The sequence below is a fragment of the Triticum dicoccoides genome, chromosome 4B (assembly GCF_002162155.2).
Source record: "Triticum dicoccoides isolate Atlit2015 ecotype Zavitan chromosome 4B, WEW_v2.0, whole genome shotgun sequence".
In the NCBI taxonomy this organism is placed as follows: Eukaryota; Viridiplantae; Streptophyta; class Magnoliopsida; order Poales; family Poaceae; genus Triticum; species Triticum dicoccoides.
In genome coordinates, this window is record NC_041387.1 from 622,363,749 (window position 1) to 622,435,837 (window position 72,089).

The 72,089-nt window shown below is 47.6% G+C and overlaps 1 protein-coding gene across 1 annotated transcript; it reads right to left on the bottom strand.

Moving 5' to 3' along the window:
- Window positions 1-7,481: 7,481 nt before the first annotated feature.
- LOC119291825 (CBL-interacting protein kinase 9) lies at window positions 7,482-11,750 on the bottom strand. The gene is made up of 15 exons (XM_037570628.1): window positions 11,411-11,750; window positions 10,704-10,766; window positions 10,547-10,618; window positions 10,278-10,385; window positions 10,093-10,173; window positions 9,906-9,959; window positions 9,702-9,827; window positions 9,535-9,624; window positions 9,290-9,412; window positions 9,065-9,175; window positions 8,739-8,855; window positions 8,602-8,658; window positions 8,198-8,272; window positions 8,028-8,104; window positions 7,482-7,937 (listed from the first exon to the last, which is right to left on the bottom strand). The coding sequence occupies exons 1-14, from the start codon at window positions 11,591-11,593 to the stop codon at window positions 8,033-8,035; spliced, it is 1,332 nt and encodes a 443-aa protein (XP_037426525.1). The 5' UTR covers window positions 11,594-11,750; the 3' UTR covers window positions 7,482-7,937; window positions 8,028-8,032.
- Between the last annotated feature and the right edge of the window lie 60,339 nt (window positions 11,751-72,089).

Here is a 72,089-nt window from a genome sequence, read left to right on the forward strand (position 1 = left end):
TTACTTGCCTGAGATTTGATCATCGGTATCCAATACCTAGTTCAATCTCGTTACCGACAAGTCTCTTTACTCGTTACGTAATGCATCATTCCGTAACTATCTCATTAGCTACATTGCTTGCAAGGCTTATAGTGATGTGCATTACCGAGAGGGCCCAGAGATACCTCTCCGACAATCGGAGTGACAAAACCTAATCTCGAAATACGCCAACCCAACATGTACCTTCGGAGACACCTGTAGTACTCCTTTATAATCACCCAGTTATGTTGTGACGTTTGGTAGCACCCAAAGTGTTCCTCCGGTGAACGGGAGTTGCATAATCTCATAGTTACAGGAACATGTATAAGTCATGAAGAAAGCAATAGCAATATACTAAACGATCAAGTGCTAGGCTAACGGAATGGGTCATGTCAATCACATCATTCTCCTAATGATGTGATCCCATTAATCAAATGACAACACATGTCTATGGTTAGGAAACATAACCATCTTTGATTAACGAGCTAGTCAAGTAGAGGCATACTAGTGACATTATGTTTGTCTATGTATTCACACATGTATTATGTTTCCGGTTAATACAATTCTAGCATGAATAATAAACATTTATCATGAAATAAGGAAATAAATAATAACTTTATTATTTCCTCTAGGGCATATTTCCTTCACCGGATTCGGCCGTTTTAACTGGCTTGGCTTCTATCCATTTGGTGAACTTGTCCACCATGACCAATAAGTATTTTTTGTTATGGCTTCCCCCTTTAAGGAGTCTGACCATATCCAGCCCCCAGACTGCGAAGGGCCAAGTTATGGGGATTGTTTGAAGAGTGGTAGGGGCATGTGACTCTGATTGGCGAAGAGCTGGCAACCGACGCAATGTTGGACAAGGTCCTGTGCGTCTGCTCGAGCTGTCGGCCAATAGAAGCCTGTGCGGAAGGCTTTGCTGACTAGCGCTCGAGCCGCGGCATGGTGTCCGCCCAGTCCGACATGGATTTCAACCAAGAGTTGCCGCCCTTCCTCTTCGGAGATGCATCTTTGGAGCACTCCAGTCGCGCTTTTCTTATAGAGTTCCCCTTCGTGGACTTTGTAAGCTTTAGAACGCCGGACTATGCAGCGTGCTTCATTTTGGTCTTTGGGTAGCTCCTACCTATTTAGGTAGGCCAAGAAAGGCTCGGTCCATGGGGCAATTACGGCCATGATTTCGTGGGCCGAAGATGTTATTTCGGTGGCAGAGCCTCCGATTGTGTCTGATGGTTCGGAATCTGGGAGTGTGTTCGGATCCGAGCTGGTATTGCCGGACTCCCCTTCCCATACTACGGATGGCTTGAACAGCCTTTCCAGGAATATGTTAGGTGGGACAGGGTCGCGTTTGGCGCCGATGCGGGCGAGGACGTCCGCCGCTTGATTGTTTTCTCGAGCCACATGGTGGAACTCGAGCCCCTCGAACCGCGCTGACATTTTTAGGACGGCATTATGGTAGGCCGCCATTTTCGGATCCTTGGCATCAAAGTCTCTGTTTATTTGTGATATTGCGAGGTTCGAATCCCCTCGCACTTCTAGGCGTTGGATGCCCATAGAGACTGCCATCCGAAGACCATGCAACAGAGCCTCATATTCGGCTGCATTGTTGGAGTCTATGTATAATATCTGGAGGACGTACTGCACCGTGTCTCCGGTGGGAGATGTCAGGACGACACCTGCTCCCAATCCGGCCAGCATTTTAGAGCCGTCGAAGTGCATGATCCAGTTGGAGTATGCGTCGTACTCTTTAGGGAGTTCAGCTTCCATCCATTCGGCAACAAAGTCGGCCAGTACTTGTGACTTGATGGCCCACCGTGGTTTGTATATTATGTCGAACGGAAGGAGCTTGATGGCCCATTTAGCAATCCGGCCCGTAGCGTCGCGGTTATTTATTATGTCGTTGAGTGGTACTTCGGAGGCTACTATAATCGAGCACTCTTGAAAGTAGTGTCACAGCTTCCGGGATGCCATGAAGACCACGTATGCTATTTTTTGATAGTGTGGGTATCGGGATTTGCATGGGGTGAGGACTGTGGATACGTAGTAAACCGGCTTTTGGAGCGGGAATTTGTATCCGTCAACCTCTCGTTCGACGACGAGTACTACGCTTACAACTTGATGTATTGCAGCTATGTACAGTAGCATAGGCTCGCCGATATTCGCTGCTGTTAGATCTGGATTACTGGCCAGTAAGGTCTTTATTTCATCGAGTTCGGCCGCAGCCGCATCCGTCCATACGAAGTGTTCGGTGCGCCGAAGGAGGCGGTAAAGAGGCAGTGCCTTTTCTCCTAGCCTGGAGATAAAGCGGCTCAAAGCGGCCACACATCCGGCTAGCTTCTAGATGTGCTTGAGGTCTGTTGGTATAGCCAACTGTGACAGAGCTCGGATTTTTGCCGGATTCGCTTCAATTCCTCTATTGGAAACAATGAAGCCCAACAGTTTCCCTGAGGGGACGCCGAAAACACATTTTTCTGGATTCAACTTAATGTCATATGTCCGGAGGTTATCGAATGTAAGCCTCAATTCATCTATTAGGGTTTTGACGTGTCTAGTTTTTATGACTACGTCGTCCACATATGCTTCCACTATTTTGCCAATTTGTTTTTCCAGACATGTTTGAATCATGCGTTGATAGGTTGCGCCGGCGTTCTTGAGCCCGAAAGGCATAGTGTTGAAGCAAAAAGGGTCGTATGGCGTTATAAAAGCTGTTGCAGCTTGGTCGGACTCTGCCATCTTTATTTGATGGTATCCAGAGTATGCGTCGAGAAAACACAGCGAGTCGTGTCCAGCTGTGGCATCGATAATCTGATCAATGAGAGGGAGGGGAAATGGATCCTTGGGGCAAGCCTTGTTGAGGTCTTTGAAGTCGACGCATAGGTGCCAGGATTTGTCCTTCTTTGGCACCATCACCAAATTTGCCAGCCAATCCGGATGTTTAATATCTCTGATGAATCCGGCTTCAAGTAGCTTGACTAACTCTTCTCCCATTGCTTCTCGTTTGGGCTTTGAGAATCACCTCAGGGCCTGCTTGACCAGTTTGTATCCTTTTAGAATATTGAGGCTGTGTTCGGCCAATCTGCTGGGATACCTGGCATGTCCGATGGGTGCCAGGCGAAAATGTCCCAATTTTCGCGTAAGAAATCTCACAGTGCGGCATCCACCGCGGGGCTCAACTGTGTGCCGATGGAAGCTGTCTTCGTGGGGTCCGTTGGATGGACCTGGAATTTGACTATCTCGTCTGCAGGTTTGAATGAGGTGGACTTGGGTCGCTTGTCGAGTATCACGTCGTCCCTGTCCACGGTGGCCTGCAGTGTTGTTAACTCTTCGGCTGCTAGGGCTTCAGATAATGCCTCCAGGGCTAGTGCTGCGGTTTTATTTTCGGCGCGAAGTGCAACGTCCGGATCACTGGCTAGAGTGATAATTCCATTGGGTCCGGGCATTTTATGCTTCATGTACCCGTAATGGGGTACAACTTGAAAGCTTGTAAACGCGTCCTGCCCTAGAAGGGTGTGGTATCCGCTGCTAAAGGGAGCCACTTGGAATGTGATTTCTTCGGACCTGTAATTCTCCGGGGTGCCGAATACCACATCGAGTGTGATTTTTCCCGCGCATCGCACTTCCCGCGTGGGGATAATTCCCCTGAAGGTTGTGCCCCTTTGTTCAATTCGGCTTTTATCAATTTCCATCTTGCTGAGTATTTCTTCATAAATCAGATTTAATCCGCTTCCGCCGTCCATGAGTACTTTGGTGAGCCGAAAGCCATCTACGATCGGGCTAAGGACCAGAGTGGCTGGCGCCCGGACAGTCTAGAATTGAGGTTCATCACTGGCATTAAAAGTTATAGCAGTGTCGTTCCAGGGGTTTATTTTTGCCACATGGCAAATCTCAGCAGAGCTTCGATGATCCCGCTTGCGCCTATTGTTCGAGGCAAAAGTCTCGAAGACTGTTAGTACCGTATTGTGTTCGCTGGCGGGATGTTGTTCCGCTTTATAGCCTACAAGAAGATCCTCGCCGCTTTTTGCCACCTGCCGGAGTATCCAACATGCCCTAAGGCTATGAGCCGGTATCGTATCCGGAGTACTGTGGAGCTTACATGGCCCGTCGAGCCATTCTTCCAATACAGATCCCCATCCTGGGGTAGGTTTTGGTTTCTTGGGGATTGGATCGGACGACTTACGAGAGTTCGTCCGTTTAGTACGGACAAAGGTTTTGGTGAGAGCAGTACTATCCCAAAATTTTGTTTGGGTTTTCCAAGCACTTTCCATCATACAGTACTTCCATACTATGATTGCCAAGTCCGCGAAGTGTACTATGTCACGACGGCTTATAGCATTGAGGAGTCCTTCGTCCGTGCAGTTTTTGCAGAAGAGTGAGACCACGTTCTCCTCGCGGCAGTCCCTGACCTTGTTAAGCGCAAGGAGGAACCTAGCCCAGTAGTGATGCACGGTTTCCTGGGACTCTTGCCTGATGCGGGAGAGGCGGTTCAAGTCCAGGTAGGTGTTGTTGGCTGAGTCCGGATTCTGATCCGATCTGACACCCAAGGGTGTGGGATGTCCCGAGCCTGATAGCTCGGGATCCGGAGTGTCGCCCAATTTCTTCAGCCCGATGCCCGATTCTAAGTCCGGGACCTGGGTCATGTCTTCCTTGAAGCAAGTATTTGGCTCAGGGAGTTTGATGATCCGGAGTGGCGCAACTGTCGTGGAATTGTCACGACAGATGTCCTTAGTGTGATGACTTAGTCGCGAGGCCAACACATCTATGTGATATCTTGAGAGGGGTTGGGCGGAATCGAGAGAGGCAACATAAGACAAGGATTTAGACAGCTTCCGGCCCCGGGAAACATCATCCGGTAATAACCCTACATGCTGTTTGTGGCTAGGTCTCATTATGATCATGAGGAAGTTGCCGGAAAGCCGGATCTTTGTGTCTAGCCCTAGAGATTGTTTCTTCTTTCTTGTCCCTCTTTGGGGAGCCCTGCCCCTCCTTATATAAGTTGAAGGGGCCGGTTACATGACTAGTCCTAGTAGGATAGGATTACTCTATTACAAGTGGAGTCCTAGTCTTGCTTCCTTTGCAGGAGAATATTCCTTATGCCTTTTCTCTTAAGCCGGCCCACCATAGCATGAGCCGGCCTTCTGGGCTTTGGGCCTTGTCTTCTATCTGACCCGCCGTCAGGCCATCCGTGAGTCGCCAGGCTCGTGAGTCGTCAGACCAGTGAGCCGCTAGACTCGTGAGTCGCCAGTCCTTCGGCGAGTTACCAATGAAAATGCCAAGCCCGGCCGGGTCATGCCGCGGGGTATATCCCCGACATAAGGTATTTTTTTCAATGTTGTTATCGATCGTTCCTTCATCATATTGCCCAATTTCACTCTTTTTTTATCAGGCCGACAGATTATGTTTGTACACGTTGTCAATTTGTCATTTTGTGATCACTTTACATTACAAGTGAAGTGACCTTCAATTATTATGCAATTGTGATCATGTTATGTTGTCTTTATCTGTGAAATTTTGGCATGCATTATATTTACATAACTTTAGAAAAATATTTCAGAAGCCCGTGGCAACGCACGGGCATTATACTAGTTATCATAAGTTCTTACCGCAATAGTTTCTTACCAAATTTCATATGACTGTCTTCTGCATGTATGAATACTTTCACAATTCCTTGAACTTTTTTTTGCAAAAGGGATGCAGATCTATTATAAATAATCGTCGGAAGTACCAAACACCTCAATCATAATAAAAATTACATTAAGGTCCATGGACCATCGGGTAACCACTGCCGTCGGCAAAACGAGCCATCAAAGCGCTGACGTCGCTGCTCCCATAGCGAAGCCGACCTGACCTTATCGATGATAGTCGGAAAGTCTTCATCGATGTGCCCCTAAGGGCCAGCACCCCGGGCCCGCAGCCGTCGCCGCTGAATCCTTCATTCGACCTGAAGAACCCAACACCAAAAATCGTAGTCGTGCACACACGATGAAAAACCCTATCCCCGTCACCCCGAGGAACTGGCGGGAATCTATGCCAGAGATTCGTCTAATCCGTTCCGACTGACAAACTTGAGGAGGATCAAAACTCAAAAGACTGACTCAAAGAAGAAGAAGCCCCATCCGTCTGAGTGCTTCCCTTGCGCGGACTAAAATCCTATCCTATCTACTAGCCGAAGCCGAGGCACCAGGATATCATTCTAGTGATATCATGTGTGCGTACATACCGACGCATAAGCATATACTCTTTCTACAAGAATTCTTGCGAAAAGGAAGAAAATGTTTATACGATCAGTAAAGAAACTAATCCCAAAATAATGCCGTTGTGTTGTGGTTGATTTGGAAGATGCGGGATAATGCATGCTTTTTTATTATAATTCAGTCGTTATTACCAATATGGTGGGTCGCGCATCGGTTAACGACCATTTTGCAATGTGCACGGCTTTAGGCTAGTCATGGTGGGAAGTAATTTAGACTAATAACATGCATATATTACTACCTTCGTAGTGAGTAATAACATAAGCCGAGGCAAAGGGCTTGCATAACTGGCGGCAGAGTAATTAATATTGTAGCAGTAAGTACAGGTTTTCCTTTATAGTTAGGGCTGCTTCATGAGGCATTCCGCAGTACTTGGGTTAAACCTCGTTCAGGTCTATCTTCGATGCAGATGATCTTTTTACTGTGGCCAGTGGCATCTATGGGACATAGCTTTAGCGTCTTGGTCAGCGTGGTGAGGCGGCGACAACGGCCTACATTTAGAATAATCACCCCATCACCGCTCCAGAGGTGTGCCTGGATTCAGCCGACGCTAGTGGTCATTGATTTGTTTGTAGGTCCTCTGATCTATGTTTTTCTTCATCGTGACGGAGGTTGTTCTGATGTATTGGCCAAAGTCTTAGCACGACGATTTTTTGTCTGTCAACTAGCCTGGCTCCGGTGAGGAAGGGGATTGATTTGTTTGCAGGTCCTCTGATCTATGTTTTTCTTCATCGCGGCGGAGGTTGTTCTGATGTGTTGGCCAAAGTCTTAAACTGATGTTTTTTTGTCTGTCAACTAGCCTAGCTCCGGTGAGGAAGGGCTGACGTGCTTTCGACTCATTCCAGTGCATGTTAAAGCTAGATGATCCATGGTGTTTTGATGTGTTGGCCAAAGGTCTTCAGGTCTATCTTCGATGCGGATGATCTTTTTACTGTGGCCAGTGGCATCTATGGGACATAGTTTTAGCGTCTTGGTCAGCGCGGTGAGGCGGCGACAACGGCCTACATTTAGAATAATCACCCCATCACCGCTCCAGAGGTGCGCCTGGATTGAGTCGACGCTAGTGGTCATTGATTTGTTTGTAGGTCCTCTCATCTATGTTTTTCTTCATCGCAACGGAGGTTGTTCTGATGTGTTGGCCAAAGTCTTAGGATGATTTTTTGTCTGTCAACTAGCCTGCCTAAGCAAGCAAGACAAGGGTCATGAAGATGCATCAAAACCCTCACGAATGCTGGCATATTGCTAATCAGAGTGCATGCCTAATACAAAAATAAAGAAAGGTGCACAACCCTGGCACGAACTGAAGCAAGGCTTGCCTTACAATCTCAAGTCTGAACTACCATTATTCATCTTACGATTCTTAAATACTTCCAACACAAAAATAAAGGAAGGCACACAACCCTGGTGCAAACTAAAGCACATTCAGGATGCCTGTTAGGCACCCCGTTGCAATATTACAAGGAGCATGTCCGGGAGGGCCTCGTTGTACATGTAATTGTACAATCGCGCTCAGTAAAAAAAGGCGCTGTCTTCAACAAGAGATGGCGGAACTGGACCATCGATGCGGTGCCGGAGAAATATACAGTACCCAGCGCCCAGCGGTATCACCTCAAGGGGTGGTCCATCGATACAGCACCGCAAGATAGTTCCATTCCGCAAAGTATCAATCATCTGGAGGATAGAGCAAACAAACATGTTAGGACAGGACGAGAAGAGGGTGGGAGAACAACAGTTAGGAGCTGAAGGAACATCGAAGCTCACCGCGACTATTTCGCAATTGTGTTGGATTCAGTTTTCCACACAATGTCTTTTAGTTCTGATGAGAAATTCTTGTAGAACTGCATGCAGTTTTGAGAAAACAGTGTTAATTGTTTCAGAGTTCAGAATGTTTGGCGATTAGAATTGAAATATATATAAAAATAATATCATACACTGTGAAACTCCAAGGTGTCCCCTCCAGTTTTACGAAGTTCAACCATATGGAGTGTTGGAGCAACCTCAAAAACCTGCAACAAATTGTATGCAATCATCAGGCAGCGAAGAAAATGATCACACGCCAGAAAACTCTTAAAAAAATGATTAGCACTTTGAATGAGAACTCAAAACAAAAGTAGACGCAGCCTTATAGAGCCATTATGGTGGCTTTTGAAAATCACTTGCTCCCTCCGATTGTACTAAATCAGCGACAATAAATATGAATTGGAGGGAGTATTAATTTCTGTTTTCAGATACAGTGGCTGGTTGAACGGATCTTTTAATTAGAGTTAGCAGCAGCATTTTAGTGGAATTGGCAAATAAGATGTTAATGTCTCAGTATCGGCGACAGAGTCGGTACCTCTGTTGCTACAGATAAATGGCCTTTTCTTCCTGTCTTGTCACCTTTCAGTTTCATCTGGAAGTTCAAAAACAGAAATCCATATCAGTCCTGAACTGCTCAAATTCTAACAAACTCTTGAAGAACATAATGGTTACCTTATAATTTTGCTTCCGCACATTGAAACCAAGAGGGCCACAGGCTTCCTCTATTTTAGACATGATCTCTTGTGGTGTACGTTGCGACGCAAAGGATGTTTCCCGCTTTACCATCCCCTATATATGGAAGGATCAAATTATTTGCGAACCAACAAGGTTTACTAATAATGCAAACTTGTGCCAAAAGAAGATGCCTGGATTTCTAAAAAGGGGCAATTAAGTGACTGGCAGAATGATACACCCTGCTTGTCACTACTTCAGTAATGATATTGGATATCAAACTATCAAAACTATTCGATAATATACCAACAGTTCTATGAACCTACCATCATCTCTTTCTCAAACAAATTTCCGAGATTGAACCCCTCCGACCTTGAAATAAGAGCAAATGCATTCATGGATTCTGGTTTCTCTCTTCTCTCCGCCACAAGGTGTTCCTATGAAATAGGAAACAAAAAGTAATAAATAAACAGGAGCCATCGAAACATAATATTTCTGGGAGAATAGATATGTCAACTGCAGAACAGGAAAGGAGATTCAGATTTAATTACCTCTGAACTATCGAATGCAGCATCGACATCTTCAAGGCTCACATCTTCATTGTGCTCAGACTGTGGTGGTTTATAGTCCTTTTTGAACCATTCATCTTCCAAAATTTGGGCGATTGTTATCCTCTGCAAAAAGGAAAACAAAAAGAGCAAGTGTAAACCATCTCATACTCTGATGTAAATAAAGCTTCTAAAGAAGGAAGCTTCAGATATAGAAGAATTCGCAGGTGAGCAGAACAGGCACTTACCGTGTGAGGATTGGGATCAAGAATGCGCTTAATAAGATTTCTTGCACCGGTAGAAAACCATGGTGGACAAGAAACATTAGCTCTGGCGATCTGTAGAGAAAACGGCAATAGTCTTGTCACTACCAATTTCACATGACAAGAAAGGTATGTCAAAGGCAGCAACTTACCAATTTATACAGAGTCATTAAGTTGGGATCATCGAAGGGCAAATATCCAGCCATAAGGACAAATAAGATTATGCCACAGGACCACACATCAGCAGCCATACCATCATAACCTTTATCAGCAAGCACCTAAAGAAACAATCTAATGATTACACTCCTGAAACACATTTATTAGAGAAGGTAGAAACACAAAGGTAAAAGATTCACCTCAGGCGCAACATAATTTGGAGTTCCACAAGCAGTATGCAGAAGTCCATCCTCCTAAAATAAGAATAAAAAAGAGGTGATCAATACTCTTTAACTGTTTCTCGTGTTCAAGCACAGTACCTTATGTTTCTGAAAATGAAAAGAAATGCATACTTCTAGGTGCTAGCCAACTAGGTAGAGATCATACCTTTGTTTGCGGAGAAAATGCGCTGAGGCCGAAGTCTGAGACTTTGAGAGCTCCATATGAATCAAGGAGCAGATTTTCTGGCTGCAAATGCCACATAAAACATCCGTAAATTAGGAAATGTATCACGGAGCATCAACATTTATAAATTACATATATCAGGAACTGGGTAGGATAACTTTACAAACCTTGAGATCTCTATGGTACACTCCACGACTATGACAATAATCCACCGCATTTATAAGTTGGTGGAAGTATCGTCTTGCTTCATCTTCTCCCAGCTTCCCAGAATTGACCTAATTATCGACAAAATAATGGTAATTGGTAAATGAGTAACAACTAAAACATTTACGTAGCCTTATATAACTGACCTACGAGATAAACTCATGACATGTAAAAATAATTGCACGCAAAGTAAAAGCTGTAACATCCAGCGCATGAAGTTTGAGGGTCTTACAATCTTATCAAAAAGCTCGCCTCCTTCGACAAACTCAAGAACCATGTATATCTTTGATTTGCTAGCCATCACCTGTGAAATGCACACATGTTACGTGAGATGAAAGATATAAAAGATGACGAGACAAAACTGTCTCTGCAAGAAAACTAGGGTGTACCTCATGCAGCTGGACCACATTGGGATGTCTTATTAGCTTCATTGTGGCGATCTCCCTTTTAATCTGAAAAGGCAGGAATAGATGGCCAGCGCTCATAATCAGACCAGATCCGTACGGAGGGCACAGGAGTTGAGGTAAACATGACATCTAGCACCCTAGCAGTCGTGTATGATTAGATCACATCATCCTTAATTTGCATATAGCAGAAGAAATATACGATATCTATAAAATCCTCTTATAAAATGAGCCTGACGCGGGTGATGCAGGTGGAGAGTGGCCCCCGTTTAAGAGAGACCCGTTTTGCAAAGCTAATTCGATGGTCACAATTTTCAATTCATATTCGTTGGCATCAACGTGTTTTTTGACCTTATATAACAACCAAATATCAATGAGCAAAGCTGACACCGGAAAAACAATCCCCACGGACGGACGGACAGACATGGAATCTCGACCATGACAGGGACCTCGACGTCCCATAGTTATTTGGGACGTTCTTTTCGAATTAGGTGGTCGGTCCTCCGATGAATAAATTATAGTATGATCTCCGGGACGTAATCTAGGGGTTTGTTTCCCTCCCAATTCGACGAATCAGCCCACCCAAAGACGTCATTAATTAAGGTGCTTCCCCTGGTCGGATGGAGGCAGTCAGCAAGGAAGCAAAGCGAGGGGTGGGGAGGGGATTGATTTGAGACGGATTGATTGCGGACCTGCTCGACCATCTTGTGTCGTAGGACGTGGTTGCGGTCGAGCACCTTGATGGCGCAGGTGGCGGCGTTGCGGGTGTCCTTGGCGATCTTGACCTTGGCGAAGCTGCCCTCGCCGACGGTCTTGCCGAGCTCGTACGGCCCCACCCGCGTCGTCCGCCTCGGCCCCCCGCCCGCCGCCGCCATCCCTCCTTCCTCGGTGGCGGTACGGTGATGGCGGATGAATTAATCAATCAAATCAATGGATCAATGGATGGATGAGGGTAGGAGGTAGGTCGACGCTGGGTCGTTGGGTCACCGGTCGGGTCTCTCCCTGCCGTTGGCGTTGTTTCGCTCTGGAATTCACGGCCGGTTTATAAGAGAGAAAGAGAGAGAGAGAGAGGCAGAGGATAGAGGCGGGGGCGGGTGGAAGCGCGTGGAATGAGACGGATGGCGGCGGGCGGGCGGGCGCACTCAGTGCGCGGGTCCCATCCCCCGTGGCCGTGGGCCGCGCATGGGCACCGCTTGGCTGGGCCTGGGCGTGGCGTGGATAACTACTGCGAGCGGCCGTGACGGGACGGTAAAGAGAGGACCAAAACAAAGCAAAACAGAAAGGTTAGCAGTACGCTACCGTGCCACGCGGTGGACAAACCTGGACCGGCACACGCGTGCGTGCGTTCATCTATCCTAATCCTATGTTTCCTAAAAAAAATATCCTAATCCTAGTTTTTTTAGGGGTCTAATCCTAGTTTCGTGGGTGGCGGTAAAGATGAGATGTCCGTGATTTCCCGCGTCAGTTTTGTTCGGATCGTGTTTTTGGTCGTCGAAATGTCCGTGAGTCCGTCTGTCTATCCACGGATATGCGCGCTAAGGGCATCTCCAGCCGCGCCCCCAACAGGCATTCCTCAGGCGAATTTGCCGCACCGGCGTCAAAAAAAGGCCCCAGTCGCGTTCCCAGGAGCCCGTTTTTCGCCGGCTCGGGCCAAAACTGATGCCGGCAGATCCAGGCCGAACCCGGCGCCCTGGGGGCGCTTGGGGAGCCGGCACAAGCGAAAAAGGCGCGTGGGCCCGCCCTGGAGGCGACCCGAGGGCCTTTTCCCGCCGTTTCTTGACGCTTTTCCCTCGCATCTCTCCCGCTCACTCGCCTTCCTCCTGCCATTCTCTCCCTTTCTCCCGCCAAACCCCCTCCCGCTCGCCGCGAAGAAGTACGCCATGCCGCGCGCGGCGGCAACCGCGACTGGCGCCGTGGCCCAGCCGAAGCAGAGGAAGCCGAGGGCGCCGCCATCGAAGCCACCGGGCCTGTCGAACGCCGAGTGGAGGGTGGAAGTTCAGCGGCGCGAAGCAGTCACCGCCGACAAGCGGAACAGGGCCATAGCCAAGAAGGCCCGCGACAACGCGGCGCGCACGGCGGCGTCTTCCTCATCGGTCGACCAGGCGGGGATGAATCCACCCGTCGTCTGCCACGCCCGGTACGCGCCCTGGGGACAGCAAGGCGCCGGATCTCCATGGGGTTCATAGTCGCCCGGCTACGCCGACGGCGACGCGCACGGTGGGTTCAACCCAAACGTGACCTTCCCTCATGGTCACCCCGCTACGCGCACGCCCTCGCCCACCTTCGTCGGCGTGCAGTACCCTCGATACAACTACTCGCCGCCCGCCGCCTACGCGTCCACACCGACGCCCCATCTCTACCGTGGATCGCTACCCTTCTCGCACCTCGGCGACGCCGACGACACGGGAGCCGACATGGACGACATCATCACGACAGGATCGACCGCGGCCGCCGCGTCTCCCGGGTTCGCCACCCAGGACGAGGTAGTGGACCTCAGCCCGCGCACGCCGACTCCGCCAACGCCTGGAGCCGACCCCGCCGAGTGAATCGTTGCGCACGCGAATTTGCGGCGGTGGCGCTCTGTTTTTTGTAACGCCAGACTATGTCCGATCGCCGGATTTGCGGCGTCTTTTGAGAGCGGGAACGACCAAGTTTAAATTTGCTGCATTCTGGGACCGGCACGTGGGGGCGTGACTGAGAGCTAGGTCGCCCCCAGGGGCCGAACTAGCACCGGTACGCCCCCAATCCGCTCTATTTAAACGCCCTGAGGGGCCGAACGGCTGGAGATGCCCTAAAAACCGAGTCAGTCGTGCGCGCAACTTCCACGAAGGAGCGGCGTACGGGTGCGGGCCGTACGCCAATCATGCAACACCTGAAAACGACCTCATTCGTGCTGCCTGCTTGTACTATATCCCTCGAACGTCTCTCACCTCCTCGCCCACTCAGTCAGTTAGTCATCTACTCATCTCGGGTCGGTCAAGAATCTGCCACGGCACTCCGCGAACACCCGCGCCCCGACAAATTCATCGCGGTCATGACAGGTCTACGATACTTCCTCCACGTCAAAACATAGCGCATACTGCATTTGTCTTGAGTAGGATTTTATAAAGATTGACCAAGTTCATATGAAAAACAAATGTATTCTCAGGGAATGCATCTCCGACTTGGCAGACGATTCAGCACGGCCTCGAGCTCTTGAAAAAGGGCATCATATGGCGCGTTGGGGGCGGGCAGGACATCCGCATTTGGAGAGACCGGTGATTGCCTAGGGAGCCATCACACCAACCCATCTCCCTGCAGGTTACGTGCCGCCTAAGGAGGGTGGCGGAGCTCCTGGATGGCGAGGGGTCCTGGCGCATGGACCTGCTCCACCGCTACTTCCTCCCTGCGGATGTCGACGTCATCACCAGTATCCGTACGTCGACCCGCGTCACCGAGGATATTATTGCATGGGCACCAGAGAGGAACGGTATCTTCACCGTTCGGTCCGCCTACCGCCTGGCCATGGACGAGCGCGAGCGTCCTTCGGCTTCCGCCATGAGCAGGGCACCGGATGGTCGTCGCGCCATCTGGAAGCTCATATGGGGGTGCCCTGCTCCTCCTAAGGTACGCGTGTTCGCTTGGAGAGTCGTCACCAACTCACTTGCTACTTGGGCCAATAAAGCCTCACGACACCTCGAGCTTACTGACATTTGCCCCCTGTGTGGTGTTGAACGCGAGGATGGATTCCATGCGCTTTGCAGGTGTCTCCTGGCAAGAGAGCTCTGGCGAGTTATGGCCTTGGACTGGAACATCCCCAAGGTGGAGGCCATCGTCAACACTGGCCCAGAGTGGATCTTTTCACTGCTGGACCCCTTGGATGAGACGACGAGACTGGTGGTGCTCATGACCATGTGGAGAGTATGGCATTGTCCGGAATGAGATCACACACGACAAGGCGCCACCCACTGCCGAAGCCTCTCGACGCTTTTTGCACGGATACATCAACTCACTCCTGTGCATACAGCAACATCCTGATGGTAACCTAGAGAAAGGGGAGATGGTGCTCCTGCCTTCACCACCATGCGCTCCAGAAAGTACGGCGCCCAGGGTGCGCGCACACTGGGTACCGCCCCAGCCGGGCTGGGTTAAGTTGAACACGGATGGGAGCTACATAGCGGCCACAGGTGCGGCAGGAGGAGGTATGATCCCGCGGGATGACAGAGGCGAGATCATCTACAATGCATGTAGGGAGCTACGTACATGCGACAACGCTTTAGATGCGGAGCTGGCAGCGTGCAGAGAAGGCTTGGAGCTGGCCTTGCACCGATCTAACCTACCTATTCTGGTTGAGTTGGATAGACAGAGGCGGTGTCGATGATTACAGCGCGCGAGATGGATAGATCGTCACATCGTGCACTTATAGAGGAGATTCGTAGGTTGGCTGGAAGCGATGCTAGGGAGATCTCTTTTACTCTTTGTAGCCATCTGCAGAACGAGATTAGTCATGAGTTGGCCGCCTATGGCCGTAGAACTCCGCGCACAGCAGTCTGGCTTACTGCTGGGATGGACTTTGTTGTAAACCTGGCTCTTGCTGAGAAGCCTCCTTGAGTAATGAGAACTCCTTTTTCCCCGCAAAAAAAAGAAAAACAAATGTATATATAAAAAATGTTTTCATGTTCGGTTTCAAAAAATAATGTTTTCATGTGATGAATATAATGATCTTCTTCTTCTTCTTCTTCTTTGCCGGTGATGAATATAATGATTTTTTTGGCGGAAAAACTTTCAATCTATTCATCTTCAATCATGGCAGTACAATGAATACCAGGAATAAAAATTATATCCAGATTCGTAGACCACCTAGCGACGACTACAAGCACCGAAGCGAGCCGAAGGCGCGCCGCCGTCATCGCCCCTCCATCACCGGAGCCGGGCACAACTTGTTGTAGTAGACAGTCGGGAAGTCGTCGTGCTAAGGCCCCATAGGACCAGCACCCGAGAAACAGCAACCGTCGCCGATGAAAAATAACGTAGATCGGAAGGATCCAAACCGAAGACACACGAACGTAGACGAACAACGACGAGATCCGAGCAAATCCACCAAAGATAGATCTGCCGAAGACACACCTCCACACGCCCATCAACGATGCTAGATGCACCGCCGGAACGGGGGCTAGGAGGGGAGACCTTTTTTTTACAGAAAGACTGTAAAGGAACCCCCTACAGTATAATTGGTGCAACAAACCCAAATTGCAAGTACCATGCCTTGAACTTGGGTGGATGGGAAGGCATCAACCCCTTCCCACCACTAGGCTATGCCTTAGGAGGGGAGACCTTTATTTCATCTTCAGGGAGCCGCCGCCGTCTCGCCTTCCTGAATAGGACACAAACCCTAACAAGATTAAAAAAAAGACTAAAAATGGAGCCATCCCGCCGGCCCTTGGCAGAATCCACCGCGCCTCCATGGCCCTAGGGCCACCGAAGACGAGGCATACCTGCGCTAGCGCCAGCGAGAGGCACGAACCCTAACCTTCTTTCTTGGAGGAGGAGGAGGAGGAGGAGGAGGCGGAGCCCTGGCTCTAGGTACGTGCCGATGTGATTTATAATGATCTTGATGCAAGGCATGGCACTCGCAAAGCAAACACTCAGAGGGCCCAGTCATTGTGCAGTCTGATTCATCGACGGCACTCGCATCTCTCATGGGTGATTGTTTGGATTGCTCAGCGTTGGTCATTTAGTTTCTATAAGATTAAATTATTGATGCTTGACAGGGAGTTTATTCTCAAAAAATTAGTCATCAATAAAATAGGGTAGCAGGTCGTTTGACTGGTTATAGTAGAACTTACTACTGTATGGCTACACCGTGAACCTCCATGTATTGAGAATCTTTTGCTACTTGACTGTAACCGTATCTCTATGAAATAAAACTCACATTTATCCAGCAAAAAGATTATAATGATCTTGATTATGTATTATACGTGTTAATGATACTTATTCAATTTCCAAACGTTTGATCGTGCGCTAGGGTGAATCTATGGATCAAGGCCTCCTCGCCTTTGTGAACCAGTCTGTGGTTGGATGGGTAGGAGGACGGTGGTATCCCCATCCCACCAGGGTTCAAGCCCTAGACTTGGCACTGGTGCTCGCTTTATTCTATGATTTATTCCAGGTTTCTGGTGATGTTTGTTTAGTGGGAGAAGACGTTGTCGTCATCTGTGAGGTGTCTGTAGTGACTTCACAAAATCTTAAGATGCTATGTCAGCTTAGTCTCTCGGAGGTGCTCATAGGGGTCGCTTGTGCGTGCGTGCGTTCATTGAGGGGTGTGTGTGTTCGTGTATATGAGCGACTTCGATTGTACTATATTTTAAAAAGGCCTCCTCGCCTTCTTTTCCAATGGTGCCTTTTTTGCGAAAAGCATAAGGTCAATTATAAAAGTTCACTAGAAGTACAAATCATCTCAAACATAATCAAAATTATATCGAGATTCCGAGATCTGCGGACAACCATTACTGCCGCCAGAACGAGCCGACGGCGCACAGTTGTCGTCACTCCCCTGCTGAAGCCGACTTCACATTGTCGATGACAACCGAGAAGTCTTCGCGCACGTGTCCCTAAGGATCAACGCCCTAAAGCCGGAGTCGTCGTTGGCACCTTGCATATATCTGAACAAACCGACACCAAATCTCTACATATAACGAGAAGCCCTAACCTCACCGGTCCAAGGAGACAACAAAAATCTATGTCGGAGCTCCCTCGACTATGCCTCATTCTTTTTTCGATGCTGGTTCTTGGCATCGTTAGGAAGCATCTGCATGTTGGTGTGTCTCAGATCTAGTTCTTCGTGTGGGAATTTTTCTACAATTTTCGCTCATTGGTGTTGTCCTACAGCCGAAATTGTGTGGTTGTGGGTATTCGACCTCAGGGCCAGTTTCAACCGACGAAGGTTAACTAGGTCGCCATTGTTGGGGCGTGTGATAGTTAATTTCCTCGTCTGTGTCTGGCCATACCTAGGACATTATGCAAACCCTCTCCGATATTTTCTTCTTGGGGGGGGGGGGGATAAACTCTATGGTTAGTCCATACAGAATCCCCCTTCCCCTCCCCTATCCCCCTCGCGTCGCCCCCACGGGCAGTCGAGCGGGGCAACCCTAGCCGCCAGCCTCCTTCTTCCCCCTCCCATATTCCTCCCCCGCCGCTGCCGGCTAGCGCCGCTAGGCAAAGCCCTGGTGGCACCGGCGGCGGCGGGAAACTTTCCCCCCTTTTTTGCTCAGCCTAGGGTTGGCGCGGGCACCGCGCTCGCAGGGGTGCGCGGCGCGGTAGCAGACGCGGGCGGTGATGGCGTGTGCGGTGGCGCGGGCGGCGGGGCCAAGCGTGTGAGCGGGTTGTGTGGCGGCTTCACGCGACGGCTCTATGGCGGATGCGGGCGCCGTCGGGTCGCCTGATCTGGCGGCCTGGCGGACAGCCCGGGCAGCGGGTCGTGGCGGCCTAGTCTAGGGCGCTACGGGGAGCGGCTGCTCAATCTTAGGGCGGGCGGCATGGTTGGCAACTCGGGCCGGCGGCCTGGTGAAGGAAATATGCCCTGAAGGCAATAATAAAGTTATTATTTATTTCCTTATTTCATGATAAATTTTTACTATTCATGCTAGAATTGTATTAATTGGAAACTTAGTACATGTGTGAATATATAGACAAAACATATTGTCCCTAGTATGCCTCTACTTAACTAGCCCATTTATCAAAGATGGTTATGTTTCCTAACCATAGACATGAGTTGTCATTTGATGAACGAGATCACATCATTAGGATAATGATATGATGGACATGACCCATCTGTTAGCTTAGCATTATGATCGTGATAGTTTCATTGCTACTGCTTTTTCAAGACTTATACATGTTTCTCAGACTATGAGATTATGTAACTCCCGAATACCGGAAGAACACTTTGTGTGCTACCAAACGTCACAATATAAAGGGGTGATTATAAAGGTGCTCTACAAGTGTCTCTGAAGGTGTTTGTTGGGTTGGCATAGATCAAGATTAGGATTTGTCACTCCATGTTTCGGAGAGGTATCTGTGGGCCCTATCGGTAATGCTCATTACTATAAGCCTTGCAAGCATTGTAACAAATGAGTTAGTTGCGGGATGAAGTATTACGAAACGAGTAAAGAGACTTGCCGGTAACGATATTGAACTAGGTATAATGATACCGACGGTCGAATCTCGGGCAAGTAACATACCGATGACAAGGGGAACAATGTATGTTGTTATGCGGTTTGACCGATAAAGATCTTCGTACAATATGTAGGAGCCAATATGAGCATCCAGGTTCCGCTATTGGTTATTGACCAGGGATGTGTCTCGATCATGTCTACATAGTTCTCGAACCCGTAGGGTCCGCACGCTTAACGTTCGATGACGATATGTATTATGAGTTATGTGTTTTTGATGACCGAAGTTTGTTCAGAGTCCCAGATGAGATCACGGACAAGACAAGGAGTCTCGAAATGTTCGAGACATAAAGATTGATATATTGGACGACTATGTTCTGACACCGTAAGTGTTCCGGAGAAGTTTCAGATAAAACTGGAGTGCCGGAGGGTTATCGGAACCCCCGGGGGAATTAATGGGCCTCGATGGGCCTTAGTGGAGAGAGAGAGAGGGGAGGCCAGGGCAGTCCGTGTGCCCCCTCCCCCTTGAGTCTGAATTGGACTAGGAGGGGGGCGGCTGAGGGAGTCCTGGATTAGGGGGTATCCGGACAGCCGGACTATGTACATCGTCCGGACTATTGAAGCATGAAGATACAAGACTCAAGACTTCGGCCCGTGTACGGATGGGACTCTCCTTTGCGTGGAAGACAAGCTTGGCAATCCGGATATGATATTTCCTTCCTTGTAACCGACTCCATGTAAACCGTATCCCTCTCCGGTGTCTATATAAACCGGAGAGGATGGTCCTTAGAAGGCCGATCACAATTACAATCATACCATCATAGGCTAGCTCTTAGGGTTTAGCCTCTACGATCTCGTGGTAGATCTACTCTTGTATTGCTCATATCTTCAATATTAATCAAGTAGGAAGTAGGGTTTTACCTCCATCGAGAGGGCCTGAACCTGGGTAAACATTGTGTCCCTTGCTTCCTGTTACCATCAGCCTAAGACGCACAGATCGGGACCCCCTACCCGAGATCCGCCGGTTTTGACACCGACATTGGTGCTTTCATTGAGAGTTCCCCTGTGTTGTCGCTTCGAGGCTTGATGGCGTCTTCAATCGCCAACAACATGGTCCAGGGCGAGACTTTTCTCCCCGGACAGATTTTTGTGTTCGACGGCTTCGCACTGCGGGCCAATTCGCTTGGTCATCTGGAGCAGATCGACAGCTACGCCCCTGGCCACCAGATCAGGTTCGGAAACTTGAACTACACGGCGGATATTCACGGAGACTTGATCTTCGACGGATTCGGCCCTGTGCCAGGAGCGCCGGACAGTCACGACGAGCATGGCCTAGACCTGCTGTCGGACAATGCTCGGGATATCATCCTTGTAGTATCCCCGGATCTAAATCCGGAACAGGTTGCGTTGCCTAAGGACGAAGGGGTGGACCCCGCCCTGCAGGCCGCATACTCATCGGCGGTGGAGCCAAACACAGGTCTCACCTCCATGGAGGCCTGTAACCCCGTGCCCCTAGACTCGTATCTGGTTGTTGGTTCCGGTCCACGTACCCTCAAGCCAGCCAAGCCAAGTTGGGCTCCGGTAATGGAGTTTACCGCTGCGGACATCTTTCAGCACTCGCCCTCTGGCGACATGCTGAACTCATTAAAGTCTCTCTCTTTGTCAGGAGACTCTGGGCCGAACTATGTCCGGCTTGAGTGGGAAGCAGGTGACAAAGGAATTCACTGCCCACCCACTGTTAGAGTAGTACATATAGCCATTGAAAGCACAAGTGCTCCCTAGGTGGTTTTGGTAATTAATGTCAACATATCTCTTGTTGGACTAACACTTTTATCTAGCATATTTCAGATAAGTTCAACATTGGAGTGGCATGGACTAAAGGATGTGGGAACTCCTTCAAGATGCTAAGGACAAAGGATTGGCTCAAGCTTCAAGCTCAAGACTCTTCATTTTACATTTCAGTGATCCAAGATCACATTGAGTCTATAGGAAAAGCCAATACTATCAAGGAGGGATGAGGTGTTGCTTAATGAGCCTCTTGCTTCATGTGCTTAGTGATATGCTCCAAAACCCTCAGCTGCTTTCCCACTTCCACACAAATGACCTAAACCCAAAGCCAAAATTGGTCATACCAATTCTTTCTATCTGGCGTCACCGAGTTTGGAAGTCTTAGCCACTGCCACAAACCCTAGGCAAATCGGTCTTACCGATAGGGATCTCGGTCTCACCGGGATGGGATTGTAATCTCTCTGTGTATGTCCATTATCAAAATCGGTCTCACCGAGTTTGAGCAATCGGTACTACCGAGATTACAATGCAAACTTCCTGGTTGACTCATTACCAAAATCGGTTCCACCGAGTTTGATAATCGGTCCAACCGAGTTTGCCTGACCAACTCTCTGGTTAGCTTGTTACCAAAATCGGTCCTACCGAGTTTGTGTAATCGGTCTCACCGAGATTACGTTATGCCCTAACCCTAACCATATCAATCCTACCGAGTTGCATTTCGGTCCCACCGAAAATCACTAATGGTCACTAGGTTTACTAAATCGGTCCGACCGAGTCTGTTGAATCGGTCCCACCGAGTTTGGTAAATTGTGTGTAACAGTTAGATTTTGTGTGGAGGCTATATATACCCCTCCACCTCCTCTTCATTCGTGGAGAGAGCTATCAGACTGAACCTACACTTCCAGTATCCTATTTCTGAGAGAGAACTACCCACTCATGTGTTGAGGCCAAGATATTCCATTCCTACCATATGAATCTTGATCTCTAGCTTTCCCCAAGTTGCTTTCCACTCAAATCTTCTTTCCACCAGATCCAAATCCTATGAGAGAGAGTTGAGTGTTGGGGAGACTATCATTTGAAGCACAAGAGCAAGGAGTTCATCATCAACGCACTATTTGTTACTTCTTGGAGAGTGGTGTCTCCTAGATTGGCTAGGTGTCACTTGGGAGCCTCCGACAAGATTGTGGAGTTGAACCAAGGAGTTTGTAAGGGCAAGGAGATCGCCTACTTCGTGAAGATCTACCACTAGTGAGGCAATTCCTTCGTGGGCGACGGCCATGGTGGGATAGACAAGGTTGCTTCTTCGTGGACCCTTCTTAGGTGGAGCCCTCCATGGACTCGCGCAACCGTTACCCTTCGTGGGTTGAAGTCTCCATCAACGTGGATGTATGATAGCACCACCTATCGGAACCACGCCAAAAACATCCGTGTCTCCAATTGTGTTTGAATCCTCCAAAACCCTTCCCTTTACATTCTTGCAAGTTGCATGCTTTACTTTGTCTGCTCATATACTCTTTGCATGCTTGATTGCTATGTGTTGTGAATGTTAAACTTGTGCCTAAACTCCACTTAAACTTAAAAGGGCTAAAAACTGCAACTTTGGTACTTAGTGTCTAATCACCCCCCTCTAGACACCTCTTCTCAAGGTCCTACAAGAGGTATCAGAGCATTGGTCTCCATTGCTTTGGTTTAATCACCATTGGAGGAAGATGGATGAGTCTACTTTGGGGAGTCTTAGACATAGAGTGCCTATTCTTGATGGAGAGTATTTTCATGAGTGAAAAAATGAGATGCTTGTAATTTTCAATCAATATCATTTGAACAAGTACATTGCTAGTCCTTGTGCACCTTGTGTTGATCCTATGCATCCTACCCTTGATGAGTCTATTGACATGTTTAGAAATGTTAGAACTGTTAATCTTATCACTAGAGGCTTGCCTAGAAACTTGATTATAAAACTGCCTACTCTTGAGTGTGCCTACACTATATGGAAATTTCTTGAGGAACGATTTCCTGATTATTCTTTGAAAAATCTTGATGAAATTCTTCATAAGTCTATTGCCTTGAGTAAGATGAATTCTAGTGATCCTATGTTTGGTGATCGTCTATTTGAGCTCACAAACCTCATGCGTGCCTAAGGAAATGTTGGTATTATTAGTGATATTATTTCCAAAGCTATAAAAATTCATAAACAAGATCATTGTCAAACTCACTCTAACGAATCACCCTCTCTAGGATTTGATCCACCACATGACGATGTTGAACATGGATACTATGATGAGGATGATGATAGTGACTTCGATCTTGATGATTCAATGAGACATTTTGGTCTTATGGCAAATCTTCGGGGATATATGTCAGGAGGAAAGGAATGGGTTCTTGATAGTGGATGTACCGATCACATGACCGGAGATAAATACATGTTTCGTGAGCTTGCTGATAATGATAGTCCTCGAAAATATGTCACTTTCGGTGACAACTCAAAGGGTAAGGTGGTTGGCCTCGGGAAGGTGACCATCTCACATGATAGCTCCATACAAAATGTCATGATCGTTGAATCTCTTGGATACAACTTACTTTTAGTATCTAGACTTGCTGACTTTGGTTTCAATTTCTTATTTACTGAAGTTGATTGCCAAGTGTTTCGTCGAGACAATCATAAAATGGTCTTTACCGGTATACGTAGAGGTGATCTTTACATTGTTGATTTCACTAAAAAGGCTCAACCTAAAACTTGCTTCATTGCTAAATCCTCAAAAGGTTGGCTATGGCATAGACGACTAGGTCACGTTGGCATGAGAAACCTTGACAAGCTTATTAAAGGAAATCATATCCTTGGAGTTAATGATGTCATATTTGATAAGGATAGACTTTGCAATGCTTGTCAAGCAGGTAAACAGGTTGGAGGAAGGCATCCCGTGAAGAACATCATGACCACAAGGAGGCCACTTGAGCTACTTCACATGGATCTTTTTGGTCCCAACTCTTATAAGAGTCTCGGTGGAAATTCTTTTGGTCTAGTCATAGTTGATGATTTTTCAAGATTAACGTGGGTGTTCTTTCTCGATGATAAATCGCAGGTCCAAAAGATCTTCAAAAACGTCGCTAGGAAGGCCCAAAATCAGTTTGAAGTGAAGATCAAGAAGGTTCGCAGCGACAATGGAACGGAGTTCAAGAATGCAAATGTGGACACCTTTCTTGACGAAGAAGGGATTTCACACGAGTTCTCGGCTACGTACACACCTCAACAAAATGGAGTTGTTGAGAGGAAGAACCGGACGCTCATCGAAATGGCGAGAATGATGCTTGATGAGTACAAGACACCGAAGCACTTTTGGGCAGAAGCGGTTGAGACAGCTTGTCATGCAACAAATCGCTTGTATCTTCACAAGCTACTCGGCAAGACGGCATACGAGCTCCTCACCGGTAACAAACCCCAAGTTGGATACTTTCGAGTATTCAGCTCAAAGTGCTACATTCTTGATAAGCATCATCGTTCTAAATTTGCTCCTAAGTCTCATGAAGGATTCCTACTAGGTTATGGCTCAAACTCTCACACATACCGTGTCTACAATAATTTCACCCGAAAGGTTGAAGAGACGGTAGATGTGAAGTTTGATGAATCTAATGGCTCGCAAGTAGAGCAATTGCCAATTGATGTAGGAGACAAAGATCCCTCGGAAGCAATCCAAGACTTGTCTATTGGCAAGGTCCATCCAACAGAGGTGAAGGAGAGTACCTCGTCTGTCCAAGTGGAAGCTTCTACTTCACGACAAGGTGAACCAAGAGTTGATACGGAAGCATCCACAAGTGGGACACAACAAGATGAAGGAAACGAGGAAGTGCATCAAGATGAACGTCAACAACCTCCTTCTCCACCACGACAAGAGAACGACAACGCCAACAATGAAGAATGCCAAGAAGAAGAAGATGAAGAAGAAGTTCAACCAAGAACCAAGCAAAAGCTTTCACGAGTTCGAGCAAGAATTGCTAAAGACCATCCCGTCGAGCAAATCTACAATGATATTCAAACCGGGAGAATCACTCGCTCTAAAACTCGTTTAGCTAACTTTTGTGAAAACTATTCTTTCATCTCTAGCATTGAACCTATGAAGGTTGAAGAAGCATTGGAAGATCCGGATTGGATAAACGCTATGCATGAAGAGCTACACAACTTTGAGAGGAACCAAGTTTGGACATTGGTTGAGAAGCCCGACAACAACCACAACATCATTGGTACCAAATGGGTGTTTCGCAACAAGCAAGATGAAGATGGACAAGTAGTTCGCAACAAAGCACGTCTCATCGCCCAAGGCTACACACAAGTCGAAGGTATGGACTATGGTGAGACTTATGCTCCTGTTGCTATACTTGAGTCCATTCACATCTTACTTGCCTATGCTAATCATCATGATATCACATTGTACCAAATGGACATTAAAAGTGCTTTTCTAAATGGTGAAATAGAGGAGGAAGTTTATGTTAAACAACCTCCCAGCTTTGTCAATCCTAAGAAACCCAATCATGTTTGCAAACTTCACAAAGCTCTTTATGGTCTTAAACAAGCTCCTAGAGCATGGTATAAATGCTTGACCAAGTTCCTTATTGAAAAAGGCTTTGAAATTGGGAAAATTGATTCCACACTCTTTACTAAAAGGGTTAATGGTGAACTATTTGTGTGCCAAATCTATGTTGATGATATTATATTTGGTTCAACTAACCCTCATTTTAGTGAAAAGTTTGGGAAGCTAATGTCGGAGAAGTTTGAGATGTCTATCATGAGTGAACTCAAATTCTTTCTTGGGTTGCAAATCAAGCAAACTAAGGAAGGTACATTTGTCTCTCAAACGAAGTACACTAAGGACTTATTCAAGAAGTTCAATATGCAAGAGTGCAAAGGTATGTCTACACCCATGCCTACTAGTGGACATCTTGACTTGACCAAAGATGGTGAACCAGTTGATCAAAAGGTTTATCGCTCTATGATTGGTTCATTGTTATATCTATGTGCTTCACGTCCCGATATTATGCTAAGTGTGTGCATGTGTGCATGATATCAAGCTGCTCCTAAAGAATGTCATCTTAAGGCTGTGAAAAGGATAGTGAGATACTTAATACATACACCAAATTTTGGCATTTGGTATCCTAAGAGGGCCTCTTTCGATCTTGTCGGCTACTCTGACTCAGACTATGCCGGAGACAAGGTTGATAGAAAGTCCACTTCAGGTACTTGTCAATTTCTTGGTAGATCTCTTGTGTCTTGGTCCTCCAAGAAACAAAACTCGGTATCCTTATCCACCGCTGAAGCGGAGTACATTGCCGCTGGTTCATGTTGTGCTCAATTACTTTGGATGACCCATACTCTTAAAGATTATGGGATATATGTGAAACATGTTCCATTGCTTTGTGACAATGAAAGTTCTATCAAAATTGGTCATAATCCTGTGCAACATTCTCGAACTAAGCATATTGAAGTTCGCCATCATTTCATTCGAGATCATGTTGCTAAGGGTGACATTGATCTTAAGCATGTTCGCACCGAAAAGCAATTAGCGGATATATTCACTAAACCTCTTGATGAGAAAGTGTTTTGCAGGTTGAGAGGAGAATTGAACATCATTGATGCTTCAAACTTGGAGTAGAAACTCCATTGGATACATGCAAGACATGAGCTTATGACTAATCCTTGATATTTCTCTTATGATGAAAATCTTATGTCTTGGATATATTTGTATCTTGCATGTTATCTAACCCATGTAGGTACTTGGTTGAATCAAATTCCATGAGATTGTAACCTACTCACATCTTGAGCAATCTCTACATCACCAAGTCTCTATACAAAGGTGGTTGAAGACAAGGAAGCACGAAACCATTTAAACATATCCTTTGACAAATTCTATGTTAAGCTTCATGATTGTCATTTTTGGATACACAAGTGCTCTTCCTTGCAAGAACTAACCCATGTTAGTAGATGGACTCAAATTCCAAGTGGTGCTCCCAACTCTTGATGAGCTACATCAACCTTGAGCAACCCACACAAGTTCAACTACATGATCAACACCACCAACCAAGGTATGTTATTCCATCTTAGAGAAGCTTTACTCCGAGACATGAGCTAAAGCAACTCGACAAGATGTGAATACATCAAGATGCTTAAACGAAAAATGGTAACCCCATTTTGAGCTTAAACTATGAGTATGACCTATGATCAAGTGATCTCACTTGACTCCTAAGTCAATATACTCTAACATAGGTGACTTTGTCGCCGACCATCTCTAGATGAAGTTCTCTTGTGTTTTCTTTTGTGTTTTTGCATTTGTCTCATGCATATTTTTTCCCCTTTCAAAAAAAAACTTCATCTAGATTTGTTTCTGTTTGCTCTGCATTTTCTGCATCAATTCATTGCATATCATTTAGTTAATTCCTTGCAAATATTTGTGAGATCTTTCTAGTCTAGTGAGCTGAGGTGACAAGTGCTTTCTCTGCGATGAACTCGGTTACACCGATTTGTTATTTTCGGTCCAACCGAAAACTCTCGGTACCACCGAAGCATACCACTCGGTGCCACCGATTTCACAACAGGAAAAACAGTTTGCCACTTGTTCTGAGTTTCTTCTGATCCAGCTCCACTCAATGAATCTTGTCCTCTAACAAGACATTTTTATCAAGTGCTTTATGTTGTGACTCAAGGATCAAACCCGTTCATGACAAATTCCAGAGGGAGAGAGAGAGATCACATCTTTATCAAGCCCTTCTTGGAAATTGATGTCAAAGGGGGAGAGAGAGATCACATGAAAGCTTATCATTTTAGAGAGAGTATCACCTTCTCAGGGGGAGAGAGATCCTTCAGGGAGAGAGAGAGAGATCTCCAGGGGAAGAGAATACTAGTAGAAAGTATTTCTCAAGGATCCCAGATGCTTGGTGTTCAAGAGGAGAGATGCCACATGTCTTCTTGAGGGGAAAGACATGTTCATATGTGCTTACTTGCATTAGTTTGCATTAGCTCTGTTCATTTATATCTATCAGCTCTGATTTTCTATTCCCTATCTTCTCCCAGTATCCCATGCTAGATTCAGGGGGAGCAAGACATCTAAGGGAAAGAAATCATTCAAATTCATTGCATATCTTTACTCTTGGGGACATGTCAAATCCAATGAAGTACTTAGTACTCACTCTCTACATGTCATCCCAGTCTTGGTATTCTTGTGGTTTCTTCTGTTTGCTCTGGCTAGTAGGTGTATCTGTGTTATCTAACCTTGTTTACACAGGATCATTCCATCCTAAGCCTACTCAAGACTACAAGGTAAGTGTATGCATCACAATCATGTGTATGAGGAATTCTTGCTGATGTACATACTATTTGCAAGAAGGACTCATGGGCATGAAGGTCTTTCCTTTAATACTTTTTGCTCTGATGCATATGGCCAAGATACATGTAACACATTGCCTGCTCTATCATGGTTATGCTCTCACATGCTTCTATATTTCATATTCACATGATTGCATACATGTAGGGGGAGCCTATGCTTGTTACATGTCTTTCCAAAGCTTTACTTGCTATTCTTCATATCCTTATCTAAAGCTTTGATGTATGTTGTCATCAATTACCAAAAAGGGGGAGATTCAAAGCACAAGTGCTCCCTAGGTGGTTTTGGTAATTAATGTCAACATATCTCTTGTTGGACTAACACTTTTATCTAGCATATTTCAGATAAGTTCAACATTGGAGTGGCATGGACTAAAGGATGTGGGAACTCCTTCAAGATGCTAAGGACAAAGGATTGGCTCAAGCTTCAAGCTCAAGACTCTTCATTTTACATTTCAGTGATCCAAGATCACATTGAGTCTATAGGAAAAGCCAATACTATCAAGGAGGGATGAGGTGTTGCTTAATGAGCCTCTTGCTTCATGTGCTTAGTGATATGCTCCAAAACCCTCAGCTGCTTTCCCACTTCCACACAAATGACCTAAACCCAAAGCCAAAATCGGTCATACCGATTCTTTCTATCCGGCGCCACCGAGTTTGGAAGTCTTAGCCACTGCCACAAACCCTAGGCAAATCGGTCTTACCGATAGGGATCTCGGTCTCACCGAGATGGGATTGTAATCTCTCTGTGTATGTCCATTATCAAAATTGGTCTCACCGAGTTTGAGAAATCGGTACTACCGAGATTACAATGCAAACTTCCTGGTTGACTCATTACCAAAATCGGTTCCACCGAGTTTGATAATCGGTCCAACCGAGTTTGCTTGACCAACTCTCTGGTTAGCTTGTTACCAAAATCGGTCCTACCGAGTTTGTGTAATCGGTCTCACCAAGATTACGTTATGCCCTAACCCTAACCATATCGGTCCTACCGAGTTGCATTTCGGTCCCATCGAAAATCACTAACGGTCACTAGGTTTACTAAATCGGTTCGACCGAGTCTGTTGAATCGGTCCCACCGAGTTTGGTAAATTGTGTGTAACAGTTAGATTTTGTGTGGAGGCTATATATACCCCTCCACCTCCTCTTCATTCGTGGAGAGAGCTATCAGACTGAACCTACACTTCCAGTATCCTATTTCCGAGAGAGAACTACCTACTCATGTGTTGAGGCCAAGATATTCCATTCCTACCATATGAATCTTGATCTCTAGCCTTCCCCAAGTTGCTTTCCACTCAAATCTTCTTTCCACCAGATCCAAATCCTATGAGAGAGAGTTGAGTGTTGGGGAGTGAGGGAGTCCTGGATTATGGGGTGTCCGGATGGCCGGACTAAGACCTTTGCCCGGACTCCCGGACTATGAAGATACAAGATTGAAGATTCCGTCCCGTGTCCGGATGGGACTTTCCTTGGCGTGGAAGGCAAGCTTGGCGATACGATATGAATATCTCCTCCCATTGTAACCGACTCTGTGTAACCCTAGCCCTCTCCGGTGTCTATATAAACTGGAGAGTTTTAGTCCATAGGACGAACAACAATCATACCATAGGCTAGCTTCTAGGGTTTAGCCACTCCGATCTCGTGGTAGATCTACTCTTGTACTACCCATATCATCAATATTAATCAAGCAGGAGTAGGGTTTTACCTCCATCGAGAGGGATCGAACCTGGGTAAAAACATCATGTCCCTTGTCTCCTGTTACCATCCGCCTAGACGCACAGTTCAGGACCCCCTACACGAGATCCGCCGATTCTGACACCGACATTGGTGCTTTCATTGAGAGTTCCTCTGTGTCGTTGCCTTTAGGACCGATGGCTTCTTCGCTCGTCAATCGCGATGCGGTCCGGGATGAGCCTTTTCTCCCCGGACAGATCTTTGTATTCGGCGGCTTCGCACTGCGGGCCAACTCGTTTGGCCATCTGGAGCAGATCGAAAGCTACGCCCCCGGCCATCAGGTCAGGTTTGGAAGCTTAAACTACACGGTCGACATCCGCGGGGACTTGATCTTCAACGGATTCGAGCCACGACCGGGCGCGCCGCACGGTCATGATGGGCATGATTTAGCTCTGCCATCGGACAACACCTAGAGCATTGCTCAGGTGTCCGCTCCGACCATTAGCTCGGAGCCCACTGCGCCAGTCGGGGACGGACGGTTGGACGCCGCCCCGGAAGCTGCAACCTCTATGGCGATAGAGCCGGATACCAGCCTAGTCCTTCGCAAGGCCCGTGACTCCAAGGTGTCGGACTCCGATCCAGACTCCGTAAATCCTGCACCTCTTTCGATTAAGCCTGATTGGGCTCCGGTCATGGAGTTCACCGCCGCATACGTATTTCAGCACTCGCCTTTTGGCGATATCCTGAATTCATTAAAGTCTCTCTCTTTGTCAGGAGAGCCCTGGACGAACTACGGCCAACACGGTTGGGATGCGAACGACGAAGAAATTCGAAGCCCACTCACCACCCACTTCGTAGCCACTGTCGACGATTTAACCGACATGCTCGACTTTGACTCCGAAGACATCGACGGCATGGACGCCGATGAAGGAGACAATCAAGAACCAGCACCTATAGGGAACTAGAAAGCCACCTCGTCATATGACATATACATGGTGGACACCCCTAAAGCGGGGGATGGCGAGGAGAAAACGGAGGATGATCCCTCCAAGAAGCAACCCAAGCGCCGATGTCAGCGGCGCCGCTATAAGTCCTGCCAAAGCAAAAACGGCGATTCCGGCACCGGAGATAACAACACGCCGGACAGTGCCGAAGACAACCCCCTCCAGCAGGATTCAGTGCAGGAGGATGAAGGAGCCAACCCTCATGAGGGAGCGACCGACAAAGAGGATGAGGACGCCAATTATATGCCTCCCTCCGAAGACGAGGCAAGCCTCGACGACGACGAATTCGTCGTGCCAGAGGATTCCGTCGAACAAGAGCATTTCAAATGCAGGCTCGTAGCCACGGCAAGCAGCCTCAAGAAGAAATAGCAGCAGCTTAGAGCTGACCAAGACTTGCTAGCCGACAGATGGAGCGATGTCCTGGTGGCTTAAGAGTATAAATTAGAACACCCATCCAAGAGCTACCCAAAGCGTAGGCTGCTACCCCAACTTGAGGAGGAAGCAACTAAACCTACATCACCAGCGTACGATGCGCCCGATCGGCCACCCCGTGGCCGCGATAGAGAGGCCTTCAGTCCCTCGACCCAAGCCGCACCCGGGCACCGCTCAAAACATACCAGACTACGGGGAGACGCAACAGACCCGCGAGACATCTTGGAGAATAAGGCAAGGCAAACAAGATCGATCTACGGATCGCATGGGCGCCCTGCTTCACGTGACGCTAGCCGTCACGCCGGACATAATAAGTATGGCCCGGCCGAATACAACAGGCCAAGCTCGTCCGAGCTGCTTCATGATATAGCCCAGTACAGGGGCGCCGCACACCCACTATGCTTCACAGACGAAGTAATGGATCATCAAATCCCCGAGGGCTTCAAACCCGTAAACATCGAATCATACGATGGCACAACATATCCTGCGGTATGGATCGAGGATTATCTCCTTCATAGCCACATGGCCCGTGGTGATGATCTACACACCATCAAATACCTCCCACTCAAGCTTAAAGGACCAGCTCGACATTGGCTTAATAGCCTGCCAGCGGAGTCGATTAGTTGTTGGGAGGACTTCCAGGGCACGTATGTGCGACCACCAGACGCCGATGACCTAAGCCACATAATCTAGCTGCCAGAGGAATCGGCCAGACAATTCTGGACACGGTTCCTAACCAAGAAAAACCAAATAGTCGACTATCCAGACGCCGAGGCCCTTGCAGCCTTCAGGCACAACATCCGAGACGAATGTCTTGCCCGGCACCTAGGACAAGAAAAGCCGAAATCTATGGCAGCCCTCACGACACTCATGACCCGCTTTTCTGCGGGATAAGACAACTGGCTAGCTCGTAGCAATATCATAACCAAGAGCCCCGGCAATTCGGATATCAAGGACAACAACGGTAGGTCACGTTGCAACAAGCATAAGCGCCGCATTAACGGTGACAATACTGAAGATACGGCAGTCAATGCCGGATTCAGAGGCTCTAAACCGGGTTAGCGGAAGAAGCCATTCAAAAGAAACCCTCAGGGCCCATCCAGCTTAGACCGGATACTCGATCGCTTATGCCAGATACACGACACCCCCGAACAGCCAGCCAATCACACCAATAGGGATTGTTGGGTGTTCAAGCAGGCAGGCAAGTTAAGTGCCGAAACCAGAGACAAGGGGCTACATAGCGATGACGAGGAGGGGCCCCGGCCGCCGAACAACAAAGGACAGAAGGGATTTCCCCCGCAAGTTCGGACGGTGAACATGATATACGCAACCCACATCCCCAAAAGGGAGCGGAAGCGTGCTCTCAAGGACGTCTATGCGTTGGAGCCAGTCGCCCCAAAGTTCAACCCATGGTCCTCCTGCCCGATCACCTTCGATCGAAGGGACCATCCCACCAGCATCCGTCATGGCGGATTCGCCGCACTGGTCCTAGACCCAATCATCGACGGATTTCACCTTACCAGAGTCCTAATGGACGGCGGCAGTAGCCTGAACCTGCTTTACCAGGACACAGTTCAAAAAATGGGCATCGATCCTTCAAGGATTAAACCCACAAAGACAACCTTCAAAGGTGTCATACCAGGTGTAGAGGCCAGTTGTACAGGCTCGGTTACACTCGAAGTGGTCTTCGGATCCCCGGATAACTTCCGGAGTGAGGAGTTAATCTTCGACATAGTCCCAGTCCGCAGCGGCTATCACGCCCTACTTGGACGAACCGCATTCGCAAAATTCAATGCGGTGCCACACTACACATATCTCAAGCTCAAGATGCCAGGACCTCGCGGAGTCATCATGGTAAACGGAAACACCGAACACTCTCTCCGAACAGAGGAGCACACGGCGGCCCTGGCGGCGGAGGTGCAAAGTAGCCTCTCAAGGCAGTTCTCTAATCCAGGCGTCAAACGTCCGGACAACGTCAAGCAGCCCGAAGTAACCTACAACAAATCCGGCTGGCACGTTCCGAGCAAGCATAGCAGTGTGGCCCCAACCCCAGCCCCCGCCAAATGGCAATACTGGTACCACGCGTACATAATTACGCCTTAGAGATACCATGGGCATAAGGGGAGGGGCACAACAACGGCACACCCAGAATGCGGCTCAACCGCACTAAGGGGCTCCCTATTTCGCTGTTTTCCTTTTTACACACTTTCATGACCCAACTATTCGGAAGGCCTGTCCGGCAATACACTCGCCGAATCCACGATGCAACAGCCAGGGAGAGAGCAAGCCACGTCAAAAGTCCAGGTGGTCTCTATAACGAGTTTAATACCTGTTTTACTTACAACCCCGTAGCTTGCCCCTGGAGGGGAACATGTCAAATACTCCCATCTCTTGCTTACCGCACTTCTTGTATCGTTCTGCTTTCGCAGCAGCCCCTTTTTTAATAAACAATATATATCTCTTACCTATTATTGTACTTATCTATTTTTTATATACAAATATGTTCAGTCATGACATTCTGCAACCGTACACTTTGGTGCGGACAATACACTAGGGGCTTATAACACCCCATAACATGGTGTGAGAAGACCGAACACTCTCACGAGTGCGGCACCCCGAACTTATAGCACTATATGCATCGGCTCTGAATCATGTCTTTGGTCAATAGTTGGGTTTGCCCGGCTCCCATGTTTTGGTACCTTACGTTCCGCATTGTTGGCTAAGGTAGCGCTGGGAGAACTACTGCGATTGTGCCCCAGTTGAGCTGGGTTAACACCTCAGTAGAGAAAGCTAAAACTGACTATCATGATAGTGCGAGAGATCGGTCGCTGTTCGCGAGGTTTCTTCGAGTCCTTAAAGACTTATGCCGCTTCGAGCGAGGAACCAGACTTATCCGGCCTAGGCATGGATAGCGCCCCGAACTCGGTCTTCCGAATACTAGGGGCTTCGCCAAAATTTAAAATTATGGAACTCTATGGCTAAGTGAGAGTGATGAAGCATTATAAGTCCGATGGCCTGGTTCATTGTGCTGAACGCCTCCCTAGATGGACCCAAGAATGGGAACAAGAGCGCTCAGGTTTATCCCGAACACCCCAGCACTCGTCGCATGGGGGTCGAAGTCGACGACTTGCATCTCTCAGATTTGATAAACGGCCGCACAGAAGGTAATATTTTAAATCAACAAGCGTTGCTTAACGCATATGAACAAAGCTTCAGCGTACAGGATAACAAATGCGAGTCTACTCAAAAATTACATCTTTGGAGCACTCATCCGCTATACGGCGGGCACGCTTCAGAATGCCATTATAATACATCTCGGGCGTACGATACTCCTTGCCCGGCGGTGGCGCGTCCGTCAACAACTTCTCCGTGTCTAGCTTGCCCCAGTGCACCTTAGCACGGGCAAGGCCCCGACGGGCACCTTCAATACAAATGGAGAATTTGACGACCTCAATCCACGGACACGCGTCCACCAGCCGCCGCACCAGACCGAAGTAGCTCCCAGGCATGACTTCTCCAAGCCACAGCCGAGCTATGAGGCCCTTCATGGCCTGTTCGGCCACCTTGTGGAGCTCGACCAGCTGCTTCAGCTGGTCGCTCAGGGGCACCGGATGTTCGGCCTCAGCATACTGAGACCAGAACACTTTTTCTGTCGAGCTCCCCTCTTCGGCTCGGTAGTATGCGGCGGCATCAGACACAGTACGGGGCAGATCAGCAAACGCTCCTGGAGAGCTCCAGATTCGGGTAAGTAGCAGATAATTAACTTTTATATTTTTGCTTTGCATAAAGAATGCCTTACCCGCCACTATCTTCTTCATCGCCTCGATCTCCTGAAGGGCCTTCTGGGCTTCGGCCTTAGCGGTCTTGGCACTCTCAAGAGCCAAGGCAAGCTCAGACTCTCGAGTCTTCGAGTCACGCTCCAAACTCTCGTATTTTTCCACGAGAGCCTGGAGCTCTTGCCGCACCTCCGCCACCCGCGCCTCCTGCTTCTCTCGCTCGGTGCGGTCCAAGGCTGCACTCTTTTCGGCCTTGGAGACCGCCTCCTTCAGGGTCGCCACCTCGGTCGTGGCTCCTGCAACATTAACGTTGGTCCTGTTATTATTTTGCAACCAAGTATTTCTATATACATTTACAGGAGGTACTATGTACCCTCTTTATCCTCGAGCTGCTTCTTGGCACGACCGAGCTTGCTCTTGGACCGCTCGAGGCTTTCCTTCAATACATTGACCTCCACAGTCAGTGCGGCAGAGGTCAGCAGCGCAGCCTGCATTCCCATATTGACATATTTCTATTAGACTCCTGCGTGTATCTTTTTAGATCCTCAGCTCGGCTTTTCTTTCCGAACACCGAACTGAGCATCAGGGGCTACTATCTATGCAGTAATATTTTATATATGTTTTTGAACACATACCTCAAAGCCTGTTAACAGGCTTGTACATGCTTCCGTCAGCCCGCTCTTGGCGGACTAAACCTTCTGAATCACCGCACTCATAACAGTGCGGTGTTCCTCGTCGATGGAGGCGCCGTTAAGTGCCTCCAGCAAATTGTCCGGCGCCTCCGGATGGACGGAAGTCGCCGGCGCCGCAGGCTTGCCCTTCTTATGGAGGCCCCGCCTGTTGGACTCTGGAACCGCTGATGGTTCCGGAGCAGTGTCCGGCCCGGGGCCGGACTTAGATCCCTCCGGGGCTTTACCCCCTTCGGGCTTGGAGTCCGGGAGATCGCCTTGCGGCGCCTCCAGGACCACCTCCTCCTGGTTTAGTCCCTTTCGAGACCCCACCTCGGTGTCGTCCGCATGGAGCGGGGAGGAGGCCGTCGGAAGTGAAGCGTTGTTCACATCCGATGAATTCAGGGAGCCGCTCGACGAATCACCAAGCTGAGCTCTGGGCGGACTGCATGATTAAAATTCGGCGTTAGACATTACCAAATAACAGAAGAGCGCCATGGGTCATTCGGGTAACCGGACACTTACGACTTTGCCAGGGGCTTGACCCTAGATGGCCATTCCTCCCTGCCGTCTTCCGCATCGGAGGCGTAGTCCGGCAGATGGGTCTTCCCCTTCTTGGACCCTCCGGCCTGCCCACTTGGGGCGGCCTTCCTTTTCTTTCCTCCCCCCGTTGGAGGGGAAGAGGCTTCTTCTTCTCCTTCCTCCTCCTCTTCTTCCGAAGCGGAGGGCGCGTCGGGGTTGTCGGGCGATGAATCTGACACCACCGGGCGCCGGGAACTCTTTCGGGTCCCCGTGGCCTTCTCCTTGGCCTTCTTCTCCGGCACCATGTGAGGTGCCGGAATCAGTAGCTCCGCTAGGCGTGCGTCTGCTGGGCCTTCGGGCAAAGGGGCCGAATAGTCAAACTGTCCGGATGTCCTCTTCCAGTCCTGTCAAAGAAACGGGAGTTTAGATCCCACATAAAGTCACACTATGAAATTCGGGTAGCCCGTAAGGGACTAAATGTAAGCTTACTTCGGAGGCTTGATGTTTGGTGCAAAATCCGCGATCCTCGGTGACGGGAGGGGAGACCTCGGAACTCTTGAAAAGGACCTTCCAGGCGTCCTCATGCTTCGTTTCGAAGAGCCGGGATAGAGTCTGGTGCTGGGCCGGGTCGAACTCCCACAAATTGAAGTCCCGTCGTTGACACGGGAGGATCTGGCGGAAGAGCATGACCTGGACTACGGTGACAAGCTTGACCTTCTTGGTCACTAGGTCTCGGACGCAGGTTTGGAGTCCGGTCACCTCTTCCGGATTGCCCCACGACAGACCTGTCTCTTTCCAAGATGTGAGCCGGGTGGGGATGCCGGATCGAAATTCGGGGGCCGCTGCCCACTTAGGGTCACGCAGCTCGGTGATATAGAACCACCCCGATTGCCATCCTTTGATGGTTTCCACGAAGGCACCCTCGAGCCAAGTGACGTTGGCCATTTTGCCCACCATAGCACCTCCGCATTCTGCTTGTCGGCCTTTCACAACGTTCGGCTTGACGCTGAAGATCTTCAGCCATAGGCCAAAGTGAGGCTGGATGCGGAGGAAGGCCTCACACACGACGATAAATGCCGAGATATTGAGGATGAAGTTCGAGGCCAGATCGTGGAAGTCCAGGCTGTAGTAGAACATGAGCCCCCGGACGAACCGGTGAAGAGGAAAACCCAGTCCGCGGAGGAAATGGGGAAGAAAAAAAACCCTCTCATGGGGCCTGGGAGTGGGGATGAGTTGCCCTACATCTGGAAGCCGGTGCGCGATGTCGTCAGACAAGTATCCGGCCTTCCTTAGCTTTTTGATTCACCCCTCTGTGACGGAGGAGGCCATCCATCTACCTCCCGCTCCGGACATGGTTGGAGAAGGTTGAGGTGGGAAGTGCGGGCTTGGGCGCTGGAGCTCGAGCGTGCAGGGACGGATAAGCAGAAGAGGAAGAAGGCGTGAATGGAAAGGGCGGATTCTTATCCCCTTATGGGCGGCCAAAACTACGAGCCCCCCACCGGCCTAATAAAACCCGCTTATCTCCCAAGCGCCGCGGTTAATGGCGCGGTTGGGTTACCCACACCCATATTGATGAGAATCCCAGAATAAGGGGACATGATCTCTGCTTTGACAAGACGTGCCAAGGAAACCACCTCGCTAAACGCGCTGAGGTGGAGCAGTAAAATGAATAAAAGCCTGGCCGTGGCATGATGTCACGCTGCGGAATACGTCAACATATCCGCAAATATTATTCTCTCTACGGTGGAATGTGGAACTTATTTTGTGGAGCCAGACACTACCCTAGTGTTCAACATCTTCTATGGAATATTTGGAGGAGGAACCCGCCTTGCAATGCCGAAGACAACTTGCACGCCGGACTCGTCGTCATTGAAGCCTGGTTCAGGGGCTACTGAGGGAGTCCTGGATTAGGGGGTGTCTGGATGGCCGGACTAAGACCTTTGGCCGGACTCCCGGACTATGAAGATACAAGATTGAAGACTCCGTCCCGTGTCCGGATGGGACTTTCCTTGGCGTGGAAGGCAAGCTTGGAGATACGATATGAAGATCTCCTCCCATTGTAGCTGACTCTATGTAACCCTAGCCCTCTCCGGTGTCTATATAAACCGGAGAGTTTTAGTCCATAGGACAAACAACAATCATACCATAGGCTAGCTTCTAGGGTTTAGCCACTCCGATCTTGTGGTAGATCTACTCTTTTACTACCCATATCATCAATATTAATCAAGCAGGAGTAGGGTTTTACCTCCATCGAGAGGGCCCGAACCTGGGTAAAAACATCGTGTCCCTTGTCTCCTGTTACCATCCGCCTAGACGCACAGTTCGGGACCCCCTACCCGAGATCCGCCGGTTTTGACACCGACAGGGAGACTATCATTTGAAGCACAAGAGCAAGGAGTTCATCATCAACACACCATTTGTTACTTCTTGGAGAGTGGTGTCTCCTAGATTGGCTAGGTGTCACTTGGGAGCCTCCGACAAGATTGTGGAGTTGAACCAAGGAGTTTGTAAGGGCAAGGAGATCGCCTACTTCGTGAAGATCTACCACTAGTGAGGCAAGTCCTTCGTGGGTGACGGCCATTGTGGGATAGACAAGGTTGCTTCTTCGTGGACCCTTCTTGGGTGGAGCCCTCCGTGGGCTTGCGCAACCGTTACCCTTCATGGGTTGAAGTCTCCATCAACATGGATGTACGATAGCACCACCTATCGGAACCATGCCAAAAACATCCGTGTCTCCAATTGCGTTTGAATCCTCCAAAACCCTTCCCTTTACATTCTTGCAAGTTGCATGCTTTACTTTCCGCTGCTCATATACTCTTTGCATGCTTGCTTGCTATGTGTTGTGAATGTTAAACTTGTGCCTAAACTCCACTTAAACTTAAAAGGGCTAAAAACTGCAACTTTGGTACTTAGTGTCTAATCACCCCCCCTCTAGACACCTCTTCTCAAGGTCCTATAGCCTTTTGTCTTTACCCCATTGTATAAGGGGTTTTCTGCATATTTCCTGCACCTGTACATGTATATATATCGGACTATGGCCCCATGGGAATGCAAGTTACATATTCCTAACATGGTATTAGAGCTTAGGCTTTTTTTAGCACGCGCAACTCGTGCTTGATCCTCTCCCCGCGCCGCCGTGTTCTTCTTGCCGGCTGTCGCTGTTTCTGTTGCCGCCGCGTTTTCTCTCCCACCTATCTCGGTCAGTCCGCCTCGTCCGGATCCGATTCGCCTGCCTCGAGCACTTAGATCGAGCCGGCGGACTCCTTCGTGCTGACTACAGATCGAGCCCGAGCGCCGCAGGACTCCTCTGCCCATTACTGACACGATCGAAGGACTTCTCTGTCCGTCCCCCACCGCTGAGATCGAGCCGCTGCAGTACGCCACTGCTTGTCTTGGGAAGGACCCGTGCGTGGATGACGCCCGCATCCTCCGGCCGCTGTCTGTCTCCGTCACCGTCCGACCGCCGTTCGTCCGCCACCGCTGAGATCTGTGCATGGTCGCTGCCATCTGTTTGAGGCTGCGTTGTCAGTTGACCTGGGCGTGGCTGCTTTGGGCCACGGTTTTGGGCCGTCCTGCTGGTGGCTGCTTGGCTGTTGTACACCCATCGGCTGATGTGCACACGCGAGGTGGTTCTGTACTTCTGGTGCGTCAGGCTGATTGTGTTCTAAAAAAAGTGTCATTGTTCAGCACAATGTCTTTGCATTGCTCCCAGTTGTCTATCGACGGTGTTTCTTATACTGGTCCCGTCGCGCATATTCATCGTCTAACGGTGCTTGGTGCTCGTCCGTTCATGACGTCGTCTTCGTCGACGTCTTCCGTAGATTGTGCTGGTCGTTCTTTTGCGGCTCCTCCTTCGACTTTCACACATGGTGATTGTTGCTCTACACCGACTCCTTTCGCGACTTTCACCGGCTGTGCTGGTGCATATGACTCCATTGACTGTGCCTCGCACATGCGTCTTCCTTTGGCGCTTGGTGCTTGTCTGCGTATGGCCTCGTCTCCCCCACCGGCCTTTGCGGACACTACGGCCTCGTCTCCTCCACGGGCCTTTGCAGACGCTACTGGTCATGCTACACCGCCACATGTAGCGGCTTCCACAGGCAGTGGTGGCCGCTGCTCTGCGAGTGTTACTACATCGACTACTTCAGCTGTGTACTTCACTCAGGAGGAGATTGCGCGACTTCGCATGCTGATTACATCTGACTCACTATTGTTGGGTCCCTCTACGATGACCTCTTCAGTTGAGTCCCTGACCGAGCAGGAGCTTGTGCGACTTCGAGGCCTGTTAGCTCCAACTTCTGGTTCTACATCTACAGGTTTCACTGGTTCTGCTACTGACTCTTCTGGCATAGTGAGATCACCTTCTACACAAGTAGGTACATCTCCATGGATTCTTGATACTGGAGCATCTTTTCATATGACTCATGATTCATCTACTCTGTCCTCTGCTCGACCTCCTGATTCTCCTGTTCATGTTCTTACTGCTGATGGTACATCTCTTCCTGTTACTGGTCGAGGAATTCTTAGCACTTCATCTTTTCATGTTCCTCATGTTGCTCATGTTCCTCGACTAACCATGCAGCTCATGTCCGGTGGTCAGATTGTTGACTCAGGTTGTCGGGTCATTCTCGACTTCGACTCTTGCTCTGTTGTAGACCGTCATGCTGGTGCTCTTCTTGGTGCTGGCCCCTGGCGCCGTGACTCCCAGGGCCTCTAGGAGCTTGACTGGCTTCACCTTCCCTCCGCTGCTACCACCGCCAGTCACTCCGCCTCTGTTGCCTTGTCTACCAGCTCTTTTCAGCAGTGGCATCATCGCCTTGGTCATTTGTGTGGCTCTCTTCTCTCCTCTTTAGTTCGACGCGGTCTTCTTGGATCCGTCTCCGGCGGTGTGTCTTTAGACTGTCAGGGTTGTCATCTTGGTAAACAGATCTAGTTACCTTATCCTCATAGCAAGACTGTGTCTCAGCGTCCTTTCGACCTTGTTCACTCCGATGTTTGGGGTCCAGCTCCCTTTGCCTCGAAAGGAGGTCATCGCTACTATATTATCTTTATAGACGATTTCTCTCGACACACATGGATATATTTTATGTCTTCTCGTAGTGAGGTCTTGTCTATCTATAAGTGTTTTGCTGCCATGGTTCACACTCAGTTTTCTACGCCTATTCGTGTGTTCCGTGTTGACTCTGCTGGAGAGTATATCTCCAACATGTTGCGTGGGTTTCTTGCCGAGCAGGGTACTCTTGCTCAGTTCTCTTGTCCTGGTGCTCATGCTCAGAATGGTGTGGCTGAGCATAAGCATCGTCACCTTCTTGAGATGGCTCGTGCATTGATGATCGCCGCCTCTCTTCCGCCTCACTTTTGGGTTGAGGCTGTCTCCACTTCTACCTATCTCATCAACCTTCAGCCGTGCACTGCTCTGCAGGGTGGTGTTCCTTTTGAACGTCTCTTTGATCGTTCTTCTGATTACTCGATGCTTCGTATGTTTGGTTGTGTTTGCTATGTTCTTCTAGCCCCTCGTGAACGCACCAAACTGTCCGCTCAGTCTGTTGAGTGTGTCTTCTTAGGCTATAGTGATGAGCATAAGGGCTATCGTTGTTGGGATCCTATCGGTCGTTGGATGCGTATTTCTCGGGATGTGACTTTTGATGAGTCTCGTCCCTTCTATCCGCACCCATCTTCCTCGACCTTTTCAGTGGAGGATATATCTTTCCTCACTTTCCCGACACACCTATCACTCCCCCTCAGCCCTTGTCTATCCGTAGTGCTACCCCTGCTTCTCCGCCTATCATAGATTCGCCCTCACCATCGCCCATGGTTTCCTCACCTCGCATGTCACCGGATTCTCCACCTTCATCCCCGGTGACTTCTTCATCTCCATCCCCTGAGTCTACCTCGGCGATTCCTCCTCGTATTTTTCCATCTTTTCCTCAGTATTATGCTCGTCGTTCGCGTCCTGTGGATGCGTTTACTGATGCATCTACTGATGCATCTACTGATGTGCCATCTTCCTCCTCTCAGCCTACTTATGGCCTACGTCCTCGTCCGCTTCCGCCTGTTGATCGTCTTGGTTTTCCAAGCACTGGCAGAGGAGCTTGCTGCTCTTGAGCGCACCGACATGTGGTACCTTGTTTCTCTTCCTCCCGGTGTTCGTCCAATCACTTGTAAGTGGGTCTACAAGGTTAAGACTCGCTTCGATGGATCTCTTGAGCGCTACAAAGCTCGCCTTGTGGCTCGTGGCTTTCAGCAGGAGCATGGTCATGATTACGATGAAACTTTTGCTCCGGTGGCCCATATGACCACTATTCGCACACTTCTTGCCGTGGCCTCTATTCATCATTGGTCTCTGTCTCAGCTTGATGTTAAGAATGCCTTTCTTAATGGTGAGCTGCGTGAGGAGGTTTTCGTGCAGCCTCCACCTGGGTATTTAGTTCCTGATGGCATGGTCTGCCGTCTTCGTCGCTCTCTCTATGGCCTTAAATAGGCCCCTCGCACCTGGTTTGAGCGTTTTGCCTCTGTGGTGACTGCCGCTGGGTTTTCAGCGAGTGCTCATGATCCAGCGCTGTTTATCCACCTTTCAGCTCGTGGTCGGACTCTTCTTCTTCTCTATGTCGATGACATGATCATCACTGGTGACGACCCCGAGTATATTGCCTTTGTGAAGGCCCGTCTTAGTGAGCAGTTTCTTATGTCTGATCTTGGCCCTCTTCAGTACTTTCTTGGGGTAGAAGTCTCATCTACCTTTGATGGCTTTTTTATTTCCCAGGAAAAGCATATACATGATCTTCTTGCTCGTGCTGCGCTTACTGATGAGCGCATTGTTGAGACTCCCATGGAGCTCAATGTTCACCTCCGTGATACTGATGGTGACCCCTTGTCTGATTCGACGCGTTATCGTCATCTCGTTGGGAGTATTGTCTATCTAGCTGTCACTCGTCCGGATATCTCTTATCCAGTCCATATTTTGAGTCAGTTTGTCTCTGCTCCCACTTCAGTCCACTACAGTCACCTTCTTCGTGTTCTCCGATATATTCGTGGCACGATCTCTCACCGTTTGTTCTTTCCTCGCTCCAGTTCATTACAGCTTCAGGCCTTTTCGGATGCTACGTGGGCTAGTGACCCCTCGGATTGCCGTCCACTTTCTGCCTACTGTGTTTTCATTGGTGGTTCTCTCATTGCCTGGAAGACGAAGAAACAGACCGCAGTTTCCCGTTCGAGTGCAGAGGCTGAGTTGCGAGCTATGGCTCTTTTGACGGTAGAGGTGACTTGGTTACGGTGGTTACTTTAGGATTTTGGTGTTTCTGTGATTACACCTACTCTGCTATTGTCTGACAGTACATGTGCTATTAGCATTGCGCGTGACCCTGTGAAGCATGAGCTCACCAAGCATATTGGTGTTGATGCTTTTTATGTGCGTGCTGGTGTGCAGGATCAGGTTATTTCTCTTCAGTATGTGCCTTCCGAGTTACAGCTGGCGGATTTATTTACGAAGGCCCAGACTAGAGCACAACATGGCTTCTATCTCTCCAAACTCAGTGTTGTTCATCCACCATGAGTTTGAGGGGGGTGTTAGAGTAGTATATATAGCCATGTAGCCTTTTGTCTTTACCCCATTGTATAAGGGTTTTTTTTGCATATTTCCTGCACTTGTACATGTATATATACCGGCCTATGGCCCCATGGGAATACAAGTTGCATATTCCTAACACCCACCACCCACTTTATTGCCACGGTCGATGATTTAACCGACGTGCTTGACTTCGACTCCGAAGACATCGACTGTATGGACGACGATCCAGGAGATGTACTGGAGCCACCGCTCATAGGACGGTGGACAACCACCTCTTCATACGATATATATATATGGTAGACACTCCGAAAGAAACCAATGGCGATGAGGCAACAGAGGATAACCCCTCCAAGAAAAAAGCAAAGCATGGGCGTCGCCAGCGCCACTCCAAGCCCTGCCAAGGCAATACCAGCACCAGAGACGAAAATAATCCGGACGGTGCCGGCGATGAATACAACCCCGATCAGCCCGCCTTCGAGCGGGCCGAGCAGGAAGACGGGCAGGACAGCCCATACGAACAGGAGACGGACGGGTATCCGGAGGAGGACAACTACATGCCCTCCTCCGAAGACGAGATTAGCCTCGATGATGATGAGTTTGGCGTGCCCGAGGACCCCGCGGAGCAGGAGCGCTTCAAGCGCCGGGTTATTGCCACTACGAGAAGCCTGAAGAAGAAGCAGCAGCAGCTTCAAGCTGATCAAGACCTGCTCACAGATAGATGGACAGAAGTCCTCGCAGCCAAGGAATATGGACTCGAGCGTCACACGGCTGACCGGCCGCCTCGAGGTCGGGATAAAACGACATATCAGCCCGAATACCAGCCCGCACCCCCGCGCCAGTTTGCTATGGCCTGGGGAAATACTCAGGACCTGCGCGATAAATTGGATAACACCGCAGGACAACCAAGATCGATCTACGGATCACGGGGGCGCGCTGCAGCACATGACGATGACCGTCATACCGGATACACTAATAGCAAATCCGGCCGGGCCGAACATTACCAGTCAGACGCAGCCGGACTGCGTCACGACATTTCCCGGCACAGAGGCACCGCACAGCCCCTCTGCTTCACCGATGAAGTGATGGATCATGAATTCCCAGAAGGGTTCAAACCCGTAAACATCGAATCATACGATGGCACAACAGACCCCGCGGTATGGATCGAAGATTTCCTTCTCCACATCGACATGGCCCACGGAGACGATCTACATGCCATCAAATATCTTCCCCTTAAGCTCAAAGGACCCGCCCGGCACTGGCTAAATAGCCTGCCCGCAAACTCCGTTGGCAGTTGGGAAAACCTGGAAGACGCATTTCTTGACAACTTCCTAGGCACATATGTGCGACCTCCGGATGCCGATGACTTGAGCCACATTACTCAACAGCCTAGAGAATCAGCCAGGAAATTCTGGACTTGGTTCCTAACTAAAAAGAACCAAATAGTCGACTGTCCGGACGCCGAAGCCCTGGCAGCCTTCAAGCTTAATATCCGTGACGAGTGGCTCGCCAGACACCTCGGCCAGGAGAAACCCAAGTCCATGGCAGCTCTCACGACACTAATGACCCGCTTTTGCGCGGGCGAGGACAACTGGTTGGCTCGTAGCGGCACTACACCACATTCTGGCACTTCATATGTCCGTGAAAATAATGGCAAGCTACGGCGCAACAGACACAAGCGACGGAACAATGGCAACAACACCGAAGACACGGCAGTCAACGCCGGATTCAGCGGATCTAAATCCGGTCAGCGGAAGAAGCCATTCAAAAGAAACAATCAGGGACCGTCTAGTCTAGACCGTATACTGGAGCGCTCGTGCCAAATTCATGGCACCTCGGACAAGCCAGCCAACCACACCAATAGAGACTGCTGGGTATTTAAACAGGCCAGCAAAATAAACACCGAAAACAAGGACAAGGGGCTACACAACGACGATGACGAGGAGCCCCGGCGTCCGAACACGGGGGGACAGAAGAACCCCCCCCCCCCCAGGTGAAAACGGTCAACACGATCTACGCCACTCACATCCCCAAGCGGGAATGGAAGCGAGCACTACGGGATGTCTACGCGATGGAGCCAGTCGTCCCCAAATTCAACCCATGGTCAGCTTGTCCGATCACCTTTGATCGTAGGGATCATCCTACTAGCATCCGCCACGGCGGCTCGGCCGCATTGGTTCTAGACCCAATCATAGACGGATTTCACCTCACAAGAGTCCTTATGGACGGAGGCAGCAGCCTGAACCTGCTTTACCAGGACACAGTGCGCAAAATGGGCATCGATCCTTCAAGGATCAAGCACACCAAAACCACCTTTAAAGGTGTAATTCCTGGAGTAGAGGCCCGTTGTACGGCCTCTATAACATTGGAAGTGGTCTTTGGATCCCCGGATAACATCCGAAGCGAGGAGTTAATCTTTGATATTGTCCCTTCCCATAGTGGTTCCCACACACTACTCGGGCGAACCGCATTCGCTATATTCAATGCGGCACCACACTATGCATACCTCAAGCTCAAGACGCCAGGCCCGCGCGGGGTCATAACAGTCAACGGAAATATGGACCGCTCTCTCCGTACAGAATAGTATACTGCAGCCCTTGCGGCAGAAGTACAATGCGGCCTCCTCCAGCAAACCACCAATCCAGCGACGACAACCTCAAGCACCGTCAAGCGAGGTTGGAGCACCCCGCAACAGGATCACCAGGCACGCCAAGATCACGACTAGCAATCCGGCCTCCACTTAAATCCCATCAAAGCAGCATTCGTGCCACGCGTACACAATTACACACTCAAAATACCATGGGCACAGGCGGAGGCGCAGCAGTGGCTCAGTCAACAGTGCGGTATAACCGCCACATACCTTCGTAACCTTTCCTTTTACCTTTCAGGACATTGCGTTAGTGCAGCCTCTCCAGAAGAGCCGTATTGTCGGACTTACATAGGAGAGAAAACCATGGAGGCAACAGGCTTTGCGCACAGAAGGAAATACCCAGGTGGAATCTATTTACGATCGTTATACCTGCTTTATCTATCTGTATGTAGCCTGCCTCTGGATAGGGTATGTCAAATACTCCTATTTATCTCCGCTTAATGCATTCATTGTAAAGATACGCTTAAACGTATTATTCATCAATGGGAGATCATATATAGTTTCAGCTTATTATTCTTATTTGAACATTTTTCTTACAAATGTCTATTTGATTTTGCATCCGTACACTTTGGTACGTTTAGTTTGCCAGGGGCTTCTTATGACGCCCCATAATACGGCAAGACAAGTCTGAACACTTTCAACAGTGCGGCACCCCGAACTTATAGCACTATATGCATCAGCTCCGAATCATGTCTTGGGTCTACAGTTGGGATAGCCCAGCTCCCTTGTTTGGTGCCTTACGTTCCGTTATATTGGCTAAGGTAGCGCAGGGAGAACTACAGCGATTGTGTCCCGGTTCTTCCGGACGAGCACCTTAGTAGAGAAAGCCGAAAACTGACTGGCATGATGTGGCAAGAGCTGGTCGCTGTTCGAGAGGTCTTAAAATCCTTAAAGATTTTTCCGCTTTAGGCGATAATTCGGCTTCGTCCGATTTAGGCGTATGTAGCGCCCCAATTCGGTCTTCCGGATTCTAGGGGCTTCGCCGAAATTTAAAATTGTAGACTTCTATGGCTAAGTGAAGGTTATAAAGCCGCATAGTCCGATTGCCTTGTTCGCTGCGCCGGACACCTCCTTAAGGGACCAAACATTTGGATAAAGAGTGTCCGGGTTTTCCACGAACACCCCAGTACTAGTTACATGGGGGCGGAAGCCGACGACTGACCTACTTTCAGAATTTTAGAAACAGCCGCACAGAAGGTAATATTTTAAATAACAAAAGCGCTACATAGCGCAAGTAACTTCATATTTAAATTACAAACATGATAGAAGTGAATTCATTCAAAAATTATGTCCTTGGTACATTCATTGGCCATGAGGCAACCGCCCTTCATAACGCCATCATAATACTTCTCCGGATAGCGATGCGCCTTGCCCTCCGGCGGCCCGTCCTTCACCAGCTTCTCCGCATCCAGCTTGCCCCAATGCACCTTCGTATGGGCAAAGGTCTGGTGGGCACCCTCAATGCAAACAGATCGCTTGATGTCTTCCAGTCGCGGACAAGCATTCACCATCCACTTGATCAGGCCGAAGTAGCTGGTGGGCAGGGGCTCACCAGGCCACATCCGGACTATGAAATCCTTCATAGCCACTTCGGCCGCCCTGTGGAGTTCAACCAACTGCTTCAGTTGGTCACTCAGAGGCGTTGGGTGTTCGGCCCCAGCATACTGGGACCAGAACAGCTTCTCGTTGAGCTCCCCTCCTGGGCACGGTAGAACTCCGCGGCATCTGATATGCTGCATGGCAGATCTGCGAATGCCCCTGGAGAGCTCCGGACTCGGGTAAGTAAAAGAAACGCCTCCTCCACATGTTTGCTTTGCATAACAAATTTCTTACCCCCCATTATATTTTTGGCCTCCTGGATTTCCTGTTGTGCCTTCTCGGCTTCGGCCTTGGCGTCTTTTATACTTGAAAGGGCCTTCGTAAGCTCGTCCTCTTTTGCCTTAAGCTCATGCTCCACGGCCTCGAACTTCTTGCCGAGATCCTGGAGCTCTTCTTGTACCTCGCCCACACGGGCTTCTTGCTTCTCACGCTCTTTGCGTTCCAAGGCCGCCTTGTGTTCGGCCTCGGAAAACGCTTTCTTCAGAGACGCCACTTCGGTGGTGGCCTCTGTTACAAAACCACGACGCTTCGTTGTTAGAAGAACCAATTCTATATATCCTTCATTATATGAGAGTGGGGAATCACTCACCTTTGTTCTTTTCGAGCTACCTCCTCGTGAGGTCGAGCTCTCCCTGCGCCTGCTCTAGGTCCTGTTTTAGTCCGGCTATTTCGGCCGTACGGACCGCAGTGGCAAGCAGCACAACCTGCTTATTCACATTCAAACTTATTGATAGACTCCTGCAGATTATAATTGACCCTCCGTTTGGTTTTTCCTTTCGGACACCAAACAGAGTATCAGGGGCTACTACCTATCGGGTGGTAATTTCACATATTTTTATTACTTACCTCAAAGCCTGTCAGGAGGCTGGTGCAGGCTTCGGTTAGTCTGCTCTTGGCAGACGAAACCTTCTGAATCACCGCACTCATAAGAGTACGGTGCTCTTCATCCATGAAAAGGCCCCGAAGCGCTTCCAGCAGGCAATCCGGCGCCTCTGGCGCAACGGAAGTCCTCGACACAGACGCCTCTCCCTCTCTAACGAGGGGCTGCCCGCCTGAGTCCGGAACCATTGAAGGCTCCGGAATAGTGTTCGATTGAGAGCCCGGCCTACGGTGGCTCTCATCAACATGATCCGCGGGGATCTTGAACCCCGCGTGTCTGACATTTGGAATGCCGCCTTGGGGCACCTCCAGATCCACCTCCCCCTGCTCTGGGAGTCTTTGGGACAACACCTCTGTGTCATCCGCAGGCTGAGGAGTAGTGGCCGTCAGAAGTGAGTTCATCGCCGAATCACTCAAGGACCCGTCCGAAGACGACACATCAAGATGGACCCTGGACGGACTGCATATAAGTTCAGCATTATAACGAAACTATGAAGCAAAATTACGATGGAGTATGGATACTTACAATCGCACTAGGGGCTTCTTCCTGGGCAGCCACCCCTCCTCTCTATCGGTGGCGGTGGCGGAGTAGTCCGGAAGGGACGCCTTTCCCTTCTTGGATGTCCCAGCCTCCCCTTCCGGGGCGGCCTTCCTCTTTTTCTCCCCCCAATACGGGGATGTGGAGTTTCTTCCTGTTTTCCCCCGCTTCCGCGGGAGGACTCTGCCTCGTTGTCATCGGACGACGAGGGTATGACGGCCTTGCGCCGGAGGCCTCTCCTGCCCCCCTGGTCCGCCCTCGCAGGCCCCTCGTCCTTTCCGGATGGGGAGGCCTCCTCTTCTTCTTCTTCCCCTTCGGGGGAGGAGTGTGCCTTGTCATCTTCAGACGAGGCTTCTGGCGCAACCTTACGTCGGAGACCCTTTCGGATCCCCGAGGCCTTCTTATCGGCCTTCTTCTCCGGCCCCTTGTAGGGCTCCGGGACCAGCATCTCCATCAGGAAAGCATTAGCTGGGCTCTCTGGCAGCGGAGCCGGACAGTCAATCCGCTCCGCTGTCTCCACATAATCTTGAACAAATATGCACAATTACTTAAGGCTCCCCCATGAATATATTGGGAAGAACCGAACGTGGGTGCAGCCTGAGAACTCACCTGAATAGGATGCCGCGCGGTGTGGAGCCCATGGTCCTTGGATATGGGAGGAGGTACTTCAGAGGCCTTGAACAACGCCTTCCACGCGTTTTTATGCTTCATGCCATAGAGCCTATGAAGCGTCTGGTGTTCGGCCGGGACGAACTCCCACAGATTGAATGCCCGCCTTTGGCACGGCAGAATCCGGCGAACGAGCATGACCCGGATAACATTGACAAGCTTGATGTTCTTGTCCTTCATGCGCTTGATGCAGTTTTGGAGTCTGATCAGCTTTGTAGATTCGCCCCATAACAGGCCCTTCTGTTCCCAGGAGGTGAGCCGCATAAGGGTTCTGGATCGGACCTCGGGGGCCGCTGCCCAGTTGGCATCACGAGGCTCGGTGATGTAGAACCACCCCAATTTCCACCCCTACACGGTTTCCGCAAAGGAGCCTTCAAGCCAGGTGACGTTAGGCATCTTGCCCACCATGGCTCCTCCGCACTCCGCTTGCTGGCCGCTCACGATCTTCGGCTTCACGTAGAGGATTTGCAGCCACAAGCCGAAATGAGGCTTGATGCGGAGGAAGGCCTCGTATACGATGATGAACGCCAAGATGTTGAGGACGAAGTTTGGGGCTAGATCATGGAAATCTAGCCCGTAGTAGAACATGAGCCCACGGATGAAGGGGTGCAGCGGAAACCCCAGTCCATGGACGAAGTGGGCGAGAAACACGACCCTCTTGTGGGGTCCTGGAGTTGGAATGACCTTCCCGTCGTCTGGTAGCCGGTGCGCTATGTCTGCGGCCAAGTATCCGGCCGCCCGAAGATTCGCGATATTCTTCTCCTTCATGGTGGAAGGCACCCACTTGCCTCCTGCTCCGGACATGTTTAACTATGTGGAGAAGACTTGGACTAGGGTGCTGGAGCTTGAGGGGGCAAGAGTGGGCAAAGGAGGAAGAAGGCGTGGGTAAAAATGGGGGACTCTCATCCCTTTATAGAGGCGACGGAAGCGGTACGCCTCCCCACTAGCCCATGGAGAATCGCTTACTTCCCAAGCGCCATGATTGATGGCACGGGGGGATCACCCATACCCGTATTGATGAGAATCCCGTGATAAGGGGACACGATCTCTGCTTTGACAAGACGTGTCAAGGAAACCGCCTCGCAATACGCGCTGTGGCTGGTTGTGGAAAAACGGTTCGAATAGTGACCTGACCGTAATGACATATCACGTCGTCTAAAAAGTTGTCAGCTGAAGTATCATTCTCTCTATGGTGGTATGTGAAGATCATTTTGCAGATCCAGACACGATCTACGTGTTCGATAATTACATTAGAGTATTCGGAGATGGAACCCGCCTTGCAATGCCGAAGACAAGACTGCGCGCCGGACTCACCGTCATTGAAGCCTGGTTCAGGGGATACTGAGGGAGTCCTGGATTAGGGGGTATCCGGACAGACGGACTATGTACATTGTCCGGACTATTGAAGCGTGAAGATACAAGACTCAAGACTTCGGCCTGTGTCCGGATGGGACTCTCCTTTGCGTGGAAGACAAGCTTGGCGATCCGGATATGATATTTCCTTCCTTGTAACCGACTCCATGTAAACCCTAGCCCTCTCCGGTGTCTATATAAACCGGAGAGGATGGTCCTTAGAAGGCCGATCACAATTACAATCATACCATCATAGGCTAGCTCTTAGGGTTTAGCCTCTATGATCTCGTGGTAGATCTACGCTTGTACTACTCATATCTTCAATATTAATCAAGCATGAAGTAGGGTTTTACCTCCATCAAGAGGGCCCGAACCTGGGTAAACATTGTGTCCCTTGCTTCCTGTTACCATCAGCCTAAGACGCACAGATCGGGACCCCCTACCTGAGATCCACCGGTTTGGACACCAACAGCGGCGCCCCCCTTTCCTCCCCCCTCTCCCTCTCCTTCCTTCCCCCTCCTTCCCCCTTGGTGGAATCCTACTAGGACTAGTAGTCCTAGTAGGAGTCCCCTTGTTGGGGCGCGCCTAGGTGGGCCGACTGGCCTCCCCTTGCTCCTCTATATACGGGGGCAGGGGGGCGCCCTCGAACACACAAGTTGATCTTTTAGCCGTGTGCGGTGCCCCCTCCATAGTTACACATCTCGATCATACTGTTGCGGAGCTTAGGCAAAGCCCTGCGCCGGTAGCATCATCATCACCGTCGCCACGCCGTCGTGCTGACGGAACTCACCCTCGACCTCAACTGGATCAAGAGTACGAGGGACGTCATCAAGCTGAACGTGTGCTGAACGCGGAGGTGCCGTATGTTCATACTTGATTAGTTGGATCGCGAAGAAGTTCGACTACATCAACATCATTACTAAACGCTTCCGCTTTCGGTCTACGAGGGTACGTGGACACACTCTCCCCTCTCGTTGCTATGCATCTCGTAGATAGATCTTGCGTGGTCGTAGATTTTTTTTTGAAATTATCGTGTTCCCCAATAGTGGCACCCGAGCCAGGTCTATGCCTAGATGTTATTTGCACGGGTAGAACACAAGTGAGTTGTGGGCGATAGTAGTCATACTGCTTACCACCAACGTCTTACTTTGATTCAGCGGCATTGTTGGATGAAGCGGCTCGAACCGACATTACATGACCGCGTTCATGAGACTGGTTCTACCGACGTGCTTTTGCACAAAGGTGGCTGGCAGGTGTCTGTTTCTCCAACTTTAGTTGAATCGAGTTTGACTACGGCCGATCCTTGCGAAGGTTAAAACATCACACTTGACAAAAAATCATTGTGGTTTTGATGCGTAGGTAAGAACGGTTCTTCCTAGAAGCCCGTAGCAGCCACGTAAAACTTGCAAAAATAAAGTAGACGACGTCTAACTTGTTTTTGCAAGGCTTGCTGTGATGTGATATGGTCAAGGCATGATGTGATATAAATTGTTGTATGAGATGATCATGTTTTGTAACAAAGTTATCGGCAACTGGCAATCGCCATATAATTGTTTTACTTTATCACTAAGTGGTAACGATAGTCGTGGTAACAATAGTTGGCGAGACGACAACGATGCTACAATGGAGATCAAGGTGTCGCGCCGGTGACGATGGAGATCATGGCAATGCTTTGGTGATGGAGATCATGAGCACAAGCTGATGATGGCCATATCATGTCACATATTTTGATTGCATGTGATGTTTATCTTTTATGCATCTTATTTTGCTTAGTACGGTGGTAGCATTACAAGATGATCCCTTACTAAATTTCAAGGTACAAGTGTTCTCCCTGAGTATGCACCGTTGCTACAGTTCATCGTGTCGAGACACCATGTGATGATCGGGTGTGATAAGCTCTACGTTCACATATAACGAGTGCAAGCCAGTTTTGCACACGCAGAATACTCGGGTTAAACTTGACGAGCCTAGCATATGCACATATGGCCTCGGAACACTGAGACCGAAAGGTCGAATGTGAATCATATAGTAGATATGATCAACATAGTGATGTTCACCATTGAAAACTACTCCATCTGACGTGATGATCGGACATGGTTTAGTTGATTTGGCTCACGTGATCATTTAGATGACTAGAGGGATGTCTATCTAAGTGGGAGTTCTTAAGTAATATGATTAATTGAACATTACTTTATCATGAACTTAGTCCTGATAGTTATTTTGCATGTCTATGTTATTGTAGATCAATGGCCCATGCTACCGTTCCTGATTTTAATGTGTCCTAGAGAAAGCTAAGTTGAAAGATGATGTCAGCAACTACATGGACTGGGTCCATAACTTGAGGATTATCCTCATTGCTGCATAGAAGAATTACGTCCTGGAAGCACCGCTAGGTGTACCCCCCACGCCAGCAACTACAGACATTTTGAATGCCTGGCAGACGTGTGTTGATGATTACTCGATAGTTCAGTGTGCCATGCTCTACATCTTAGAATCGGGACTTCAAAGATGTTTTGAACATCATGGAGCATATGAGATGTTCCAAGAGTTGAAGTTAATATTTCAAGCAAATGCCCGAGTTGAGAGATATGAAGTCTCCAACAAGTTCTATAGCTGCAAAATGGAGGAGAGTAGTTCTATCAGTGAACACATACTCAGAATGTCTGGGTACCATAACCACTTGACTCAGCTGGGAGTTAATCTTTCTGATGATAGTGTCATTGACAGAGTTCTTCAATCATTGCCACCAAGCTATAAAGGCTTAGTGAGGAACTATAATATGCAAGGGATGAACAAGACTATTCCCGAGCTCTTCGCGATGCTAAAGGCTGCGGAGGTAGAAATAAAAAAGGAGCATCAAGTGTTTATGGTCAATAAGACCACTAGTTTCAAGAAAAAGGGCAAATGGAAGAAGGGGAACTTCAAGAAGAATGGCAAGGAAGTTGCTGCTTAGGAGAAGAAACCCAAGTCTGGACCTAAGCCTGAAACTGAGTGCTTCTACTGCAAAGGGACTGGTCACTGAAAGCGGATCTGCCCCAAGTATTTGGCGGATAAGAAGGATGGCAAAGTGAAAGGTATATCTTGTATACGTGTTATTGATATGTACCTTACTAATGCTCATAGTAGCGCCTGTGTATTTGATACCAGTTCTGTTGCTCATATTTGCAACTCGAAACAGGGGCTACAGATTAAACGAAGATTGGCTAAGGACGAGGTGATGATGTGCGTGGGAAATGGTTCCAAGGTCGATGTGATCGCCGTCGGCACGCTACCTCTACATCTACCTTCGGGATTAGTTTTAGACCTGAATAATTGTTATTTGGTGCCAGCGTTGAGCATGAACATTATATCTGGATCTTGTTTGATGCGAGACAATTATTCATTTAAATCAGAGAATAATGGTTGTTCTATTTGTATGAGTAATATCTTTTATGGTCATGCACCCTTGCTGAGTGGTCTATTTTTGTTGAATCTCGATAGTGATGAGACACATATTCATATATTGATGCCAAAAGATGCAAAGTTAATAATGATAGTGCAACTTATTTGTGGCACTGTCGTTTGGGTCATATCGGTGTAAAGCGCATGAAGAAACTCCATTCTGATGGACTTTTGCAATCACTTGATTATGAATCACTTGGTGCTTGCGAACCGTGCCTTATGGAAGATGACTAAAACTCCGTTCTCCGGAACAATGGAATGAGCTACTGACTTACTAAAAATAATACATACTGATTTGTGCGGTCCTATGAGTGTTGAGGCTCGTGGCGGGTATCGTTATTTTCTTACCTTCACAGATGATTTGAGTAGATATGGGTATATCTACTTAATGAAGCATATGTTTGAAACATTTGAAAAGTTCCAAGAGTTTCAGAGTGAAGTGGAAAATCATTGTAACAAGAAAATAAAGTTTCTATGATCTGATCGGGGAGGAGAATATTTGAGTTACGAGTTTGGTCTTCATTTGAAACAACATGGGATAGTTTCACAGTTAATGCCACCTGGAACACCACAGCGAAATGGTGTGTCTGAACGTCGTAACCGTACTTTATTGGATATGGTGCGATCTATGATGTCTCTTACTGATTTACCGCTATCATTTTGGGGTTATGCTTTAGAGATGACTGCATTGACTTTAAATAGGGCACCATCAAAATCTGTTGAGACGACGCCTTATTAACTGTGGTTTGGCAAGAAACCAAAGTTGTCATTTCTTAAAGTTTGGGGCTGTTCAACCTGATAAGCTCGAACCCAAATCGGAGAAGTGTGTCCTCATAGGATACCCAAAGGGGACTTTTGGGTACACCTTCTATCACAGATCCAAAGGCAAAATATTTGTTGCTAAGAATGGGTCCTTTCTAGAGAAGGAGTTTCTCTCGAAAGAAGTGAGTGGGAGGAAAGTAGAACTTGATGAGGTAATTGTACCTTCTCCCTTATTGGAAAGTAGTTCATCACATAAATCAGTTCCAATGATTCCTACACCAATTAGTGAGGAAGCTAGTGATGATGATCATGAAACTTTGGATCAAGTTACTACCGAACCTCGTAGGTCTTCCAGAGTGAGATCCGCTCTAGAGTGGTATGGTAATCCTGTTCTGGAAGTCATGTTACTAGACCATGGTGAACCTACGAACTATGAGGAAGTGATGATGAGCCCAGATTCTGTGAAATGGCTTGAGGCCATGAAATCTGAGATGGGATCCATGTATGAGAACAAAGTGTGGACTTTGGCGGACTTGCCCGATGATCTGCAAGTCATAGAAAGTAAATGTATCTTCAAGAAGAAGACCGATGCTGATGGTAATGTTACTGTCTACAAAGCTCGACTTGTCGCGAAAGGTTTTCGACAAGTTAAAGGAGTTTACTACGATGAGACTTTCTCACCCGTAGCGATGCTTAAGTCTGTCCGAATCATGTTAGCGATTGCCGCATTTTATGATTATGAAATTTGGCAGATGGATGTCAAAACTATATTCCTGAATGGATTTCTGGAAGAAGAGTTGTATACGATGCAACCAGAAGGTTTTGTCGATTCAAAGGGTGCTAACAAAGTATCCAAGCTCCAGCGATCCATTTATGGACTGGTGCAAGCCTCTCGGAGTTGGAATAAACGCTTTGATAGTGTGATCAAAGCATATGGTTTTATACATTCTTTTGGAGAAGTCTGTATTTACAAGAAAGTGAGTGGGAGCTCTGTAGGATTTTTAATATTATATGTGGATGACATATTGGTGACTGGAAATGATATAGAATTTCTAGATAGCATAAAGGGATACTTGAATAAAAGCTTTTCGATGAAAGACCTCGGTGAAGCTGCTTATATATTGGGCATCAACATCTATAGAGATAGATCAAGATGCTTAATTGGACTTTCACAAAGCACATACCTTGATAAAGTTTTGAAGAAGTTCAAAATGGATCAGTCAAAGAAAGGGTTCTTGCATGTGTTACAAGGTGTGAAGTTGAGTCAGACTCAAAGCCTGACCACTGCAGAAGATAGAGAGAAAATGAAAGTCATTCCCTATGCTTCAGCCATAGCTTCTATCATGTATGCAATGTTGTATACCAGACCTGATGCGTGCCTTGCTATAAGCATAGCAGGGAGGTACCAAAGTAATCTTGGAGTGGAGCACTGGACAGCGGTCAAGAACAACCTGAAGTACCTGAAAAGGACTAAGGATATGTTTCTCATTTATGGAGGTGAAAAAGAGCTCGTCGTAAATGGTTACATCGATGCAAGCTTTGACACTGATTCGGATGACTCAAAGTCACAAACCGGATACATATTTTTGTTGAATGGAGGAGCTGTCAGTTGGTGCAGTTCCAAGCAGAGCATCATGGTGGGATCTACGTGTGAAGCAGAGTACATTGCTGCTTTGGAAGTAGAAAATGAAGGAGTTTGGATGAAGGAGTTCATATCCGATCTAGGTGTCATACCTAGTGCATCGGGTCCAATGAAAATCTTTCGTGACAATACTAGTGCAATTGCCTTGGCAAAGGAATCCAGATTTCACAAGAGAACCAAGCACATCAAGAGACACTTCAATTCCATCCGTCATCAAGTGTAGGAAGGGGACATAGAGATTTGCAAGATACATACGGATCTAAATGTTGCAGGCCTATTGACTAAGCCTCTTCCACGAGCAAAACATGATCATCACCAAAGCTCAATGGGTGTTAGAATCATTACTATGTAATCTAAATTATTGACTCTAGTGCAAGTGGGAGACTAAAGTAAATATGCCTTAGAGGCAATAATAAAGTTATCAATTACCTTATTTCATGATAAATGTTTATTATTCATGCTAGAATTGTATTAACCGGAAACTTAGTACATGTGTGAATATATAGAAAAAACATATTGTCCCTAGTATGCCTCTACTTGACTAGCTCGTTTATCAAAGATGGTTATGTTTCCTAACCATAGACATGAGTTGTCATTTGATGAAAGGGATCACATCATTAGGAGAATGATGTGATGGACATGACCCATCCGTTAGCTTAGCATTATGATCGTGACAGTTTCATTGCTACTTCTTTCTTCATGACTTATACATGTTCCTCATACTATGAGATTATGTAACTCCCGAATACCGGAAGAACACTTTGTGTGCTACCAAACATCACAACGTAAATTGGTGATTATAAAGGTGCTCTACAGGTGTCTTCGAAGGTGTTTGTTGGGGTGGCATAGATCAAGATTAGGATTTGTCACTCCGTGTTTCAGAGAGGTATCTCTGGGCCCTCTTGGTAATGCTCATCACTATAAGCCTTGCAAGCATTGTAACTAATGAGTTAGTTTCGGGATGAAGTATTACGGAACGAGTAAATAGACTTGCCGGTAATGAGATTGAACATCGATGATCGAATCTCGGGGAAGTAACATAAGATGACAAAGGGAACAACGTATGTTGTTATGCGGTTTGACCGATAAAGATCTTAGAAGAATAAGTAGGAGCCAATATGAGCATCAAGGTTCCGCTATTGGTTATTGACCAGAGATGTGTCTCGGTCATATCTACATAGTTCTCGAACCCATAGGGTCCACACGCTTAACGTTCGATGACGATATGTATTATGAGTTATGTGTTTTTGATGAACGAAGTTTTTCCGGAGTCTCGGATGAGATCACGGACGTGACGAGGAGTCTCGAAATGGTTGATACATAAAGATTGATATATTGGACAACTATGTTCAGACACCGGAAGTGTTCCAGAGAAGTTTCGGATAAAACTGGAGTGCCGGAGGGTTATCGGAACCCTCGGGGGAACTAATGGGCCTTGATGGCCCTTAGTGGAGAGAGAGAGGGGTGGCCAAGGCAGGCCGCGTGGCCCCTCCCCCTTGAGTCCGAATTGGACTAGGAGGGGGCGGTGGCCCCCTTTCCTTCCCCCTCTCCCTTTCCTTCCTTCCCCCTCTTTCCCCCTTGATGGCATCCTACTAGGACTAGTAGTCCTAGTAGGACTCTCCTTGTTGGGGTGCGCCTAGGAGGGGCCGGCCGGCCTCCACTTGCTCCTTTATATACGGGGGCAGGGGGCATCCAAGAACACACAAGTTGATCTTTTATCCGTGTGCGGTGCCCCCCTCCACAGTTACATGTTGGGGAACGTAGTAATTTCAAAAAATTTCCTACGCACACGCAAGAACATGGTGATGCATAGCAACGAGAGAGGAGAGTGTGTCCACGTACCCTCGTAGACCGAAAGCGGAAGCGTTAGCACAACGCGGTTGATGTAGTCGTACGTCTTCATGGCCCGACCGATCAAGCACTGAAACTACGGCACCTCCGAGTTCTAGCACACGTTCATCTTGATGACGTCCCTCGAACTCCGATCCAGCCGAGTGTCGAGGGAGAGTTCTGTCAGCACAACGGCGTGGTGACGATCTTGATGTTCTACCATTGCAGGGCTTCGCTTAAGCACTGCTACAATATTATCGAGGAGGACTATGGTGGAGGGGGGCACCGCACACGGCTAAGAGATCAATTATCAATTGTTATGTCTAGATGTGCCCCCTGCTCCCGTATATAAAGGTTCGAGGGGGAGGGGGCGGCCGGCCAGGAGGAGGGCGCGCCAAGGGGAGTCCTACTCCCACTGGGAGTAGGACTCCCTCCTTTCCTTGTCCAAGTAGGAGAGGGGGAAGGAAGGGAGAGAGGGGTGGAAGGAAAGGGGGGGGGGCGCCGCCCCCCTCCTTGTCCAATTCGGACTAGAGGGGAGGGGGCGCATGGCCTGCCCTGGCCGCCCCTCCTCTTCTCCACTTTGGGCCCAAGTGGCCCATTAACCCCCCCGTGGGGTTCCGGTAACCCCCTGGTTCTCCGGTATATACCCGATAACCCCCGAAACTTATTCCGGTGTCGGAATATAGTCTTCCAATATACCAATCTTCATGTCTCGACCATTTCGACACTCCTCGTCATGTCCGTGATCACATCCGGGACTCCAAACAATCTTCGGTACATCAAAACTAATAAACTCATAATATAACTGTCATCGAAACCTTAAGCGTGCGGACCCTACGGGTTCGAGAACAATGTAGACATGACCGAAACACGTTTCCGGTCAATAACCAATAGCGGAACCTGGATGCTCATATTGGTTCCCTCATATTCTAGGAAGATCTTTATCGGTCAAACCGCATAAGAACATACGTTGTTCCCTTTGTCATTGGTATGTTACTTGCCCGAGATTTGATTGTCGGTATCTCAATACCTAGTTCAATCTCGTTACCGGCAAGTCTCTTTACTCGTTACGTAATGCATCATTCCGTAACTAACTCATTAGCTACATTGCTTGCAAGGCTTATAGTGATGTGCATTATCGAGAGGGCCCAAAGATACCTCTCCGACAATCGGAGTGACAAATCCTAATCTCGAAATACGCCAACCCAACAAGTACCTCCGGAGACACCTGTAGAGCACCTTTATAATCACGCAGTTACGTGGTAACATTTGGTAGCACACAAAGTGTTCCTTTGGTAAACGGGAGTTGCATAATCTCATAGTCATAGGAACATGTATAAGTCATGAAAAGCAATAGCAACATACTAAATGATCAAGTGCTAAGCTAACGGAATGGGTCAAGTCAATCACATCATTCTCCTAATGATGTAATCCCGTTAATCAAATGACAACTCTTTTGTCCATGGCTAGAAAACATAACCATCTTTGATAAACGAGCTAGTCAAGTAGAGGCATACTAGTGACACTCAGTTTGTCTATGTATTCACACATGTATCATGTTTCCGGTTAATATAATTCTAGCATGAATAATAAACATTTATCATGATATGAGGAAATAAATAATAACTTTATTATTGCCTCTAGGGCATATTTCCTTCAGTCTCCCACTTGCACTAGAGTCAATAATCTAGTTCACATCACCATGTGATTTAACACTAATATTCACATCTGTATGTGATTCATACCCATAGTTCACATCAACATGTGATGAACACCCAAAGGGTTTACTAGAGTCAATAATCTAGTTCACATCGCTATGTGATTAACTCCCAAAGAGTACTAAGGTATGATCATGTTTTGCTCGTGAGAGAAGTTTAGTCGACGGGTCTGTCAAATACAGAGCCGTATGTATTTTGCAAATATCCTATGTCTTCAATGCTTTGCACGGAGCTACTTTAGCTAATTGCTCCCACTTTCAATATGTATCCAGATTGAGACTTAGAGTCATCTGGATCAGTGTAAAAGTTTGCACCGATGTAACTTTTACGACGAATTCTTTTATCACCTCCATAATGGTGAAACATCTCCTTAGTCCTCACTAAGGATATTCTTGACCGCTGTCCAGTGATCTACTATTAGATTAAAATTGTATTCCTTTGCCAAACTCAGAGCAAGGTATACAATAGGTCTGGTACACAACATAGCATACTTTATAGAACCTATGACTGAGGCATAGGGAATGACTTTTCATTCTCTTTCTATTTTCTGCCATGGTCGGATTTTGAGTCTTGCTCAACTTCACACCTTGCAACACAGGCAGGAACTCCTTCTTTGACTGTTCCATTTTGAACTACTTCAAAATCTTATCAAGGTATGTACTCATTGAAAAATCTTATCAAGCATCTTGATCTATCTATATAGATCTTGATGCTCAATGTGTAAGCAGCTTCACCGAAGTCTTTCTTTGGAAAACTCCTTTCAAATACTCCTTTATGCTTTCTAGAAAATTCTACATTATTTCTGATGAACAATATGTCATTCACATATTCTTATCAAAGAGGCTGTAGTGCTCCCACTCACTTTCTTGTAAGTACAGGCCTTTCGAAAAAGTCTGTATAAAACCATATGCTTTAATCAATTCATCAAAGCATATATTCAAACTCCGAGATGCTTGCACCAGTCCATTGATGGATCGCTGGAGCTTGCACATTTTGTTAGCACCTTTAGGATTGACAAAACCTTCTGGTTGCATCATATACAACTCTTCTTTAAAAAATCCATTAAGGAATGCAGTTTTGACATCCATTTGCCAGATTTCATAAAATGTGGCAATTGCTAACATGATTCGGACAGACTTAAGCATCGATACGAGTGAGAAAATCTCATCATATTCAACACCTTGAACTTGTAAAAAAAAACTTTTGCGACAAGTCAAGCTTTGTAGATAGTAACACTACTATCAGTGTCTGTCTTCCTCTTGAAGATCCATTTATTTTCTATCGCTTGCCGATCATCGGGCAATTCCACCAAAGTCCATACTTTGTTCTCATACATGGATCCCATCTCAGATTTCATGGCCTCAAGCCATTTCGCGGAATCTGGGCTCATCATCGCTTCCTCATAGTTCGTAGGTTCATCATGGTATAGTAACATGACTTCAGAGTAGGATTACCGTACCACTCTGGTGCGGATCTTAATCTGGAACATCTACAAATTTTGGTAGCAACTTGATCTGAAGTTTCATGATCATCATCATTAGCTTCCTCACTAATTGGTGTAGGAATCACTGGAACTGATTTCTATGATTAACTACTTTCCAATTCGGAGAAGTGAAAGTGCAACTATCCCTAGGTGGTTTTGGTAATTCATAACAACATATAGCTCATTGAGCTAATGCTATTCCAAGACTATTATTTCAGGAAAGCTCAATGAATGGCATGGCATGGATGATGAAAGTGGATCCCTCAAAATACTAAGGACAAAGGATTGGCTCAAGCTCAAAAGCTCAAGACTCTTCATTTTACATTTTAGTGATCCAAGATCACATTGAGTCTATAGGAAAAGCCAATACTATCAAGAAGGGATGAGGTGTTGCTTAATGAGCCTCTTGCTTCGTGTGCTTAGTGATATGCTCCAAAACCCTCAACTACTTTCCCACATCCACAAATGACCTAAACCTAAAGCCAAAATCGGTCACACCGATTCTTCCTATCCGGCGCCACCGATTCCCAAAGTCATAGCCACTGCCACAAACCCTAAGCAAATCGGTCTTACCGATAGGGATCTCGGTCTCACCGAGATGGGGTTGCAATATCTCTGTTTCCCTTCGTAATGTTTCGGTCTAACCGAAATGAGCGATCGGTCCCACCGAGATTGCAATGTAAACTCTCTGTTTCCTTTTTGTAACATTTCGATCTCACCGAAAAGAGCAAATCGGTCCCACCGAGTTTACCTGACCAACTCTCTGGAAAGCTTATTACCAAATCGGTCTCACCGAGTTTGTGTAATCGGTCTCACCGAGATTACGTTATGCCCTAACCCTAAACGAATCAGCCTCACCGAGATGCATGTCAGTCCCACCGAAAATCACTAACGGTCACTAGGTTTACTAAATCGGTCCGACCGAGTTTGGTAAATTGTGTAACCGTTAGATTTTGTGTGGAGGCTATATATACCCCTCCACCTCCTCTTCATTCGTGGAGAGAGCCATCAGACTAAACCTACACTTCCAGTATCCTATTTCTGAGAGAGAACCACCTACTCATGTGTTGAGGCCAAGATATTCCATTCCTACCATATGAATCTTGATCTCTAGCCTTCCCCAAGTTGCTTTCCACTCAAACCCTCTTTCCACCAGATCCAAATCCTATGAGAGAGAGTTGAGTGTTGGGGAGACTATCATTTGAAGCACAAGAGAAAGGAGTTCATCATCAACGCACCATTTGTTACTTCTTGGAGAGTGGTGTCTCCTAGATTGGCTAGGTGTCACTTGGGAGCCTCCGACAAGATTGTGGAGTTGAACCAAGGAGTTTGTAAGGGCAAGGAGATCGCCTACTTTGTGAAGATCTACTGCTAGTGAGGCAAGTCCGTCATGGGCGACGGCCATGGTGGGATAGACAAGGTTGCTTCTTCGTGGACCCTTCGTGGGTGGAGTCCTCCGTGGACTCGCGTAGCCGTTACCCTTCGTGGGTTGAAGTCTCCGTCAACGTGGATGTACGATAGCACCACCCATCGGAACCACGCCAAAAACATCCGTGTCTCCAATTGCGTTTGAATCCTCCAAACCCTTCCCTTTACTTTCTTGCAAGTTGCATGGTTTAATTTCCGCTGCCTATACACTCTTTGCATGCTTGCTTGAATTGTGTGATGATTGCTTGACTTGTCCTAAAATAGCTAAAATCTGCGAAACTCTAAAATTGGGAAAAGGTTAAGTTTTTATTTGTCAAGTAGTCTAATCACCCCCCTCTAGACATACTTCAAGGTCCTACAAGTGGTATCAGAGCTTTGGTCTCCATTTGCTTTGATTTCCATAGCTTTTGGTGATCATAGCCTTGGTTTCACAACCTAGGAGAGTATGGCGTCTAGCGAGGGAAATTATCACCATAGAGGTCCTTACTTTGATGGTACTAATTTTGCTAGTTGGAAGCATAAGATGAAAATGCATATTCTTGGACATAACCCCGCCGTTTGGGCAATTATTTGTATTGGCTTGCAAGGTGAATTCTTCGATGGGAGAGAACCGAACCGTGAAGCGAATGCGGAAGAATTGAAGATGCTGCAATACAAGCTCAAGCCTGTGATATCATCTTCAACGGATTGTGCCCCGAAGAATTCAATAAAATCAGCCGTCTTGAGAATGCAAAGGAAATTTGGGACACTTTGATTGATATGCATGAAGGTACCGAGTCCGTCAAGGAATCCAAGTTGGATGTGCTCCAAAGTCAGCTTGACAAGTTCAAAATGAAGGATGGTGAAGGTGTCACTGAAATGTACTCTAGGCTTGCACTTATCACAAATGAGATTGCCGGCTTAGGGAGTGAAGAGATGACCGACAAATTCATCATCAAGAAAATCCTAAGAGCATTGGATGGAAAGTATGATACCGTGTGCACATTGATCCAAATGATGCCAAACTACAAAAATCTCAAGCCAACGGAAGTCATTGGAAGAATTGTTGCTCATGAGATGTCACTCAAGGATAAGGAGGAACTTCACAAGAAGTCAAGTGGAGCTTACAAAGCCTCAAGTGAAGCCCCCACATCATCAAGTGAGAAACAAACCTTCAATGAAGAATTGAGCTTAATGGTGAAGAACTTCAACAAATTCTACAAGAGTAGAAGCAAAGAAAGAAGCTCCAAGTCAAGGTCTTATCATGACAAGAGATCTTCTAGTCGAGAGCACAATTGCTACAATTGTGGGAAGCCTGGACACTACTCCAATGAGTGTACGACACCCTACAAAAGAAGAGAAGATTCTCCAAAAAGAAGAAGCAAAAGAGAAGAATCACCACCAAGAGAGAGGAGGAGTAGAGATGATTGTTATGAATGAAGACCCTCACGGAGAAGCAAGGATTCGGAAAGGAAGGACAAGTCATCAAGGAGCTACACAAAACGAAGACATAAAGCTCATGTTGGTGAATGGGTTTCCGGCTCTGACTCCGACAATCACTCCGAGAGAAGCTATCACTCCGACTCTGAACATACTCAAGATGAAGGTGTTGCCGGTCTAGCACTTGTGTCAACCAACTCCTACGACATATTTGATTCACCAAATGAAGGTGTTGGAAGATGCTTCATGGCCAAAGGTCCAAAGGTAACACATCCCGAGTATGTTGATTTCAATAGTGATGAAGATGACTTGCTTGTGGATGATGATTTACTTGTTGACAACTCTAGTGATGAATACTATGATGAAACGTCAATTAATCATGCTAATCAAACGAATGACAATGATAAGGAGAAAATTGAGCTTCTAAGTAAAGAACTAAACACTCTAAAGTTGGCTCATGAAACTATCTTCGAAGATCATCAAGAACTTTTAAGGGATCATGAGAAGTTACGCTTTGAAAAGCTCAATCTTGAGCAAGAGCATGAGTTCTTAAAGGCAATCAATGATGATCTCCACAAGAAAAGTTCTTCTTACATTGCCAAGCATTTACTCTTATCTACTTACATGCCTCAAGTCAAGTCTGGTAACAAGTACAAGAAATGTACTTCCTCTAGTAGTAACAATAATAATGTCAAATCCAACGTTGTTGCTTCTAGTAGTTCTCTTGATTCAACTAATGATTCTCTTAGCCAAGTTACACTTGAGCAAGAAAATAGTTTATTGAAGGGAATTATAGAGAAAGGTGTTTACAAGAGCCTTGCCGGGAGTAAGCAATTCGAGGAAATTGTACGCAAGCAAGGAACCCAATGGAAGAATCAAGGTGTTGGTTTTGAACGAAAGTTCAACGCCAATGGAGTTGAGTGGGAAGAAGATCAATACCCCAAGACAAAGTTTGTTCCTTCAAGGGGACACAAGCTCAAGATGATCTTCCACCACAAGACCACAAAAACAAAGGCAAGTACAAGCTTCAAGAAGAGATTGATGCATTTGAAGAAGCACCTAAAGCCTCGTTCAGTTGGGTCCCCAAGACTACGTCAAGTTCTACTTCATCAAGTACAACTACAACTCCAAGGATTCCCATCAAGATGATGTGGATCCCGAAGAAGGAAAACTAGAGAGTTCTTGAGGGTGACTCTGCCAACATTCTTCACTCATATCATTTTGGCAAGAACAAGTGCAATCAACTTTCACATCTTGCACTAGTTCAAGGAGTCACAAACCCTCTTGTTGGTACGGCAAGGGACAAGGTAACCTAATGTTTTCATGGACATCATCTTGTGTGTGCATCACTCTATGTCTATGGATATTCTTGTTTGTTCCTTGTGGGACTAACCCATGTAGGCAAGTTGAAAGTGCAACTCACTCCAAAGGATTGCTCCAAATGATCTACATCAACATTGAGCATCTACATCTCCAACACCTACATGAAGTCATCATCGACAAAACCCAAGGTTAGTTCATCCCTCTAAGGGGGGATCTCACATCTAGGGGGATCTTAACTCTAAGAATTGAGTCAAAGCAACTCTAATGGTGTGAACACATTAATGCATTATGTAAAAGTGGTAACCCCACTTGAGCTTAAACGATGAGTATGACCTATGATCAAATGTTCTCATTTGACTCCTAAGTCAAAATACTCATATATAGATGACCTAGTCATCGCCAATTGTTTGATAGATGCTAGAATTGGTTGTGCATGCTTTGCCACATATTTCAATTGTCATCTTATTGTGTGAGCATGTTGGGGCATATTTTACTCATTCAAGGACATCCACTTGTTGTTTTGTTTGTTTGGGTTCTTTTCTTTGTGCCAAGTGGATGGACAAGAATGCCTAAGAACCTTCTTTAGCTATCTATGCTTTTCTCGTCTCAAACTCTATTCATGCTACATCACAAAATTTGATCAAGTCAGATTCGAACCACTCTGTGAGAGGAGCACTCGGAGTCCCCGATTCGTCATAGACTTAAACTTCCAAAACCTCTTTGTGATTCTCGGTCTGACCGATCCTTCCATTTCGGTCCTACCGAGATCATCAAGTTGATCTGAGTTTTCAATCTCGATGCAACCGATTTGAACTTTTCAGTCTCACCGATTTGCTGTAACTGAACACAGTTATGCATCTCGGTGCCACCGAGTTGTTCCACTCAGTCACACCGACAGGGTCGGGCTATATATAGCCACGGGCAAATTTTTGGAAATTTCTCCGAAACCCTTCGCCCGCGCAACAGCTCGCTCTGCCATCGTGGTCTCCGGATCGTCTCCTCGTCGCCAGCAGCCTCTTGTCGCTGGTCTCCGCCGCCGTCAATGGATTTCGTCCCCACCGTTGCTGTTGTAGAGAGTCCACCGCCAAGTTAGGGTATGGACTTAATCTTTGTGCTATCCACATATGTTCCCTAGCACATTGTTTTCATATTGATTCTTGCCATGATTGAAACTCTTCTATCCAGCCAAAGTAGTTCATAGATTAGATGTGATTCAAATTTTTAGGGTTAGGTTTCTGCCGAAACCATCTCGGACCCACCGAGTTGAAAAACTCGGTCTCACCGATTTGGCTTATGCCATTGCACTAGTGACTCTCGGTCTGACCGAGAATTACTAATCGGTGCGACCGATTTTAGGATTTAGTGAAACCCTAGCAGTCCCGGTGCCACTGAACTGTGACTCGGTCCAACCGAGTTCATCAGTTTAGGTTCCAAAAACTGCTTCGGTATCACCAAGTTTGAAAATCGGTGGATCCAAAATGTTTTCTGTGGAAAACTAAGACTGAACTTTTGAGTCATTCTTTTACAAAAACCTCTGCATTTTGTGATGCTCATCTTTTCTATCTCATCTATAACTCTTCACAGGGTCAGCAGTCAGCTTTTGCAGTATGTCTGATCAAAGTGACAGCCAGAACAGGTCAGAAGAGTAGATGGACTTGAGTGAGGGCACTAGTCCCTCAACTTCAGATGAAGGGAGCAGAAGTACTCCTAGAAATTTGCCTAAGGCTGCAACTAGGCAAAGGAGGAAAAGAACTTCAGATTCAGAGGATGAAGATTACAAAGCTGAGGAAGATGAGGCTACTTCCAAGAAAGTGGTGCTCAAGAAGGAATATGGCTCAGCAAAGGATACAAAGCCAGACATGAAGATTAAAAGGCCTGCAAGAAGGCAACCTATGCCCAAGGCCAGAGCATCAACTCAACTGCCTGAAAATCCTGATCCCAAAGAGCCAGCTGATGAAAGCAAGAAGAGGAAGGAAAGATTCAAGAAGACCATGGCCAGAGTTGTAGGGCAACCTTCCATGATGGAAGAGGAAGAGCCTTCTGCACCAGCACCAAAGGCACCAAAGCTTATGGGTGATGCTATTAAATCTGGGGCTGCAACATCCAAGCCCAAGGAAGCACCCAAAGCTGCCCCCAAGGCCAAGTCTGCACCAAAGAGGAATACCAGGAGTATTCCAGCTGCTAAGAAGAACAAGGCCCTAGTGCCCAATGTTGCTGAGGAGGAAGATGAAGAAGGACAGGTTCTAAGGAAGCTCAAGCCCAAGATACCAGACCACAATGATGCCCATCATGTGGCTGAGGACATGAGAATCAGGAAGGATTCAGGGCTGAGACTGTGGAGAATGGAAGATCCATATGCCTCAAGAAGAAGAACTGCTGTTGACTACAGGTTCCACACAAAGGAACAACAGGACTTCTATGAGACAATCTTATTGGACAAGAAGCCCATAGTTTGTGACATGAGGTGGGTTGACTGGAAATTCATCAAGGAAAATGAACAGCACTATCCTGGAGTGCAAGACAGCTTTGTTGCTTGTGGAGTTGCACATTTTGTTGGACAGAAGTTCACCAACTGGAATGATGAGCTTATCATGCAGTTCTACTCCACAACACACTTTTACCCAGATGGAAGAATAGTTTGGATGTCTGAAGGTACAAGGTACCAGTCCACTATTGAAGAATGGGCAAGTCTGATCAATGCCCCCAAGGAGAATGAGGATTACCTAGACATTTATGCAAAGAAGAAGTTGGGTCACAATTCAATGGCTCACATGTACAAGGAAATTCCAGACAAGGCATTAGAGACTCACAAGTTTGGATCAGTTCACTTTCTGCTGTCAGGGTTGCCAACCATAAATTGGATTCTGAGGCACACCTTGTTGCCCAAGTCTGGTGACCATAACATGATCAGAGGGCATGCCATCAACATGTTGCATGTGTTTGATGTGCCACAGAAGTTCAAAGTCATGAGCCTAATCATTGAAACAATCAAGAGGACTACATCAGATCATAAGAGGAGCTGTGGATATGCACCTCAGATTCAAGAATTAATAAACTCAAAGATGGGCACAGGAAAATATCAGTTGGATAACGAACACTTTCCACTTTATCCAGACTTTGAGGACAATGAGGTTGTCATGAATGAAGATGATCCACAATCAGTTCAAGCTCAGGAGAAGAAGGAGAAGGCAAAGAGGGAGAAGGCTGCCAAGATGCCAACTCAAGAGGAGGCATCTGAATATTTCTTGAAAACCAAACAGGAGCAGCTTGGTTACTTGATAGCATCATCTCTGAGGATTGAGAAGGGGTTGGCCACCCTAACTCAAAACCAGGAGAGCCTGGAAAGAATCATGGAACAAAAATTCTATGATCTAGATGTCAAGGTAACTGAGATTCAGTCAGTTGTGGAGCAGCTGCAGGATGATATGCAGGAGAGGAAGGGCAAAACTACCACCAATGTGTTTTTCAGAGTGCCCAGAGCCCAGAGGTTAGTTGCAGTGCCAGTGACAGACACTAGAGCAACATCTTCAGCACCAGCTACTGCCCCTTCAGCTCCAGTGCAACCAGCTTCAGCATCAACTCCAGCACCCTCTACATCAACTGAAGCCTTCGTCCTTGGAGTTATCAGGACACCACCACCAGAAGATCAAGCCTGAGAGTCGATCTAGCACAATGCATTTTCTATTAACTTTTTGGTAACTTGTTGCCAAAGGGGGAGAAAAATGTATAGATCATAGGCTTCGAGAGAGAGAGTGTTGCTTTTGTTCTCTCTTGCTTTATTTGGTGGTTTTTCAATCTTTGTTTGCTTTTGGTTGAGATACTATGCTTGTGAGACATTGATTATCATGTGTTTGATCATAAGCTACAATTATGCATGCTTGATATTATCCTATCTATCTTATGTGATCACTCACTATGCTTTGTGATGAGTGCATGTGTTCATTGTTTATTATTTTGAGCGCTCCACCAAGATGTATGTGACATGGAAGAGTAACCCATGAGCCTAATTCATTGTGCATTTGCAGTCCAAAGCAAATCTAAAACTATGCACAAATTTAGGGGGAGCTCTTGCTTATCACATACTTCTCAAAGCGACGATGTTATTTAAATTTTATTATCATTTGTCAAAGCTTTGATCTATACATTGTCATCAATTACCAAAAAGGGGGAGATTGAAAGTGCAACTATCCCTAGGTGGTTTTGGTAATTCATAACAACATATAGCTCATTGAGCTAATGCTATTCCAAGACTATTGTTTCAGGAAAGCTCAATGAATGGCATGGCATGGATGATGAAAGTGGATCCCACAAAATACTGAGGACAAAGGATTGGCTCAAGCTCAAAAGCTCAAGACTCTTCATTTTACATTTTAGTGATCCAAGATCACATTGAGTCTATAGGAAAAGCCAATACTATCAAGAAGGGGTGAGGTGTTGCTTAATGAGCCTCTTGCTTCATGTGCTTAGTGATATGCTCCAAAACCCTCAACTACTTTCCCACATCCACAAATGACCTAAACCTAAAGCCAAAATCGGTCACACCGATTTTTCCTATCCGGCGCCACCGATTCCAAAAGTCATAGCCACTGCCACAAACCCTAAACAAATCGGTCACCGATAGGGATCTCGGTCTCACCGAGATGGGGTTGCAATCTCTCTGTTTCCCTTCGTAACGTTTCGGTCTAACCGAAGTGAGCGATCGGTCCCACCGAGATTGCAATGTAAACTCTCTGTTTCCTTTTTGTAACATTTCGGTCTCACCGAAAAGAGCAAATCGGTCCCACCGAGTTTACCTGACCAACTCTCTGGAAAGCTTATTACCAAATCGGTCTCACCGAGTTTGTGTAATCGGTCTCACCGAGATTACGTTATGCCCTAACCCTAACCGAATCGGCCTCACCGAGATGCATGTCAGTCCCACCGAAAATCACTAACGGTCACTAGGTTTACTAAATCAGTCCGACCGAGTTTAACGATTTGGTCCCACCGAGTTTGGTAAATTGTGTGTAACGGTTAGATTTTGTGTGGAGGCTATATATACCCCTCCACCTCCTATTCATTCATGGAGAGAGCCATCAGACTAAACCTACACTTCTAGTATCCTATTTCTGAGAGAGAACCACCTACTCATGTGTTGAGGCCAAGATATTCCATTCCTACCATATGAATCTTGATCTCTAGCCTTCCCCAAGTTGCTTTCCACTCAAACCCTCTTTCCACCAGATCCAAATCCTATGAGAGAGAGTTGAGTGTTGGGAAGACTATCATTTGAAGCACAAGAGCAAGGAGTTCATCATCAACGCACCATTTGTTACTTCTTGGAGAGTGGTGTCTCCTAGATTGGCTAGGTGTCACTTGGGAGCCTCTGACAAGATTGTGGAGTTGAACCAAGGAGTTTGTAAGGGCAAGGAGATCGCCTACTTCATGAAGATATACCGCTAGTGAGGCAAGTCCTTCGTGGGCAACGACCATGGTGGGATAGACAAGGTTGCTTCTTCGTGGACCCTTCGTGGGTGGAGCCCCTGGACTCGCGCAGCCGTTACCCTTCGTGGGTTGAAGTCTCTATCAACGTGGATGTACGATAGCACCACCTATCAGAACCACGCCAAAAACATCCGTGTCTCCAATTGCGTTTGAATCCTCAAAACCCTTCCCTTTACTTTCTTGCAAGTTGCATGCTTTAATTTCCGCTGCCT

Bases quoted from the DNA above. Each gene is read 5' to 3' on its own strand.
- LOC119291825 (XM_037570628.1), bottom strand. From the start codon at position 11,593: ATGGCGGCGGCGGGCGGGGGGCCGAGGCGGACGACGCGGGTGGGGCCG. The intron at 8,659-8,738 runs GTAACCATTATG...TTGAACTTCCAG, and splicing joins TGCGGAAGCAAAATTATAAG to ATGAAACTGAAAGGTGACAA. The intron at 8,105-8,197 runs GTATGATATTAT...AACTGCATGCAG, and splicing joins ACACCTTGGAGTTTCACAGT to TTCTACAAGAATTTCTCATC.